This window comes from Pyrus communis, chromosome 2 (genome assembly GCF_963583255.1).
Source record: "Pyrus communis chromosome 2, drPyrComm1.1, whole genome shotgun sequence".
In the NCBI taxonomy this organism is placed as follows: domain Eukaryota; kingdom Viridiplantae; phylum Streptophyta; class Magnoliopsida; order Rosales; family Rosaceae; genus Pyrus; species Pyrus communis.
In genome coordinates, this window is record NC_084804.1 from 21,137,203 (window position 1) to 21,209,291 (window position 72,089).

At 37.0% G+C, this 72,089-nt stretch overlaps 3 protein-coding genes and 1 pseudogene across 4 annotated transcripts; all 4 read right to left on the minus strand.

Moving 5' to 3' along the window:
* Window positions 1–1,322, minus strand: part of LOC137725253 (uncharacterized) — a 1,333-nt pseudogene extending 11 nt beyond the window's left edge.
* A 16,882-nt stretch (window positions 1,323–18,204) lies between these two features.
* On the minus strand, window positions 18,205–19,789 carry LOC137722210 (abscisate beta-glucosyltransferase-like). Its single transcript, XM_068461175.1, has one exon. It carries the CDS (start codon window positions 19,651–19,653, stop codon window positions 18,205–18,207), a length of 1,449 nt encoding a protein of 482 aa, XP_068317276.1. The 5' UTR covers window positions 19,654–19,789.
* A 12,448-nt stretch (window positions 19,790–32,237) lies between these two features.
* Window positions 32,238–33,963, minus strand: LOC137726870 (probable UDP-glucosyl transferase 73B6). The gene has a single exon (XM_068465824.1). The coding sequence runs from the start codon at window positions 33,916–33,918 to the stop codon at window positions 32,422–32,424; it is 1,497 nt and encodes a 498-aa protein (XP_068321925.1). The 5' UTR covers window positions 33,919–33,963; the 3' UTR covers window positions 32,238–32,421.
* Window positions 33,964–55,505: 21,542 nt separating this feature from the next.
* LOC137725209 (CBS domain-containing protein CBSX2, chloroplastic-like) lies at window positions 55,506–65,565 on the minus strand. Of its 2 annotated transcripts, none has more exons than XM_068463809.1 (7): window positions 65,158–65,565; window positions 65,005–65,069; window positions 64,735–64,795; window positions 57,400–57,452; window positions 56,387–56,502; window positions 56,043–56,100; window positions 55,506–55,926 (listed from the first exon to the last, which is right to left on the minus strand). In XM_068463809.1, the coding sequence occupies exons 1-7, from the start codon at window positions 65,426–65,428 to the stop codon at window positions 55,849–55,851; spliced, it is 702 nt and encodes a 233-aa protein (XP_068319910.1). In that variant the 5' UTR covers window positions 65,429–65,565; the 3' UTR covers window positions 55,506–55,848. The 2 variants fall into 2 exon arrangements, with proteins under 2 accessions (XP_068319910.1, XP_068319911.1); XM_068463810.1 differs by lacking the exons at window positions 55,506–55,926; window positions 56,043–56,100; window positions 56,387–56,502; window positions 57,400–57,452 and adding exons at window positions 60,938–61,238; window positions 61,355–61,412; window positions 61,699–61,814; window positions 62,716–62,768.
* Between the last annotated feature and the right edge of the window lie 6,524 nt (window positions 65,566–72,089).

Genomic DNA, 72,089 nt, shown 5'->3' on the forward strand with positions numbered 1-72,089 from the left:
ACTCATTGTACATATTCATGGCCAAAATGTTTCTCCATGCAGTCCATTCTTGTGTAGGTTAAACAGTCTCAATCATATCTTCTTCATCTTCATCATTTTCAGATTCATCCAAGTTTAGGATTTCATTTTCTATTGGTTCATCTGACATATGTCTTCTAATAAGATTATGCAATAGGCAGCAAGCTGTGATAATCCTAAGTTGTGTTTTAATTGGGAAAAATGACGGACCTCTTAATTGGAGCATCTTAAGTAATCCAAAGCATCCCTCAATGACATTTCTAGTTGCAGCATGTTTCATATTGAAATACTCATCATGATTAATCGGGAGTCTTCTATTTCTCCACTCCGAGATATGGTAACGCACTCCCCTATGCAGTGCACGGTATCCTGGACCATTTGTGTACCCACCATCCACAAGGTAGTAACGCCCTAACACACCAAAAAATGTATGTTACAATATATAAGAAAATTGAGGATTCAAATTACTAGTATGAGAACAAATAATCTATTGTTACTCGTGGGAACTTTTAATCATGGTGGTCTACTTCTCGCATCTCAGAGTTCTCTAGAATCAGAGGCTGACCCTTCCTGACATGGGTACACGAATATAAAATTCATGTCTAGATTACAAACTCCCAACATATTGGTCGCAATCTCTCTTCCTTGATCAGTATCTTGGTTTATCTCGCTTAGGGACATGAAATTTAATGTAAGTCTCATCCAATTGCCCCAAGCAATTCTAAGAAAATCATTAACATTAGTAAGCTCAATATATTTAATTACATTAATTTTAGAAGTAATTTTTATAAAATATGAAGAATACCGACTACATTTAGGATTTGGGTAGGCATTAGGAATGGGTTTTGGCACTTTCAAAAGTCTACCTTGTAGCCTTAACACTTCATGTAAGATTGAATTAAAATACCTACTTATGGTCTTCCCTGATCGACAAAACCTACTCCCAAACAATTGTTTACAAGATGTGTAAGTTAATGCAAAAACAAGCAAACTTGTTCTTCCATTGTCACTACACCATCCAATTTTACTCTACCATGGTCATAGAGCATCTGCCATAAAGAATGAAAAGTTCTCCTATCCATTCTAATTTCGTTCACATAATGAACATCATCATATCTTATTATGCTGTCTAAATAGGCTGACCCTACCATTCTTCTAACAAATGTGCAATTTCTAAGTGCAAGTTATCGATTCCTTCTTCTAGCAGAATTATGATTCATCATGAACCACATCATCAACCAAGTCACAATATTCATGTACCACAACTTAACAATGAAGAATGCGATAATCTTTCTTTCATCCATGTTTAGTGAAACTATAAAATACTTTTATTACATTTTGGCAAATAATTAAATCATTAGATATAATGAACATGAAGTTGATCATGGTAAATAATTAAGACTTTGGAATGGAACATGACATTGTACATGTAAGTAATAACACTAGGAGGAGGATTAAAGCAGGAATGCAAACAAGATTAGACGTTTACAATAGTAGGATACAAGAATACATGGTTATTGGCTAATTAAAATATAAGTTGGTGGAGCTTTATATGTCTTGTCCAATAGAAGGATACAAGAAGGCAATGTCATATATTACGATTGAAATATGGAGTTTTATATATCCTTCTATTGCATATGTGATATTCGATTTGGTTTTATGAATTGTTGTTTATAGGTTGTGTATAGGGCTTATATCGTTCAATTTTGTTTTGTTGAAGTTAGATTGTTTGGCTGGAATTGATTTGTCTTAATGAACTCTTCTTAAATTTTATGAATTAGCTTAAGATTGCTTAAGTCATGATGCTTTGTTCATGGTTTATATATTGTTATGAAAACTTGTTCACAGGTTGTGTTAAGTATATATGTAGTTGGATTTGGTTATGTTGAATGCTTGTATTGTTATGTCTACATGAGATGACAAATCAGGGAGTTCAATAGCAACCAAAAAAAAAAAAATCCTATAGGAGAATAGTTAACAACCTATCCCAAGAAGTCACATGCTAGGAGTCATGCGTCAAAAGTTTAATGACTCATAGATTGCTACCCTTAGGGCATCCTACTTGGACACTTAGAGCATGTAAATAAACTAGCCTTCAATGGTCAATTGGTGCATGAGTTGTCGCTTCGTAAAGTGGCTAATCAAGAGGTGAAAGACCAAGAGGAACTCACCTATTTAATCGACTGTGAAGTGACTCGATTCGGCTTTTGCCTCATTACTGAGCTTCATTGTGATGAACCCTATGATATAGAGGTTGAGCCTTCCGACATTAGGCTTTTGAGGGAGTATTTTCAAGGCCCAGGAGAATCCTTTCTAGCGTCTTATAAGTGTTTCAAGACCCTAATTGCATCTTGTCCACAACATCAAATGAAGGAGGAGCTTCTAATTCAATATTTCTATGAAGAATTACTTTCTAATTGAGAGACAAATGCTTGATGCTTCAGTTGGAAGTGAATTGGTTGACAAAACGCCATCTAATGCAAAGACTTTGTTAGCTATTCGTGCATTGAATGCTCAACAATATGAAGGAGTTAGAGAAAAGGAATATGCATGCCTACATCATATCAATGAGGTAAGTACTAATCCAAATCTTGAAGCTCAAATAACTAATCTTGCTTCTCTTATGTCACAGTTTATTGAAGGGTTAAAAGTGCAAAGTGTGACTGAATGTAGCATGTGATCTACGCAAGGACATCATACTGGTCAATGTCCTCAATTAACTGAGAACAGGAGTTGAGAAAGTGTGAATGTCATGGGTTACCAAGGTCAAAATCAGTTCATGAATGACCTGTTTTCTAATACATACAATTAGAGATGGCAATTCTAACCGCTAAAACCGATAACTGTGAATAACCACCTGAATGGATTAGATTTGGGTATCAAAATTCTAATATATTTTGGATATAGGAAAAAACCGTGAATAATGTCCGATTATGGTTTTGGATATGGTTATAGGGGTCCCTAATCAGTATCCATCCTCGTATCCGAACTGAATTATATATAATATAATTGTATTTATATATTATTATATATAATATAATTGAATTATATATTATATAATTTATTTATATATTTATTTATTATTCACCAAATCTATTACCTTGAGAATACAAAAGTTGCAATGTGTGAGCTCCATTTTGTGGGCAAGTTAAAAAGTTTTGATATGAATTAAAATCTATAAGAATCCAGACCAATAGTATTTATGGGAGATATCAAAGATCAGCCAACATTATCAATTTTTAGCTTTAATTTGTATGCTCCACAAGATTGATGCGTGAATTTTACGCACACAAATTAAACCCTCTTTTTATCAATTGTAGTAAGTATGTAAGTAGGGATGTTCTGGACCGGGGATTAGGAGGGATTGTTAATCACTTGGATTTGACTCAAAAACGTAAAATAAAGTTTAAAACACTAAACTAAACTCAAGGAATGTGAAGCTAAACGCTTAAAACACTAAAACAAACCAAAAGACTCAAACATCACCCAAAACACTCAAAACTGCCTTAAAAACACTTTCTGGGCAGTTTTGAGCACTTTGGTGAATTTGGACGAAATTGGGAAATAAATTTAATCAAAACTCTTATAAACAAAAACTAAGATACTTTCTAACTAAATTGGACAATAAAGTAAAGGGGGATTTAGGTTTTGACGAAATTAAACTAAATGTACATATTGTAAATTAAAGCAAAATGTAAATGTGAATGTGTGATAGAATTGAATGGAATGAAGGCTAGCTAAGGGGTTCATCTCCACATATGTTACACTTGCATAATAAAACGATTTTCAATTGCATTTCAATAAACCATGAATTCTCAACACCCCAAGTTAACCGTGATGCACTAATTAACCTTCAAATCTTCCTAACGTTATTGAATTGGATGATTGCATGCGACAACCCAAAACATTCCCCACAAGTCCCCTACATGATTGCATAATAGAGATACAAGCAAGAATCATTACGCTCTATGAAAATTATAAGTGTTGACGAGGCATTCGTTACTATGATTGCATGAAACTTATGCCAAGAATTCGTTTAACGCGATTGTTTATAAGCAACCTCCACTACATGTGAATATAAGTTCGTAACTATTAGGTGAAACTCACTTATATTCTAGCGTCATATTCATGCATGAAAATTAAGCGTGCACTCTCAATAAACATATATAAATAAGTTATCAATCAAACAGTTAAACAAATTGAATCCACAACTTATGAAACACAATTAGAAGTAATCAAATCAAAATGCAAGCATAAACATATATTTCGAATCCCCCCCTAGCCAAGGGGGGTTTAGTTCCTCATGGTACAAAACAAAGAGAATTGAAATTAAACATTGAATTCGAAGGAAAAGAAACACCTAAACATTCCAACAACTCAAACTTGAATTGTATGAACGTTTAGGCCCGCTTCTCTTCCTCTTTGTTGTAGCACAAGGTCTAAGGAATGGTTGTGTGATGGTGTTTGTATGTGGAATGGATGAGGAGTGATGGAAATGAATGGAAGGTAAGGCACGGCCTTGGGGGTTTGTGGATGGTGTTTGGATTGGAAGGGAAGGCACGGCAATAAGGAAATGGTTGGTGTTTGTGACTGAAATGTGTATGAATGAGAATGCTTACAATTGTGGCTGCAATGGATGATTATTTATAGGTAAATAAGAGGGAACATGACAGCTAGGAGGTGGGTGGAAATGTGGCTGCAAGGTGAGTGAATGCATGTGGATGTGGCTAGGTTGGAAAGCTGGAATTGTGTGGTGATGTGCACGGCAAAGGGTTGAGTTTGTGTGAATGATGATGGGATGGGTGGATTTCTGGGATGGTGGATGCACGGCACAAGGGGAATATGAATGCATGTGGCTGATTTAATTGAAGATGCATGTGCAATGAAGTGGAATGACAGCTAGGTTATGATGATGAGTGCATGTGAGTTGAAATGCATGTGGAATGGCTGCAAGGATGAAGTGCACGGCAAGGTTGGAGAAATGATTATGGATGCATGTGTTGAATGATTTCTTGGTGAGGGATGTGGAGTGGCTGGAATGATGAAAGAATAAAGGGTGCATGTGGGTGAATGTGTTAAAGAGGGAAGTGCATGTGGCTGCTGAAAATCTGATGGGAACTCACGGCACAAGATGGGGTTTGTGTGCATGTGGCTGAAATTGGATTAAAGAATGGGAATGCTAGGTTGGAAATGCATGTGAGTGAATGATTAAAGAGTAAATGGTTAATGAATGGTTCTTTGTTGATGGTGGAAAGCTGAAATGATGAAGTGGATGAATGGAAAAACAGCTAGGTTGTTTATGATTAAAATGTGGCTGATTGTTTATGTTGAGAAGTGAATGAATGCACGGGTTGGCTGATTTCTGGAATGTTGAATGTGTATGTGGCTTAAAGCTAGGGTGATGATGATGAATGCATGTGCAATGACTGGAAATGAAGGGGTAATGCACGGCTTTGAAGTGATTGTGCTGAAAATGAATTAAAGGGTGCATGTGTTGGCTGATTTGTGGTGCAATGATGAAGAGTTGCATGTGGAATGCTGGAAAGGGTATGAAAGTGCACGGCAAAGGTGAGTGTTGTGTGATGGGTGCATGTGTTGATGGTTTATGGAGATGCATGTGGATTAAAGGAATGCATGTGGAAATGCTGCTAGGTTCGAAATGAAATGCACGGCTAATGAGTGGTGTTGTTGATGAAAGAATAATGTCAAGGTGTGGGATTGTTAAAGGGGGAAGTGCATGTGCAAGGTTGTTGTTGTGATAAGTGATGGCAGGTTGTGTATGTGATTGCACGGCACAAAGGTATAGGAAAGGTTTAAATGTCCTAAAACTAAAGGGAACAAGGTTCCAACACTTTGGTCTTCAATTAGGTCTTCAATTTCGTCCAACACTTTGGCTCCAAGCATAAGCTATCCATCCTTAGCCCAAAAGTGCTCCAAAAGTCTCCAAAATGCATCGTTTTGCTCCTTTAGCCCTTTGGACCTACAAACACACGAAAATAGCTTAAAGTACTAAAATTACTAAGTACTAGCAACATAAATGCAAGAAAACAAGCAAACTAAGGCGCATAAATATGCTCTTATCAAATTCCCCCACACTTAGCTTTTGCTAGTCCTCGAGCAACAAAACAAAAGAAACCAAAAACAAAACGACACTGAACAAGTAAAACACAACCTAAACCTTCCAACAATCGTCTCAGGGATTTTCAATGCACATGACAAGTTAAAAATCATTATTCCCACATATTTTAGCCATCTTTATACTTAAGTACATTCTTAATCATAGTCACCACGTACTAGTTCACAATTAAGCATTTAAAACACATTTCGAATGTAGTAACATGCTTTAGAGAATTTCCTCAATTCCTTACTAGAATGCACTCTATTTTCACACAGATTTTCTGACTACACACCCTACACTAGTTATATGTGAGAGATTGATGTAAACATGAAAGACTAGTATCTCACATATGTTATAACAAAGGAAGCATTTTCTGGATTTACGATAGTGACATGAATATGATCTCATGAATGGAATGCTACTACTTAGAATGAGAACCAGTGATTCCATAAGCTCATATCAATTCCAAACTCCACATTATTGAACACATAACGATCAAGATAGAAGTCAAAGGGGTGTAACGGGGCTAGGGTATTGGCTAACAATGAAAGGTGAAGGATAAACAAACATTCTTAAAGCAATAGTGAGCAAAGTATTGAATTAGGCACTTAGAATTCCCTTTTGAATGAAAACTCAACTTTTGAACAAAAAGGGAGAACAAGCTCTTTTTTCTTTCTTTCTTTCTTTTCTTTTCTGTTTTTCTTTTTTCATATGTTTTTCACAATTTTTTTTCTTTTCTTTTGACTCTCAAAACATACATAAACACTTAAGAACAAAACATTCTCTCCCCCACACTCATTTTCTTTCATAATGTACTCAAAAGGAATTCATTTAAGTCATGCTCACTATCTTTTAAGAACAAGGGTGTGGACAGTCCTAAACTAGGCTAGGTTAGGATAATGTGGGTTAACAATGAATAAAGGCTAAACAAAGCTCAACGGGGTTAAAACTTACAACATATATGAAATATGGGAAGTAAGGCTATTTGGCTATGGTGGCAACTACACAACTTCATCTTGATATATGTTATGCAATTCAATGTCATGCTTTGAATGAAACGGATATAAGTTCTAGCATTTAGTTCTACCATGATACAATTGCATTCTAAGTAGCAACCAAGCAAGGAATAATGAGATCATGCAACAACTTTAGAAAACAAAGAATCACAGATTATAACTCTCCAAAGAAGGTAATGGCTCGAGTCTCACAGGGTTGTAGCGTTTGTTTGAGTTCCTTCCTTCAAGCATGTTACAAAAACGAATTTTCCTTTTATGATTGCATGTGAAGTCATACATTATAACCATAACCAAGCATATACCAAGAGTAAATCAAACTTTTCTCTATGTTTATAACTCTTTTTAACAGTCATGCAATTACAAACCAAATCCTTATCATTGTGTTGGAAGGTACCCTAAGACACAAACACACAAAAACGACTCAAAACACTCTTTTTAGGCTTTTCAAAACATGTTTTTCAAATTTTTATGTGATTTTCGGAGTTATAAAACAAAACATTCTAAAACACTCTAAAATAGCTTAAATACACTTTAAAACAGCAAGGAACAACATTTGAAGTTATGGGTGATAAAATCCCACGAATTTGCATCAAATATACTTAGTTACCCTCCCACACTTAAATCAAACATTGTCCTCAATGTTTTAAGCATAGATTCACACAAAACATAAGTAAACACATAAAAAGCACTTAAACATACTAAACATGGCAGAATGTAACTAACAAAGAGAAGAGTTTAGGGACGCAAATCTGGAATTGGAGTGCCTTCTCGGTCTTCCTTTGTTGAATGCATGGGTTGTTCTTGGTGATTCCACAGGCTTAATCTTGAACTGGTTTGCAGGATTCTTTTGGTCTCCTCTACTCGTTGATTTTCCTTTGTGCTACTCTTGAACTGGGCTGGAGGATTCTTTTGTTCTCCCCCGAAGGTCTGAGCTTACCCCTTTTATCTGTTTCTTTGTTCAATCTTTGCAGAAGTGGTCCCTTCTCTGGAAGTGTATCAACCGTTGAAGATGACTACTCGAGAGCAACGCTAGGTAAGCAACCAGGAATAGATTCCAGGCAGTCGGCTCCAGATCGGAAGACTGACTCCAAGTGCCGGCTGATTGCTTCTTTCACTTTGCCATGCGAGTAAGAACAAGGACAAAGAAAAAGACAGGGAAAGAGCATGATATGAGATACTTTTGCTTTTGACCTTGATGATATGAGATACCTTTGCTTTTGAAGAAGCGGTGAATGAATCAGCACATGTATTTGTTGTGCCGTTTCCTCCTGGATCATCTGTACTCCAGGCATCTGGTATCTTATTTGGGGAAGAAGAAAAAATTGAGTATTTCGAAAGGCTTTGCTGGGAGTGCGCCCTCAGAGGTGAGGAAGAGTTGGGCATTTTCTTCAGGTCTGCCTTGCCATAAAAGATTAAGGTCGACATATATAGGGATTTCCCAATAGCAAGTGGTGGTACTGTTCTTTTACCCTTGTCGACAAACGTTTTGATCCCGCCAATCCGGCATTTTGAAATAGTGACGACTCTTCGATCTTTGAATACGCCTCTTTGATTTCTGAGCAGGCGCCCCTTCGATTTCTGAACGACACGTAGTAGTGCGGATGCGGCTCCTTTTGACAAAGCTGCACGCGTTTTCTGAAAAGCAGAGAAAGCGTCGCCGAACTTTGCGCTTGTCGGCAAAAGTGTGTAGTTGCGATGATGGCCTCCACGTGTTTTTCAACTTTGTCAGAGATCTTTTGACAAAGTTGAACGCGTTTTCTGAAAAGCCGAGAGATCGTCACCGAACTTTACGCAGGAAAATCCGGCTCTTTGAATCGGTAGTCGTGGCGCCTTGGCTTTTTATAGAGGTATCGATCACCACCAACATACACACTCTGAAGATTGCCCATTCTTGAAAATCGACTCCGACCCTTTGAGAATTAACTCCATCCACCCCTTCTCTTTGAACACCTTTGAAAAAATGACTAACCCATCGAACCTTTGCTTAGATTTGAGTCTCAGCAGCGATCCGGTTGCGCCCCGTCAAGGTAATGTATGGCGCCCTTCTTTTTTATCTTCTAATGGTCCTCTTTCAGGTGAAGACTCCATGATGACGGATGCAACAACAGCTACGATAGTAGCTAGGAACCTCCTCACTCCTAAGGATAGCAGGCTGCTTTCAAGACGGTCCGATGAGTTGGCCGTTCAAGAGTCCCTCGCTCTCAGTGTTCAGTGTGCGGGCTCTGTGTCCAACATGGGCCAACGCCTACTTGCTCGGTCCCGTCAAGTGGAATCATTGATGGCAGAGGTGGAAAGTCTCAAGCAAGAGATTAAGCAGCTTAAGTACGAGAATAGAAGTTTGCATGTGCTTGCAAATAACTATTCGTCGGGCATGAAGAGGAAGCTTGATGAGCTGCAAGAATCTGAAGGTCGAATTCAAAGTGACCGTCAAAAGCTTGCGGCTTATCTCCAGAGGCACCTTTTTCCTGGGTCATCCAGCGTTCCACCAAGTATTGAGGCCTCGAATGATCTATTTTCGATGCCTCCCACTCCGATGCCTTCCGCTCCGATGCCTTCCACTTCTAGAGTTTTGCCACATAGTGGGTCTTCACGTAAACAACCTTTGTGAAGGCTCCATCATTCTGCCATGTTTTTTTTTTTTTTTTTTTTTTTTTTTTTTGAATCAAATGGCATGGAATTTATCTTTGAATGGAAGGTGATACTTGAAATGATCCGGTAATAGTTCAAATTCAAGATTGGGTGCCTGAATCATTAACAACATGTTAGTATAAAAGAAAATTGAAATTGGAGGAGGTGGCTTACTTATGTGATCCAATAAGAACTCAAGAATAAACACCCCTTCTTTGAACGTTTCAGGGACTTTGCACTTGGTCAGATTTGATGTGAGGATTGGTCCTTGTCTTGTGTCATAAAATTCAACTTCTTTGGGCTTGTTTATCTCAAGAACGTCCTCTTTGATGAATTCATGATATTCCCTACTTTTCACCTTTGGAAGGGCTTCCAAGGTGTCTTTTTCACTTTCTTCTTCCTTGGAATTCATGAACCTGCAAGGAATAGGGATATTAGGTGGAATGGGGTTAGAACTAATTAAATTTGGAACAACCTTACTTGAATTAGATGGCATAGGAGCAATAGGTGCCTCCGGCAAAGATGTTTCCACCCTTGCCGTGGGTTGGGTGTATTCCTCTTCCTTGTGATTTGATTTTGATGGTTGAGGGTCCGTTCCAACCTCCTTGCCACTTCTTAACATGATAGCATTGGTGGTTTCAAATTCTCCCTTCTGATTTACAATGGTTGAACTAGGGAGTTTGCCTTGGTCGCAAAATAGTCCTACAAACTCCGCGATCTGCCCAATTTGATTTTCCAAGTGGTCCAACCTTTTGTCTTAATTTTGGCTCTCTTTGTTTTGAGTTTGGACTCCATTGCTTTGGGCAGGTTGTGGTGGCTGCATAGGCGTTGAATAGAACTCCTCATATGGCGGCCAATATCCTCCTTGTTGAGTCTCCTTGACTTGATTTTGTGAGCCCTGCACCAAACAAATTAATTCATTAAGCTTTTGATTATAATCTATTGACGAACTTGAGTTTGGTTGGGCATATTGAATATGAGGTTGTGGTGGCTGCATAGGTCTTGGATAGAACTCCTCATATGGCTGCCAATATACTCCTTGTTGAACATGTTGAGGTTCCCACCACATAGAGTTTGAATGATCACTCTCAATAAACATACATAAATAAGTTATCAATCAAACAGTTAAACAAATTGAATCCACAACTTATGAAACGCAATTAGAAGTAATCAAATCAAAATGCAAGCATAAACATATATTTCGAATCCCCCCTAGCCAAAGGGGGGTTTAGTTCCTCATACGTACAAAACAAAGAGAATTAAAATTAAACATTGAATTCAAAGGAAAAGAAACACCTAAACATTCCAACAACTCAAACTTGAATTGTATGAACGTTTAGGCCCGCTTCTCTTCCTCTTTGTTGTAGCACAAGGTATAAGGAATGGTTGTGTGATGGTGTTTGTATGTGGAATGGATGAGGAGTGATGGAAATGAATGGAAGGTAAGGCACGGCCTTGGGGGTTTGTGGATGGTGTTTGGATTGGAAGGGAAGGCACGGCAATAAGGAAATGGTTGGTGTTTGTGACTGAAATGTGTATGAATGAGAATGATACAATTGTGGCTGCAATGGATGATTATTTATAGGTAAATAAGAGGGAACATGACAGCTAGGAGGTGGGTGGAAATGCGGCTGCAAGGTGAGTGAATGATTATGAGTGAATGCATGTGGATGTGGCTAGGTTGGAAAGCTGGAATTGTGTGGTGATGTGCACGGCAAAGGGTTGAGTTTGTGTGAATGATGATGGGATGGGTGGATTTCTGGGATGGTGGATGCACGGCACAAGGGGAATATGAATGCATGTGACTGATTTAATTGAAGATGCATGTGCAATGAAGTGGAATGACAGCTAGGTTATGATGATGAGTGCATGTGAGTTGAAATGCATGTGGAATGGCTGCAAGGATGAAGTGCACGGCAAGGTTGGAGAAATGATTATGGATGCATGTGTTGAATGATTTCTTGGTGAGGGATGTGGAGTGGCTGTAATGATGAAAGAATAAATGGTGCATGTGGGTGAATGTGTTAAAGAGGGAAGTGCATGTGGCTGCTGGAAATCTGATGGGAACTCACGGCACAAGATGGGTTTTGTGTGCATGTGGCTGAAATTGGATTAAAGAATGGGAATGCTAGGTTGGAAATGCATGTGAGTGAATGATTAAAGAGTAAATGGTTAATGAATGGTTCTTTGTTGATGGTGGAAAGCTGAAATGATGAAGTGGATGAATGGAAAAACAGCTAGGTTGTTTATGATTAAAATGTGGCTGATTGTTTATGTTGAGAAGTGAATGAATGCACGGGTTGGCTGATTTCTAGAATGTTGAATGTGCATGTGGCTTAAAGCTAGGGTGATGATGATGAATGCATGTGCAATGACTGGAAATGAAGGGGTAATGCACGGCTTTGAAGTGATTGTGCTGAAAATGAATTAAAGGGTGCATGTGTTGGCTGATTTGTGGTGCAATGATGAAGAGTTGCATGTGGAATGCTGGAAAGGGTATGAAAGTGCACGGCAAAGGTGAGTGTTGTGTGATGGGTGCATGTGTTGATGGTTTATGGAGATGAATGTGGATTAAAGGAATGCATGTGGAAATGCTGCTAGGTTGGAAATGAAATGCACGGCTAATGAGTGGTGTTGTTGATGAAAGAATAATGTCAAGGTGTGGGATTGTTAAAGGGGGAAGTGCATGTGCAAGGTTGTTGTTGTGATAAGTGATGGCAGGTTGTGTAACGGCACAAAGGTATAGGAAAGGTTTAAATGTCCTAAAACTAAAGGGAACAAGGTTCCAACACTTTGGTCTTCAATTAGGTCTTCAATTTCGTCCAACACTTTGGCTCCAAGCATAAGCTATCCATCCTTAGCCCAAAAGTGCTCTAAAAGTCTCCAAAATGCATCTTTTTGCTCCTTTAGCCCTTTGGACCTACAAACACACGAAAATAGCTTAAAGTACTAAAATTACTAAGTACTAGCAACATAAATGCAAGAAAACAAGCAAACTAAGGCGCATAAATATGCTCCTATCAAAGATCCATTCATTAAATCATTTTATACATCAAATATTTAATTACGAAATTAATATTTACTAAATTATCATGTGTCAATTGAATGAATATTTTTTTTGTATTTGTATTGACTAAGATGAGTATAACCGTTAACTGATGGGGAATCCGTTACTCGATGGGTATGGTTATGGTAATACCCGATGGTTAATTGGCAGTTATGGATATGGTTAATTTTCGTGGTTGTGGGTATGGATATAGCATTTTCATCCTCAAACCGAACTGTTATCATCCCTACATACAATACAGGCTAGAGAGATCCTATAAATTTCAAGTGGAGGAAGCCTCAACAAGTTTAACAACAATAAGAATATTGACGGCAAACTCTGGGGTTCTATCAAAGACGTGATGCACAACCTCAGCTTCCCCTACAACCATTCCAACCAAATTTAGGTTCGTCCATATATTATGATAAATTTCTTCCAACACTAACTGCTTTGACTCAGGGTCTACAAAACTAAGCTAAAAAGATGGTTGACATGAAGAATGAATTTGGTCAAATGGCAAAATTCATGGGAAAAATCCGAGAACAAGGAAAACTCCCTAGCTCAACTATTATCAATCCGATGGGAGGTTTTGAAATTGCTAAAGCTATCACTTTGAGAAGTGGTAAAAAGGTTGGTGGTGAATCAAAGATGTCCAAACATAGCCAAAAAGGGGATGAACATTTACTACCTACGAATGAGGAGAATGATCCAGCCACGACAAGGGTGAAGAACACCTTGTAGCAATTCCCTGCCACCAGTAAGCTCAATGATGCAGGCACCAATGCTTCTTTGCCTCCCAACTTAGGTAAGGTTATTACAAATTCAATTCTTTCTAACCATATTCTATCAAATGCACCTTTCCCTGGCAAGTTTGCTAAGTCCAAGAAAGAAGAGAATGAGAAAGACAACTTAAAAACCTTCCGGAATGTACAAGTAAATATCTCGTTTCTTGATAAAATAAAGCAAGTTTCGAAGTATGAAGAAGTTTTGTAAAACAAGAAGACAAATTCTGAAGAATGAAGTTGTACATGTAAGTGAGAATGTCTCTGCAGTTTTGCAAAGAAAACTTCCACCTAGATGCAAAGATCCAAGTAGTTTCTCTATCCCTTGTGTTAAGGTAATGCTAGATTTGGACGTGCCGTGTTAGATTTAGGTGCTTTCATTAATGTCATGCCATCTTTCATTTAAGCATCCCTGAATCTAAGAGAGCTAAAAAATGATGGTGTCATTATTCAATTAGCTGACCGATCTAATGCATATCCGAAAGGAGTTTTAGAAGATGTTTTGGTGCAGGTTGACCGTTTGATTTTTCCATCTAATTTCTATGTGCTTAAAATGGAAGATTCAGCTTCTTCTACACCATTGTCAATCTTACTTGGCCGACCTTTAACCATGGAGTTTGATGGAGTTGTGATTAATTTTAATATTTCTGAATCTGTCAAGTATACTAATGATGACCATTCTTTTTTTGCCATTGATGTGATTGAAAATTTACGGCAGGAACGCTCAACAGTCCTCAATAGGGATGTATGTAAGACCACCATCACCAAAGGAGTTAGATTGGATCACATGACAAGCCACTGCCCTCAAACCAACCAAGGCCGAAAGCAACAACCCTGAAAATTTTCACAGTAAATTGCTGCCTTTGAGTCTTGTCGCAGCACATAGGTGAGCCATTTCCATGAATTTCTTCGATTTTCACCACCGATCACTATTAACATTGTTGTGCACTGTTCTAAATTGTTTATTGTGTGTTATTTAAATTCCAAATTTAAAAACAAAAATTGAAGAAAAATTGGAATAAATTAGAAAAAACCAAAAAGAGTCGTTTTTATTAGTTTGTTTGTTTATTTGTCTTAGAGTACCTTCCAACACAATGATGGGGATTTGATTTTTAATTGCATGACTATTAAAGAAAGTTGCAAACATTGGTGGAAGTTTCATATGCTCTTTGGTTAATACTTAGTTGTAGTAGTTGTTTGTGAATTCACATGTAGTCTCGAAAGGGAAAAAAAAAATGCTTTTGTAACATGCTTGAAGGAAGACTCAAACTAACGCTACAATTATGTGAGACTTGAGCCTATACTTTGTCTGAAGAGTTATCAATTTGTGAACTTTCTTTTTTTTCTAAAGTCATTGCATGATCTCATTAGTTCTTTTCTTGTTTTCAAAATACTAGAACTTATGCCTGTTTCGTTCAAAGCATTAAATTGATTACATAACAAACATATCAAGATGAAGTTATCTAGTTACCACCAAAGCCAAATATCCTTATCCCTTGCATATGTATTGTAGGTTTAACTCTCATTGAGCCTTATTAAGCCAATTTTTCTTTGTTAACCCGCATAATCCCTACCTAGCCTAGTATAGGTCTATCCATACCCTTGTTCTTAAAGAATAATGAAGCATTACTTATTGAGAACTCCCTTTGATTTATGATTTGCAAAAAAACAAGTGTGGGAGAGGGATCTATTTTGGTCTCCTGTATCTTGTGAATTTATGTTTCATTCAAAAGAAAACAAAAAGAAGAGAAAAAAATGTTGAAAAGAAAAAAGAACAAAAAAGAATCGGGAAAAAAAAAAGAAAAATAAAAATAAAAAAGTGTATAAAAAGAAAACGAAAAGAGTTCAAAAGCGTTGTATGTTGAAGAAGAGTCCATCTTGTGAAATCTAACCCTAAATTTTGTATGAGTCTCTCATTTATGTTTATAGTTGGGTATGCAATCAAGAGGTGAATTCTATGTTGTTGATTTCATTACATTGCTTACTATCTTTTTGAGAACTTTTGTTAGCCAGTACCTTAGCCCCGTTACAACCCTAACTTTTGTCTCGATTGTTGTGTTTCTATATGTGGAGTCTGAAATTTGTATGAGCAGATTGGATCCCTGGTTCTTGCTTCTAAGTCATGGCATTCCTTTCATGAGATCATATATATATATATATATATATATATAATTCCAGGAAGTGTCTTCTTTGTTATAACATATGTGAGTATTAGTCTGCATGTTACACCAATCTTCTCACATAATTGTAATCAGAAAATCTGTGTGAAAATAGAGAGTATATCTGATGATGAATTGAGTGAATTCTTTAAGGTATGTTACTACTTTCAAATTTATTTAATTGATTAAATGTGCACTAGTGATTGGTTGTTGCAATTAAGTATAGTTTAAGAGTAAGGATAGCTAAAATCTATTTAAGTAATAATTTTTAATATGTCATGAGCCATTGCAATTCCCCGAGGCAAATGTTGGAAGGTTTAGGTCTTTGTTTTTTTTTTTTTTTTTTTTCCTCGGGGACTAGCAAAAGCTAAGTGTGGGGGAATTTGATAGGAGCATATTTATGCGATTTTGTTATCTTATTTCTTTGCATTTACTTAATTAATTTCCATTTGTTATAGTGTTTTATCTTATTTTCATTTTATTTGGGTCAATTTGGAAAAGTTGACAATTGGAGGTCAAATAAAACCAATAAGAGCAGTTTTGGACTTGGATTTGATAGAATGCGTGGACTGCACAAGGGCTAGACATTTTTAGAGTTTAATTGGTGTTAAACATGTGCCAAAATATGGAGATATGAAGTTCAGGCTTGGCAGACAAAGGACTTGCATGAGGAGAAAGAGTCCTAGTTGGAGTGAAACATCATCAAATAAGGTAGCGGATGTGCACTTTATCTTATCCTATCTCTAGCTGCAAAAAAGAGTCCTAATCAAGTTTAAACACTTTCCGACTGTTTCTATTGAGTCTTACAAACATTCCTTCATAATTTTGCAGCTTATAATCATAACAATTTATCCATTCATTTGTTTGTGGGGGGGGGGGGGGGGGGGGAGTCATCCATTCATCCATTTAAGTCACTGGAAATCCAGAGTTCTTTTCATTAGGTTCAATGTTTATTGTAAATTGTTTTTCAATTATGAGGAACATGTGTAACTAAGTTTTGTTTTTAGCTAGAGGTGAATTAGAAGCCATGAACATATGTTTTATATAAATTGCTTACATACAATTATTGTTTCATAAAACGTAAATGTAATTTACTTATCTGGTTTATAAAGAACTTATTCTTATATGTTTATTAAGGGTGCAACTCAGCTTGCATGATGGAATTTGATGCTAGAATACAAGAGAATTTCACCTAAATCGTTATGAACTTGTATTGGCAGGTAGTAAAAGTCACTAGTCATGATTGAGTTAAGTAACTCCTTTGCAAGAGTATCATGTGTCATTATGATTGTCTTGTCAATGCTTGTGATTTTTAAGGAACTTAATGATATTTGATGGTAGACAAGTGTCTTGATAAGAATAATTTGAGGAGTGAAGTGTCTTCCTTTTTATTGAGCTTAGGAAAATCTTAGGGTTAGTGAGTGTGTCACTGTTAATTTGGGGCATTGTCATTCACAGTTTATAGAAAGAATAACTAGAAATCTTTGTCTGCATATGTTTAGTGTGTGGAAAAGAATCATTTAGCTAGCCTTTAATCCATCAATCACTCAAATTTTAATTCATTGTTGTTGTTTACTCTTTGTTTAGTTGTTAATTTGATTTCAGTTCTATAATCCAATTCATTCAAATACCCCATTCTTGGTTAGTTTGTTTGATTTAGTTTTGTTTATTTAGTCTGTGTTGATTAGCAGCCCTTCTAACTTCTAATCCCGGAATAGAACAATCCTTGCTTTGCTCTTACTACAATTACATTTTCTGCGGAATTTTAATTTGTGTGTCAGTCTACCGCATCACTTGCAAGATTTGTTAAATTTATTTTTAACTGATATATTACTAATTAATTTCGTGATATCTGTAATTTTGTAGGCTACTTCAGTAGTTGAACGGAGCTTTTTACTCACTGGCTTCTGCCTGGAGATTTGTTTATCAGCTTTCCTCCATGTATAAGCCTCTCTACGCACTACTTGGTTTGCTGTTCCCAATTGCGGCCACATTCTCTTGCATTTTGGAGCTCATTCTAAAGAGAAAAAAGGAAAGAGTTGTGATGAGGTGGAGGGGAAGGTTGCGGTGGTTCTACATGGTTTTCAGTACTCTCTCCCCCGTATTTATGGAATAGTTGGCTCTATCTATCAAAGCATTTGCTCACGCGGTTCAGTATGTTTACCTCCATTGCCGAGCTGAGAGCCCTACCAATCTTTCCGCTTTGCCTGTCATCTTTCTTATATGTGTGGCGACATCAATAGGAACACAAGATCCCTCATAGATCTTGAAACCCTTGAACATACGACTTAGGAAACAAAGACTAAACTGTGACCAAATTAATCATACGGTTTTCAATTCTAGTTTGTTTTGTAATCACTTTATTTATGTATGACGAGAAATTTTTACGTATGCCAGAGACATTTCTTTTGTAATTTGCATGGCAAAAACTTTGTGTCTAATTCTTCCTCGATAATCTGATCTCTAAAATCAGAGCATCCACCCCTACATATGAAGACCCACCTTCTTCCACAGCTCTCTTCGCCTTCTCTGAAAGCACTTTCGCTCTCTTCTTCATTTCCGCCGCCTCATCACTGCCGCACATCATTCTTCTCACCGCCGCATCCACCTTCTCTCTCCTCACCAGTTCCTTCCTCTCCACATTCCACGACTCCCATTCCCTACTCCCCACTTGCACCCCAATGCCCAACACATCAGTTATCAGCTTCTCATTGTAAAACTGCTCCGCCGACAATGGCCAAGTCACCATGGGCACCCCTGCGCTCACGCTCTCCAATGTCGAGTTCCACCCGCAGTGGCTCACAAACCCGCCAACAGCGCAGTGCTCCAGTATCAGCATCTGCGGGGCCCACCCCCCTATCACAACCCCTCTCTTCATTTCCCACATTCTCTCTGCAAAACCCGCCGGAATCCAATCCTCTTTGTCTCTAACACAACCACCGTCCTCCACCGCTCTGAAGATTTTTCCCATTACCCAAATGAAATTATGCCCCGAAGATTCAATCCCATGTGCAATTTCGACGAGTTGGGCTGCAGACAACCGAGCCAAGCTCCCAAAACTGATATAAACAACCGAATCAGGTTCCTTGGAATCCAACCAATTCAGACAATGCAGGAGGCTCTGCTCATCGACCAAGGCTGCTTGGCCTCTGCCAGTCTTATCGGCATTGCTTCGGTTGTAGAGCGAAACCGGGCCGATCGGCCATGCCTTCTTCCCCAACTCAGTCGTGAAATACTCCACATATTTCGACTCCAATTCGTAAAAACTGTTCACCACAACCCCAAAACTCTTCTCCTCTACTTTTCCCACCTTATCAGGAAGCCCTGGCCTGTTTCTCGCGAAAGAAGGCAGCTGAGATTTCGTCAACTCGATCCGATCGGGCAAGTTCGGCACTAGAAATGGCTCGCAATCAGCACCCACATTCTGATGCGGCGAGAATCGGCCGATACACTCACTGACGCAGCGGGAGAATAACCCGTTTCCATTGAACACCACCCTTTTGATGAAAAGCTCATCGATGACTTCTGCCGCCCAACGGTGGAAGACGTCGATTACGATGCAATTGGGTAGGTTTTGGGCGATGAATTGCCTGAGGGATTCTTGGAGGACTGAGGTGTCAGTGAGGGGGGCTGAGGTCATGGAGGAGTCGGCCGAGGCGTCGTCGTCTGGGAGCTTGAGGACGTGGATGGTGATTGAGCGGTTGAGGGTTTGATCGCGGCGGATGGAGTTTCGGAAGCGGAGGGCGTTGGCTGGAGTGGTGCTCAGGATTGTGACTTTGGCGCCATGGGAGGAGAAGACTCTGGCCATGTCGATCATAGGAATCTGGTGGCCTCCGCCTACAAATGGGAAGAAGTACATGACGACTGGAGTTTCTGAAGAATCCATGGATGCACCGATAGAGAAATTGAGGAATGGGTTTAGAGATGTGGGGGTTTTAGGTTAGAGAGAAGATAGGAGGCAGAGAGTTTGACCGCAACTGTTTGATGGGATGCCAAAGTCAAGTTCTTGGCTAGGGGCCATTTGGCATTAGTTAAAGCCCTCGTGTGTTTCTTAACTAAACTCTAGGTCATCCATGCGCTTAAAAAGGATAAACTTGCCCTACCGATCCATGTAATTGTGGCGTCAGACACCATTTTTCTCTACGTGCAGGTTGAAATAAAACGGATCAGGATCCTCTCTCCTTACCTTAAAAAATTAAGCCAGTTGAGCAAGTAATCGTAGTCGTTGAAATTTGATCCAACGGTAACAAATAGAGAATTCTTTAAAAGTTATAACAATTGTAACCGTTGAATCAAATTTCAACGATCACAATTGTCTGCTCAGCAAGCTCAATTTTTAAGGGTCAGGAGAGGATCTGATCCAAATAAAACAAATAAAACAAGTTATTCTCTCCTGTACAAATTTAAAATTGTCAAATTGAAAATGACAGAGACAAAAGTGAAATACTGGCCGAACTAGAAAAACCAGAAATGTGATTTGGGACAACTGAGCTATGTTTAAAATCAAAATCTCACGAGTAGGAGTAGGAACAACCAAATCCTGTCATTGTCATTTTGTCTGGTTATTTATGTTAAAGTATTCAAATCGTTCTAATATGTGTTAATTGCATCCTGTCATCTCTGAATCTCTGATTTCACTCCATCAGTGTGCTTAACTCCATCAAGCATCAATCATATCCAACAATCTTCGTCAACCTTCATCATGCTATGATCTCTTTCCCCTTGATTTTATTTATTTATATTTCTTTCAATTTCTAGTGTATTTATCTGTTTAAATTCGGTGTTTTGCACCAATCAAATTTATGAAAAATATGTTTACCCAAACAAAAAAAGATAATAAATTAAAAAAGCAAATTTATCAAAAATATCATATTCCAATCATCTTCTTACGCGGTGAATGATTGTTAGCAAGCCGTAATGTCATTTAACCAGTGAGTTCCTTTAAAATTTGGCCCAAGACAAAAAAACAAGTGCTTAGTAAACTATTTAATTGGGCCAACCACAACCACGGTCGTTCCTGAGTTTTTATGGCCTATGGTGAAAACAAGACACATTATTTTCACAAGAAAAATAAAAATTAATGAATGAATTTTTCTCTATCCCTTCTATAGGCTTAATACATAAAAGATTTTCTAAAATAAATTTTATAAGAATACATTCATTGCTAAAGGTGAATTTGAACTAAATTATTATGACTGGCTGTTGTAAGGTTTAACTCACTCCTCCACCTTCTTAATGTAAATAATATTGTTTATTTAAAATATCATCAATCACACTTACAAAGTTAAGCCTTTACAACATATCCTTCTCGATGCACAAGATTGATGATCTATTTAACCTTTCACGTGTACCTAAAGTAATTTTTCAACCACTTCAATCAAACTACCTCTTTCCTAGTTTCTTATATTATCTACAACTAGGTTAGGATCTTAAGAGAATTTTGAAGAGAAGATAAATTTGAAGAGAGGAATACCTGCAAAAAAACACTCTGACACTCAAATCAGTTTTTGTTAAAGATGATTGCAGTATTATAAAGCGATCTCATACTTCCCCTCCCCCTATGCTAGTGACGTTATTGGCCTTTTACACACATTCAAGTCTTGGGCTCCAAATCCTACTTTTCTTCTATTTCTCCATGTTCTATTTTATTGAAGTGTTTGATATAGTACTCCTTTATTTAGCTCGACTCCTTCAAATTTAGGATCCATGAGAAGTGGTTCATTGCTTCAGCGTTAATTTTTAGGCCCACAATAACTCTAATATTAAATATTGTACATGTCTTTTCATTTATTTATACTAATAAAAATAAAGGAAAACTAATGAAAATGAATTGAAAACTTTGAGTTTTAATCAAAATGAACAGTACCAGGAGTATTTCGTTAAAACACCTAAATTTGGGGTCCCAAATAACCGAGGGACTCCGCGTGGTTGACCTTCCCGCCCTTACTCAAGAACGGCCCTAACCGCACCAACTATAAAAACCAATAACGTATACGTGCATGTTTATACAAATAGGCTATCAGGTTCTAATTTTTTCATGTTGAACCGTGAGGTTTTAAAAGATGCACTTCTTGATAGATTGGATTGCCTGAAAGAAGGTAGAGGATAAGACTTCTAACTCTTTAACCTCATTGGCCCCAAGGAGGGACCAATGATGAGATAACCCTATCTAAGTAATAAAAACCTGACCTTAGGAGACTGAGGCCTTTGCCTATCTACCCAGAGGGAAGGAAGTTCATAGCGAGTCCTAAAGGGCAGCCCTCAAGGGAAGCAGTTATATTTTATCTCCTACCAATTAATTTATACCTTCTGATTGTTGATGAATTTTCATTGTTGGTTAATGTGTGCAAATGTTGCTTACACGCCAGTTCATACATATAGGTCCTATAATATGTCATCAATTTAATGAATCATAAACAGTCAATCACACTGAAGGCATAAATTGGTGCGATTTCATTACTTTGCGGTGCAACAAGAGAAAATTGAAATTCCGTGACCCATTTCAAAATCACTCCAAATTAAAATTTTAAGGTGACGGGAGGCAAACAAGATTGCTCCTCCACTTGCATCATCGGGTTTGTCTTTGGATCAAGTTTTACACGGTTTAAAGAACCTCCGTGTGATTGCGGATCTTTTAATTGAGGATAGTTGTAATCTAAAATTCTTGGTACGAGACACTCCTTTCTCTTTGACAAGATTAAAATCTCCAATAAGTTTTATCAAGGCCCGGATAATGTACTCTATCCTCTTATGTACCTATTAATTCGATCTTCTAATGAATGTCTCTTTCTAAATATAAAAAAAAAAAGGTGTGAAATGCACCTGGCCCAAAGAAATTAGATGCATGTTCAAATTTCTTTTATTCATTTTTTCAGGAAAGATATCAATAATCACATAAACTTGTTTTCTTTTACGATCTTATCATTGCTTCATAACAAATCAAAATCAAATAGAGGGAACTATCACTAGACTTTCTTCATCCCATATGCAACACCAAGCCAATGAAGCCGGCCACCGTTTAGTTTGTTTTGCTTTGTAGATTGGTAATATTTGTAATTGGTTCGAGTAACCTCCTATTATAATTGCTAACATGCTCTTTGAAGAGAGCCTTGGTATGGTATGCTTTTGGGGCACCATTTAGTGTGGTGTATGTTCACTACCCTATTTATCTCTGTTAGATGAGTTTGAATTTCAAGATTCGTGTAGTGGATAAGCACAAATCTCAAAATTCAAACTCATCTAATGATGATAAATAAGGTAGTGAGCATATACCACACTAAATGATGATGAGCAAAAATGTACTCATGCTTTTGAAAGCAGTTTATTCCCTTCTCCTTGATTTCTCTCCTCATGCATTATATATATATATATATATGTATATATATATATGTGTACAAGGTTCTAAAAGATGTTAGGTGCTAGTTGGGCGGCAAGCTCGAGCCTAGCACCTAGGCAGATTTAAGTAAATCTATTATATTTCGTGTAAACAAGTGTCTATTTATACTTTAAAAAAATATATATATATATATATATATAATTATATCATAAACTATAAAATAGATTGAAATATATATTATGAAGTATTGGAACATAATGAAAACATGGAGAACAAGTGGTTCGAGTAACCTCCTATTATAATTGCTAACCTGCTCTTTGAAGAGAGCCTTGGTATGGTATGCTTTTGGGGCACCATTTAGTGTGGTGTATGCTCACCACCGTATTTATCTCTGTTAGATGAGTTTGAATTTCGAGATTCGTGTAGTGGATAAGCAATTTGAATTTCGAGATTCGTGTAGTGGATAAGCACAAATCTCAAAATTCAAACTCATCTAACGGTGATAAATAAAGTAGTGAGCATACACCACACTAAATGATGGTTAGCAAAAATGCACTCATGCTTTTGAAAGCAGTTTATTCCCTTCTCCTTCACTTCTCTCCTCATGCATTATATATATATATATATATATATATATATATATATATATAAGGTTCCAAAAGATGTTAGGTGCTAGTCGGGCGGCAAGCTGGAGCCTAGCACCTAGGCGGATTTAAGTAAATCTATTATATTTCGTGTAAATAAGTGTCTATTTATACTTAAAAAATATATATAATTATATCATAAACTATGAAATAGGTTGAAATATATATTATCAAGTATTGGAACATAATGAAAACATGGAGAACAAGCATATAATGCTTGTTCATTTAAGTATTCAACAAGTCTCTTACATTTTATTAAAAATAAATAATGCAAAATAAAAGTTAATCTATTTTCTGTCAAAGTTAGTCGTAACCCAGGCCTAAGCAGGTTAGCCGGGTGCCTAGGTAGTCTAGGCAGGTGCCTAGGCAGTCTAGGTAAGTGCCTCAGCAGGTCTACGCGCCATTTCTTAATTTTTAAATGCCTAGGTATTAATTAGTGTGGTGGCCAACCACCTAGCACCACCTAGGTGCTAGACGGGGATTTTTAGATCGGTGTATATATATAATGCATGAGGAGAGAAAGGAAGGAGAAGGGAATAAATTGCTACCAAAAGCATACCATACAAACACTTGGTAAGGAGATGTACATATATATATATATATATATATATGATCTATTTATTTATTTATTTATTTATTTTAGTGAAAGTATGATAATATATTAGGCAAGTCGAATTACATAAGAGTTGGTAATTGGACTACAATACCAGGCTACGTGGAGAAATTTAAAAATGAAGTGCTTACTGATAGACTTCTGTTTCTTTCTGCCCGCTTCAATTGAAGAGCAGTAAGAGATTGAGACGTTTGAGAAGTCTATGACCTTGTTCTTTTCCTGGTTAGAGTGGCTCTTGGGGCAAGGGCATCATGCTTAAACTTGGACCTCTCATCGAGCTCTAAATCAGATGACTATGCCACCCTAGGATTGGCCCGACGGGATGTTCTGATTTCTGCCTTAGGTCCAGCCTCTATCTCAGATTCACTGAACATCTCAGAGATGTTCTCAGCCTCTCCAAAAGCTTAGCTCGGGCCAGCCCCTTACCTAGTTGCTTGTAGCTCCTTGCAAAACTAGGGCATCAACAACCTCTTCTTCCTCTTGCCCCAAGGCAGCTAGGATTGCCTTGGGCTGCAGAATTGAAAAAACAAAGTTAGCATTTGATAGGCAGTCAGAAAGAACCAATACCCCAATAAATTAGCCAGCTGTGAATCGGTTTATAATTTAAGATACATTACATAAGTGAATTGATCGAATTTGACAGTACTTTTGTGACCTCAAACATATTGGGTTTACTTGAGTTTCAAACACAAGTAAGGACCCATGACATGATAGATCTTACCAATTCTATCTTCACATGCCCTAACTCAAATCATTTGAAAGTTTTTGTATGGTACGTACATCATTCATGTGAACACATGGTACGTACTGCTCCATGACATGATAGATCTTACCAATTCTATCTTCACATGCCCTAACTCAAATCATTTGAAAGTTTTTGTATGGTACGTACATCATTCATGTGAACACATGGTACGTACTGCTCCCCGTGCATAACTCTCTCCACCAGGTGCGGTATATATTTATCTCTTTGGTTAAGTAAAAGGTAAGAGGGTTTGAATTTTATTTAAGAAGTGAATATTGTGTTATATATAAATATGATTCATTTGACTCAATGCTCGTTTGTTGTCAAATACATCCATAAATAAATCTTTATTATATATGTCACATACATCACACATGGAGTAAAATATTCTATGAACAAAATGTATCCTAAGTCTTGCTTTCTTTTAAGAGCACGAGGGGCATGAGCCCTTATAGAGAAAGCTCATCTCTGCAAATACAGTCGTCGAAGCTAAATCCAAACATGATTAATTAAGTTCATGCAACTCTATCTCTCCATACAAGAAGCAACTCAATAGAAGCCACAAAACAACATTAACAATTGCCAAAATGATCTAAAATAATACCCCCAATCCTCACCTGAACTGGATTACCCTTAGGGCTGGTTTGGTATTGTTGTACTTTTTTAAAAAACTCCTTCTGCTGTACTGAAAAAATTAACAATTGTAAAAAAAAGCAACAGAGTATTTGGTAACTTTTTTTGAAAAAATCCTTTTAACAAAAAATAAAAAATAATAATAATAATTTGTTTAAATATTTAGTAAACTTTTATATAAAACTATTGTAGCGATGTTAAATAATGAAAAAGGTATGATGTTAGATGTTATATTTTTTTTAATTCATAATGTAACTCTTTCTAGAAGCATCCAATTTTCTCTCTGCCCCCTCTTCCCCTTTCCACATCTTCCAGGCCTTGAGACCACCGTAGCACCCTTGAGACCAAGATGATCTCCCCAAATTTGATAATTTATTTTCTAAATTTGGCCGGGCTCGATTATGTAATTGCAGCAAAAGCATATGCAGATTTGGTGATAATAAGGTTTGGAGTGTGAGGGTTCAGCGACTCAGAGTTGATGAAGCTCAAAAATTCGAGAAGGTGTAGGGGTTCAGCAACACCAAGGGCTACAGCTTCATCACCCCCTAAGACAAAAGCGAGTATTCACCAGTCATCGGTCAAATCCGACGGCTTTCCACACCGTCGCTGAAGGCGAGTCCATAGCAGTCGTTTTGAATTTCGCAGTGGTTGTGGATTCGAGAGAAAATACAGGATGTGGGTTGCGGCTATGGTGGTTTGCGTTCTTGAAGGGTGAAAATTAATGACCAGTGGGTTCGGAGAGGTGGTAATGGTGTTAGTAGAGGGTAGATGTGGTGGCTGGGGTGGTCGGGGTTGGTGGGTGGGTTAGCGGTGTCTAGCACAAAAAAATGGAGGACATTACAGAGATGGAGGACAAAGATGGCCTTTTAGTAAAAAAGGCGAGGGTATTATTGGCCTTTAGAAAATTCATTAAAACTTCACTGTAGCTTCGCATGCTTCATTTTGAAGCAGTTTTCTGCGGTTTTTGAAATCGGGGTCATAGCAGCTTCCTGATTTCTGCTTTTTATCACCGCGCTTCAAGAAAAAGATGTTTTATATTTCACTTACCAAACGCTAGAAGGATCCAAAATTTTTTAAAAAAAAAACTGCTTTTTAATTAAGCATCTCAATGCCAAACTGGAGCTTACTATCACCAAGAATAAATAATTTTTCTCTCTCTATTAAACTACGAGATAAAAAGAAGATAAAAATAAGGATGTAAAAATCACGTTCTATTTATGATTGTCAACCACTCAACTCGAGATCAATTTTACAAATAAATAACACATTATTTGATAACATATTTGCCCTAATGAAAGTGCAGATAGGCTCCCAACATTTTCTTATTTCACAACGGACTAATACAATAAATAAACTGAAAATATGACTTTAGCCTTTGAAACTCAATTTTCATTACGTAAAATTCGACATAATTTTTTTACTTGATTAAAACTCATTGATTAGGCTCCACACAAGCAAATTCATTAACTATGCTTGACTTCGCCATTGTACATTTTTTAAATGCCTAATATACCCTTAATTACATTTTTGACCTAAAAAATTAAAAGGGTTGATTAATGATTCTTGAAAAGAGAAATAAGCATTAATATTCATATTGTGATTCGATCACAATATATATGATGTAATTTAATAAATATGTGGGGAATCAATAAATGTGCCTAATAGTTGTGCTAATATATGGAGAATAATTTACCTACAACATAAAGAAATGTTATTTGCCTCAAAGTTATTTTACATATAAATATAGGTAAATTATTTTACACACATACATATAATAATAATAATAATAATTTACATATAAATATAGGTAAATTATTGGAAAAACTTGATATAGGTCCAATTTTTTGAGCCAATAGTAGGAATAGTCCAATTTATTAAAATAAGTTCAATTCCTTAAATCTTATTATTTTATTATCAATAATTATCTCTTAAATGATAAGATTTATTATAAAAATCAAATTTCTTCCTAATTATCTCTTTGATTATTTATTTATTTTGTTCTTTCTTGTTCTTTATCCCGTTTTAAACCCCATTTATAGATTTTAGTTTTTATTTTTATAATCAACCTATATCATAGGTTAATTATATTTATCTACCTATATGACTGATTCTTTTTTATAATCAAGTAAGATTCATGTGTCTTGCTTGTAGATATATTATGTTTTTTCTCCCTCTTAGTTAAGTTTCATATCTTACTTATAGGTATGATATACATTCATATATTTGTTACTTGAGTTAGGGTAGAATGATTTGCAGATAGATTTATGTCAATATATATATATTTTTTTTTTGTTATAAGATATTAATTATATTTTTTGGGGTTGAAAATTCATAATATTAGAAGATTTTAATTTATTTTTAATATTTTTAGAAAATATAAAATGACCATTAAAAAAATAAATACATATAATTAGGTAATTAGACTCGCTCCTAAAAACCATCTATGTTTTTAGACCTAGATCTAAAAGCCCCTAAATTATTTTACACACACATATACAATAATAAAATTTGCCTTATATATATATATATATGACACACCCCGACCCGATATGTCCACTAGGACTCCGAATCGAGTTGTGTTGGCCGACACCTGAAAGATGACGAATCCATAAAGTATAGTGATGTGAAAAATGTGAATAAATTTAAACCTAAAAGTGCCTAAATATAAGAGTGCATTGGTGAGCGGGAATGAACCCATTTCACACATGACGTCAGAGCATAAGTAAAGTACAGTAGAGTGGATAAGGATTATACCCTCAGAAGTAGCCACCAATACTGAGATTCACTAAAAAAACCTTGTCGATGCAACCGTTCAGCATCTAAAACTTGGAAGGGCGAAAAATAAGGGTGAGTAGGCTTGAAAATAAATTCTTATAAAAACCTTTTCGAAAATGTTATAACCTCTCGCTGTAAAACATGTATAGTTCCAAAATATCATACTAAGTATAAGTATGAAAATCAAATGCATGCTAACTGTAAGTCCATAAATGTGCCACAACATAATAGCTCAACAGTAAATTCAGTAAATAGATATGATCATGTGCTTAGTAATCTATACTAGCATGTCAGTCAGAGTCACCTAATGTGACCTGTACGACTGCACCTATCGCTCAACAGACTATGCTAACACACGATTCGGAGTCACCTAATGTGACATGTACGACAGGCTAGGTGTAATAATAAACGCTCTAGTGCTACGATCATGTGAAGTTGGCGTTATGCGCCAGTCACCTACGAGTCGGAACTACCTAATGCATTCTGTACGATAGGCTAGCACCTAATTGGATCCAAGAGAGCCTGCAGTGCAGGAGGTGAACATACACGTGAAGGCTTTGCCCTAGCCTTGGGCAGGAGCACTAACACCAGGGTGTAGCAATGATGAGCACTATATGAACATATGCATGCCAAATTGATTCAACCATTTCAATCCACCACATAACCTTACCTGGACTTACCTGCACGTCCCACGTTCACCTTAGCATTTCAAAGCATTCACAACAATTATATGTGGGTAATATGCATATGGATATGCCATGATGCAATCTCAAACTCAACCATATCATAGTATTTTAAAAAATATATATATAAGACATGGCATAAAATGCATAAATCAATTTAAAACACACACACACACACACACACACACACACACACACACACACACACACTATAAAAAGGAAAATACTCACTCACCTGAGGTCCGTGCTACAATTCCTTAGCATGAATATCGAGGCGTCACGAACGATCGGCCTCTATAACAATTATCAAATCACATCTCAAATTTCTTATTGATAGGACACGTACCTTACATAAAACACATCCCTAAGGACATTCTAAAATGATTTGAAACTCATTGACTAAAAGTCAACCGTCGGTCAAAGGTCAACGGTAAGATCCACAACCCTACGTAACTCGATCCAGAAGATCCGCACGTCGGATTTCCGATCCGTAACTTCCAATGATCTTCATTATTCTTCTAAAACATCATACTAAAGTTTCATTACGATCTAACGGTTGAATCTCCGCCAATTGCAAATTCAAGAGGCGGTCAACGTTTTATTTTACGAACTTACATATCCAATTCGGGAAGATCCGTAAGTCAGATTCCTGATCCATAAGTTTCCAATGTCCTCAAATATTATGAATAATAACTACTAAAGTTTGGTGACGATCCAACGGTCGGATCGTTGATTCAAATAATGACCAAGTGGCGGACCTTAGCGAAATTGTACCCAAACAATGGAATTTCGTTAATTGGACTTCACATATGGAATCAGGGCATCCAAATTACCCTAGGATGGGTAGGTAGGGTCTCGACCCACATAGTGCCGCCATGTGCTACCACATATGGCGGTCGGTCGTCCCGACTCACTGGAAAAATCAACCATTTCTAAAAATTCTCAAATTCACAGAAATAAAGATCTCAATGAGTAGAGCAAGTTTTATGGCTATTTCCAAGTCCAATTTGGCTAGAAAAAACCTCAAATTGCCATGAACCCGCCGGAAACCCTAGTATGGTTGTTCGTCGATTCAACTTCTCTGGTGTTCCAACGCCCCTATCACTGGTTGGGTCTTATTCCTGGGTCCAAGGGAAGTTGATTAGGAGTGGTGGTGGGTGGTGAAACTTGCCGGAACGAAGGAATCGCCGTCGAGCACCTCTGATGCTCCAATGGAGTTCTACACGAAATGGGATCTAAAACCCTTCGATCTTGGGCGGAAATGGTAGAAGAGAGATCGAGGGAGAGGTTAGAGGTGTTGGATGATGGTGATTCGATGGAAATATGGCAGAAATTCATTGGATTTGGAACCGGGTCGAAATTGGTTTAGCATGGGTAGAAGAGCCAACGGGAATGGAGGGGAGAAATCCCCCTTTTTTTTCTTATTTTTTTTTTCCTTTTTCATGATTGGCTGAAGGCTGTCTTTTCTTTTATCTGTTTGGTCCCTATTTTCTTTCCTTGAAACCGATTTGGCTTCTTTCCCACAAGGTGGGAGTTCAAATAATTTATAATCTAAAATCTAAGTAATCTATTTCAAACGTTTGTAACTATACCGTTATAATCCGGACTCGCAAACGGCTTTCACCTATGCGTTCGTACCATCGAGTACTACACAAATACGCCAATAGAATAAGTCATACGTTTCTCTAAACGATGGTCAACGGAAGTCAAAGTCCTTACCTCTAGGGCATTTTCGTCAATTCACGCTTTTAAAGTTAATAAAAACATAAAATTAGGGATGGGTTGTCACAATATATATATATATATATATATATTAATACATGTAAAATAATATATCTACAACATATAGAAATGCTATTTTATTCAAAGTTAATTAAAAACCTATGTTTTACATATAGATATAGGTAAATTACTTTACACAGACATACATATGGTAACAATAAAATGTGTCTAACATATGTACTTTTTTTATCCAAGCCTAACATATGTACTAATACATGCAAATTAATTTACCCATACCATTAATTTACCTATATATTACATATAAATACAGGTACATTATGTTACGTACACACCATAATAATAATGTGACAGAATATATATATATGTGTGTGTGTGTGTGTGTGTGTGTGTGTGTGTGTGTGTGTAATGGTTTACCTACAAAATATAAAAATATTACTTTATTTCAAATACATAAATTTAAAAGTGGCTAAAAAAACGTCAATAGGAGTAATTAGAATTTAATGCCCATATTATGTGGGCATGATTGAAGCCAAAAATGGAGGGTTGTGTGTGAGAAAACATTAGAGGGGTTGTGGCATATGTTGTAAATTATCTGAAGTAATAGGTTATTTAATTTCTAATGTGGCAACATATTTGAATTTTGGGTTTATATTGGATGTTTAAAGATAGATGAATTTTAATTTAAAAATTACGAGTTGTATGAACCTATGTTTAAAGAACCCATAAATAAACAGCATAAGTAAAAAAAAGAGTTGGTGAAATCAATTGATTTCCAAGTAAATCCCATAACTTACTCCTCCAGTCAAATTAATGATTGAATTCGCCAATTCGCCAATTATTTGCCTGCCAAACGGTACCAAAGTGGCCACCTCCTTTCAAAAGGACAAAATGGCCCGACTATTCTGAAAACAAGATAATTTAAAGACCCAAATTGCTGCTTAAACTTAGGGCTGGTTTGATATTGCTGTGCTTTGAAAAAAAGATGCTTCTGCTGTGCTGTGAGAATAAGCAGCTGTGAAATAAAATAGCAGAGTGTTTGGTAAACTTTTTTGTAAAAGTGCTTTTGAAAAACAAAAAAGCAGTATTAGAGTGTTTGGTAAACTTTTATGTAAAACAGATGTGAAAAAAAGCCGGTTTTTCAAAGCTGGGTTTTGCAGCTTCTTGTTTTTGGCTTTTTTTCACCCAAAACTGTAAAAAAAAGCTGAAGCTGAGTGTTTACCAAACACAAAAACAGCTCCCAGCTTTTTTTTATAGCAGCTTTTTTCAGAATCACCTCAGTACCAAACCAGGTCTTAGACAGGTATTGATCAATGCTGCCATAATAAAAAAAGTTAAAAGCCCTGCTCTTACAATTCACATAGAATACAAGGGGGAAAGTAACAAAAAAAAAACATAAAATAGAAAATATGGAGTTGAACCTTGACCCGAACTCCAATAGCTACTTTCCTGAATTTAGAATGAAATCTCGACCTTCTTTACAAATCAATGACCATTTTGACTAATTTTCCGGCAAGACTTGATCTCGGCAATGAAAGCATGAACATTGGAATGAGAAGAGCCACCTTTTTCAAAAGCTTTCATGGCTTTGTCTCTGAACTCTTCTGCTCTCTTTCTCATGTCAACCACTTCATCTTCTCCACATCCCATTAGTCTGTTCACAACATGGGCTACCTTGTCCCTCTTTATGTTCACCCTAGGCAGCTCATTCAGTGGAACCCAGTCCTCATTCCCCATTGAAATCCCAACCCTTATGACATTGAGAATGAACCTCTCATTGTAGAACTGCTCTGAGGAGAAAGGCCATGTGATCATTGGCACACCAGCTGTTACACCTTCAATGATGGAGTTCCACCCACAATGGTTCATATAAGCACCAACAGCTGGGTGTTCTAAAATCAAAAGCTGAGGAGCCCAGCCCCTTATCATAAGCCCTCTTTTCGATTTCGTAATCCTTTCTTCGAATCCCACAGGAAGCACAACATTTTCCACTTGTTGCTTCTCTTTTGATGAGTAGTCTAAAATCCTCCCAATCACCCAAATGAAAGGGTGGTTGGAAGCTTCAAGCCCATGAGCAATTTCCAAAAGCTGAGCTGAAGTGATTCTTGGCATGCTTCCAAAGCTTATGTAAAGAACTGAGTTGGGTTCTCTTGAATCAAGCCAACTCAAACAACTATGCTCATCAATGGAGGTTTTGATGCCTCTTTCGACCTTGTCGATGTTGGTCCGGTTGTACATTGAGACCGGCCCTATGTGCCATATTTTCCTCTTCATATCCTTCTGAAAGTAATCAGCATAAGCTTGTTCTAGCTCGTAGAAGCTGTTCACCACAATCCCATAGCTTTTAATCTCACACTCTAGAGCCTCATTGAGAAAATGAGTGAACACATTTTCGGCTTTGACATAATCGGGCAGCATTGACCTTTTGAGCTCGATTTGGTTGGGTAGGCCGGGAACGAGAAAAGCCTCAGTTTCGGACACAACTTTCTCATGTGGAGCATACCGTCTGAGACTTTCCTCCACACAGTGAGAGAAGCTGCTACTCCCATCAAACACAACCCTAGGGATTCCAAGCCCGTCAGTGACATCTGCAGTCCAAGGATAAAGCCTGTCCGAGATAAGACAGTCCGGTCGGGTCTGACGAAGGAGCTTCCCGAGAGGGTCTTGGAGCTTCATAGCAGCCATGAAGAGTTTGATGAACATGTCTCCATTAGTGGTTGTGAGTTCGTTTTCGCAACCGTTCGGGAGACCAAACTCTTCAGCCGGGAAATTTAAGGTGAGGAAGCCGATATCATAGCCTAGTTGTTGGTCTCTGAGGATGGGGTTTTGGAAGAGGATGACATTGTGAGGGGTTGTGACAATGGAGGCCTTCACGCCATGAGAAGCAAAGAGTCTGGCTAGGTCTATCATGGGGATCAAGTGACCACCAAGTATGTAAGGAAAAAAGAAAATTTCAAGCTTGGGTTCGGCTTGAGAATCCATTTTTTTGGTTTTGCACCTAACTAGCTCTAGTCTCCTTTGGGCTAATTTATAGTTATAGCTCTTTCTCTGCCGCCTCCATATGAGAAACGTATTTATACCACAGTTACTAATTACGATTGTTGATATTCAAATCTAGGAACCATATGCAAATGGATCCCATATTTTGGTACAAACTTGCTTTTAGCAATCTCTTGAGTTTTATAGTATAAGATTATAACATCACTACAAGAATTGTAGACATGGGCTTAGCGAAGTATTTTTTTTTTTTTTTAATTTGTAGAGACGGATTAGGCGAGATTAGCTCTTCATCAACAATCACGTGCGAGGCATGAACCCTCTCCCAAATGAGAATAGACCGTTGCACCCAAAAACCCCCCGCCCGTCCCCTCTCTACTAGATTTTATTAAGAAAAAACAGAAAAGTAATACAAGCAGGGGAACTAGGTCAATACCCGCTAAAAACAACTTTTGAAGCCAAACCCTAACAAGAAGTAGAAAACTGCTTGAGACACGAAAATCCAGTTACTAACAAAAAAAGGTAAAACCCATCCGAACAAAATCGATAATCGAGGCAAAGAGAAAGATTATGATGATACGCATCAATAGCACAAGGAGGACAAGAGTCCCATCAATAAACCCCAGGATGGTCCACTTCAAAATTTGCCAAACAGTCAACCATCTAATTCCCTTCGCGAAAAATATGTGTAACTCTTATGCACATAGAAGAGAGTAACGCTCTACAATTCAACGAATGAACTCTCAAACGCCAGGGAAACACGAGGTGACTTGGCAGGACGACCAGACAAACCAATAACGCGAAGAATACAAAGTTCTTCCATAGAATTTTTCATGTTTCCTTGGCTTAGCGAATCAATTTCAAGGAGTTGAAAATTAATTGAGCAAACAATAGCAGTAATGGAAGGTCAAATATCGTCAAAGCGAAGCTTATTACGTGTTGTCCATAGACAATATAAATAGGCTCCAATTAAACCCCACCATAGAAGTTGAATCTAAGAGCCATAGCCTTTACAAATAGGATAAGTGAAGAAGGTCATAACATCATCAAAGGTAGAGATCACCCCAAACCAAATTAAACATGAAGACCAAACCTAACGTGAGAAAGAACATTAAAAAAATAAATGTCTCAGAGTTTCCACATTTGAGCCACAAAGGGAACACATGGAGGGAAGAGCAAAACCTCTATCTTGTAATAAAGAATCTGTAACAATTTTCCCATGCATGAATTTCCATAGAAAAAGAGAATTTCTAGGATGAAAACAAGAATTCCAAACCCAACAGTCCCAAACCACCAAAGGTTGCTTGCTTCGTTTAATATTATATGCACGAGAAAGCGTGAGATGACCATCAGAAGAATCAGTCCAAATCAAAGTATCATCAATTTCAGTAGTCTTGGGCAAACAAATAGAACAAATTTGACCCCAAATAAGATGTAAACTATCATGGAGAGAGGCAGGACATATCCAATTCCCATCAATAATAAAATTGGAGACCCGTGCATGCAAAGTTTTACCCAAAGCATTTGGAATGTTTAAAACTTCAATTAAGGAATTATCCAACAAATTGGCATGCCAAAAAGTAGCTTGAACACTATTTAAGTTCGAATCCTCATTTTCGTAATTTAGATAATTTAGTGTAGATTATCTCTTGTATAACAAAATTAAAATAAAAAAATCATTAAAACCCTAAACCCAATATTCATAGTAATTAGTGAGATTTATGTAAACCCGTCTGTAAAAATGAATCTCACATCGAGAATTGATGTTGTTAATGGTGAAACTCACTTGAATTTATATATATTATATACCATGAAATTTTTGTATGGTCCGCCTATATACCCGAGTTTCGTATGTGAGATCAATCTACGTATAACCCAGTTTTATAAGCGCGTGAGAGATGTTGTCAATAATACTATGGTAAATAAATGTTCTATTAGTATACAAGTCTACCTATATGTCACCAATTGAGACTGACTTTGTGAACATTTCGGGAAAAAGAAAAAGAAAATTATATAGTATGACAAAGATTTATGCATGTGTATGTTTTTTCAACTTTTTCCCTTCTGTGAGGTCGGTAGAATGCATGTGGCATTGGTTGCAAAATACATTGCTACAATAAAGTCCTTTGATTCATTTGGATTCTGTTTTGTGCTTCCCTATTTTGGAAAAAAGATGGTATCCACAACCTTCATCTGCGTTCTGAAACTTGGTTACAAAAATTGAACCAAAAATGTCTGCCAATATAAATTGCTGATTAAATACTCCAACTGAGTACTCGTTTTCAAGAACACGACACAGAGAAAATGATGCATCACAAGGAGACTTTTGGTTTGGGAAGTTCAAATGAATGCAAATCAAACCAACCACCACACCACAACCCCCCCCCCCCCCCCCCCCCCCCCCCCACCCCCCCCACAACTCTCCTAACTCTCAATTTCTCATCTATTTGATCACCGTCGAAAATTCAAACCCCATTCTCTTTCCTTCATTTTTTTTTTCTTTATTACAAGTGATATCACCATCACTACTAGAAATTATGGCTTGCCCTACTAAATCTAAACCGACAGACCGATTGAAATGTATTTGTCCAACGGATAGTAGGGCAAAATCAGTCAACATATTGGGTCAACTAAAAGCATTTAAGCGATGAACACATTTCGTAGGTTAAGAAACAGGTTGTCAGGAAAACTTTTGGCGCGAAGAGGGGAATTTTTTAACCGATTAAATCACCATTCGTCATGTAGGATAAACTTACCCGACAAAGAACTCTGTTAGGCATCTCTACTATCGATGGTCAAAAGTCCACAAGTGACGTGTAATAAATTCAACCAGCATGGAATTTGCTCGACCCTTTCCTAAGAGTTGCCCAACGAAGTAGTTCGTCGGGCAAAGATCTATTCATCAGTTTATAAGTTTGTGTCTTCCCCTTTCTTTTTCTCCTCCAGACATTCATTGTCCTCTTTATACTTGGTGCCCTCCTATTCATCTTTCTCCTTTTTCCCATTCTTCTTCGGTTCAACACCATTGTACCCGCTAACCAAGTTTGCACAAGTTTATGAAAAACAGCATTAGCAAAGGCATGTCTATTGTGGTCGGGGTGTCTAGGGAGTACATAGAGAGGATACTACCGTAATGTGCAAGAACATGGTGATGATACCAACATAAGATCCAAGAAGATGGTGAACAAATGTTGCTCAGATTTCTTGCATGTGGAAGAACAAGGAGAGGATACTACCGTAATGGGCGAAAAGCCTTAAATCCTATGGCTAGGCCGTTCAAAAAAAAAAAAACCTCAGCATTGTTTGTAAAGCTCAGGTGGAATTGGATTTAAAAGTGTTTCACGGTCAAGCTTTGATTTTAAATGTTTGGTATATTTTATAACTTTTCAAAACATAAGCAATAGCTGAAATCAGAGTATATCTCATGTAAATTTTTCTATATTTTCAATATTTTGTTATGGATTGTAAAGATGTAAACAATATGGCTGAGCTTTTGTTTATGGAAATTTGCATTCCAATTAATGAAAATATATAAAATAAAAAAAGACCACGTGTTAATTATGAAATCCATTTGTCGAAACAAATTCTACAAAATTAGTTTTACCAATTATATTCATATATGGTATATAATACGATAGGAATAAGGAATATATAATTTTCGAAGTGTCACAAATATGCAATTCCAATTTCCAATTGTCACATAAAGCCACAGGTAAAGCCAAACACTTGTGTTGGGAATCTACTGATAGAGGGTTTACCCGATAGAATTTCGTCAGTTTTTATCTATTGGTCAAAAGTTTCCAACTCATTTTTACACAGTGGCACAAATGGCCATCACTGGCATGAATCCACTACATAGGTTTACCTTATGAACTTTTGTCGAGTAAAATCTAACAGGTCATAATTATTTTTCCAATGTGTCACAGATATCCAGTCAGGGGCAGAGGAATACACTAACATAGGTATTACCCGACGAACCTTCGTTGGGTAATAGATTATAGGTCAAATTTAATTTTCCAATGTGCGCAGACATCCAGTCACGGGCCTGAGTCTACTGAGATAAACTTGCCCGAAAGTTCCACAGCGTAAAGTCTAATTGGTCAAAAGTCCAATTGTATTTTCGATGTGTCACTGATATCCACCTCACATGGGGACAAAATCAACTAACGCAGTAATTAGCCGACGGAAGTTCGCTTATTCATCCACTATAAATAACTTCCTTTCTCTTTATCTTTCTCATCAGTATGTTGCTCTCTTCATATATATAATAGTTTCATATATAGAATCTGTGGGAGTGGTGGAAAAAAAAAATCGTGTGAGTGGTGAGAGGGTTTGGAGTGACAGGGTTGTTTTTAAGGATATAATAGTGTGTGAAAGAGCAGTGTAGATGTAATCTTCGGTGAGTTAATTATAGGCGCTCGTAGTTGCATTAATATTTGAATTATAATATTATAACTAGTGGTTTGAAAGGAAGTAAGGCTCGTCGTGTAGGCTAGTCAAGTAATTTGTCTGTGTCAGTGAATGTGGTGACCAGAAGATAATCTAATGACTTCCAAGTGAAAGAATAACGGAGGTATTGAGGAATATAAGTAATAAAGCCATATTGGAAGACAAAACTTAAGCTGAAATCATGTAAAGTATCAAATGTAGGTTGGTTTTGTACATGATATCAACTAAATTTTTGTCATCCAATATAACGCTATCATTAATACTCTTCAATATTTCTATTATTCTTCCACATGTAAGGGTTTCAAGTATCATTTGGTCATCACATTTATTGATACAGAGAAAGTTCTCAGCTAGTTTACAAGACGATCATATTTTTTTCAAACTTATAGCTATAATAATATCATTCCAAATCTTATAGCTGATGCGAACTCCCACAATTATTTCACCTCAGATTATATCTAGACTGTTCATCTACACACTATGATATCCTTAAAAAGCAAACTCATCACTATGAACCTTCCCACAACTCACACTTTTTTTTTTAATCGTTGCCTGACGGAAGCATATATATAATATGTCGGTTAAAGTAAAAAAAGGCCGCCTAAAATTTCATTTTAAAATCAAATTGGCCCCAAAACTTAACATTGCCCGATGGAACCATATCATTCACCAGTCCATTAATTAATATTTCGTCAGGCAATTACCACAATTCGTTGGTTAAGTAAAAATAAAAAATAAAAAAAAAAAGTCATCTGAAAATTCATTCATAATCAAATTCACCCCAAAATTTTAAGTTGCCTGACGAAATTTGCTTATATTTCGTCGGCAATCAGTATTTCCCACCATTTTTTTCCAAACAAAATTTTTGAATTTTCTTGAATTTTGCCTAAAGAATGAATCGTTTACCTAACAATAAGTTAGGTTAACGAACACATGTTGCAATTTTAAAACTACCTACCCAACGAACTCCCGAAGAACCTTCTGTTTGGTAAGAGTTTAAAATGTTTACCCAACTATAATAATATCATTCCAAATCTTATAGCTGATGCGAAATCCCACAATTATCTCACCTCAGATTACATCTAAAATGTCCATCCACACACTATGATATCCTTAAAAAAAAAAAAAATAAATAAAAAACTCAACACACTGAACCTTCCCACCACTAACACTTTCTTTTTAATCTTTGCCTGCCGGAACCATATATATAATCCTTCGGTTAACGTCAAAAAAGGCCATCAAAAATTTTGTTTAAAAATTAAATTAGCCCCAAAATTTAACATTGCTCGATGGAACCATATCATTCGCCAGTCCATTAATTAATATTTCGTTGGGCAATTACCACAATTCGTCAGTTAAGTTAAAAAAAAAAAAAGCCTTTTGAAAATTCATTCATAATCAAATTCGCCCCAAATTTTTAAGTTGCCCAACGAAATTTGCTTATATTTTGTCGGCATTCAGTATTTCCCACCATTTTTTTCCAAACAAAATTTTTGAATTTTCTTGAATTTTGCCCGAAGAATGAATCGTTTACCTCACAATAAGTTAGGTTAACGAACACGTGTTGCAATTTTAAAAAAAACCTACCCAACGAACTCCTGAAGAACCTTCTGTTGGGTAAGAGTTTAAAATGTTTACCCAACTATAATAATATCATTCCAAATCTTATAGCTCATGCGAAATCCCACAATTATCTCACCTCAGATTACATCTAGACTGTTCATCCACACACTATGATATCCTTGAAAAACGAACTCATCACTCTGAACCTTCCCACCACTCACACTTTTTTTTTAATCTTTGCCTGATGGAAGCATATATATAATCCGTCGGTTAAAGTAAAAAAAGGCCGCCAAAAGTTTCATTTAAAAATCAAATTGGCCCCAAAATTTAACATTGATGGAACCATATCATTCACTAGTCCATTAATTAATATTTCGTCGGGCAATTACCACGGTTAAGTTAAAAAAAATAAAAAATAGAAAATAAAAAAAATAAAGCCTTTTGAAAATTCGTTCATAATCAAATTCGCCCCAAATTTTTAAGTTGCCCAACGAAATTTGCTTATATTTCGTCGGCATTCAGTATTTCCCACCATTTTTTCCCAAACAAAATTTTTGAATTTTCTTGAATTCTGCCCGAAGAATGAATTGTTTACTTGACAATAAGTTAGGTTAACGAACAAATGTTGCAATTTTAAAAATACCTACCCAACGAACTCCCGAAGAACCTTCTGTCCGGTAAGAGTTTAAAATGTTTACCCAACTATAATAATATCATTCCAAATCTTATAGCTGATGCGAAATCCCACAATTATCTCACCTTAGATTACATCTAGACTGGCCATCCACACACTATGATGTCTTTAAAAAACAAACTCATCACTCTAAACCTTCCCACCACTCACACTTTTTTTTTTAATCTTTGCCTGTCGGAAGCATATATATAATCCGTCAATTAAAGTAAAAAAAGGCCATAAAAAATTTCGTTTAAAAATCAAATTGGCCCCAAAATTTAACATTGCCCGATGGAACCATATCATTCGACGGTCCATTAATTAATATTTCATCGGGCAATTACGACAGTTCGTCGGTTAAGTTAAAAAAAAAAAAAAAGCCTTTTGAAAATTCGTTCATAGTCAAATTCGCCCCAAATTTTTAAGTTGCCCGACGAAATTTGCTTATATTTCGTCGGCATTCAATATTTCCCACCATTTTTTACCAAACAAAATTTTTGAATTTCCTTGAATTTTGCCCGAAGAATGAATCGTTTACTCAACAATAAGTTAGGTTAACGAACACGTGTTGCAATTTTAAAAATACCTACCCAACGAACTCCCGAATAACCTTCTGTCGGGTAAGAGTTTAAAATGTTATAACCTTCTAGCATCTTCCTCCTTGCCATTTCAACCTCTCTCTATGTGCTCTCAAGCTCTCCCTCTCTGTGCTCTTAAACTCTCCCTCTCAATGCTATCTCACTCTCACTTTCACTCTTGCTTTTAGTTCTCTCACTATCACTCTCCCTCTCAGGTCTCCTAGTTCTCTCACTCTCACTATCCCATTCATCGACCCTCGCTCTCAGAACTAGCAACACTCTCACTATGCAATTGTAAGTTTATTTCAAGTTCATTTTATTTGCTAATTTGTTTTGGAATTTTGAAATTGAAATGGGTTTGTGCGTATGCTTGGGTTTTTTAAATTGAATTTGTGAAAATGATATAGATTTGTGAATTAGGTTTGTATGTGGGGTTGTGTGTGAAGCTGTGGATAGGGTTTTATTTGGAGTTGTATGTGAATTTGTGAATATGCAGGTGAAAAAATGGGGTTTCTTCTTTACAACGAAATTAGGATTGTGGGTTTGTGATCAAATGGGGTCAACAACAAATTAGAATTGGGTGATAATATAATCTGTGAATTATGTTTTTGGGTTTTTGAATTGGAATTGGGTTAAGTGATGCATATAAGTTTAGGAAATATTTGAAATGGTATATTTTTGCAAATGGCTTCCCGATAAATCATGAGCCACCGGTCTGCTTCATCTTCGGCTCAGGCTGAGCAGTTGGCCCCCAGTGGTATTGTGGTGGTCAACGATATCTAAGCACCAATTGCGGAGTCGGCAGCAAGCACCAGTTCGACCACATTATTGTTACCCCTTCGTTTTGTCAGTGAGTCCACAACACCCGTCACCACCAGCCACTCCCCAGCACCCCCGACTATCACTTCACCCTCTATGGTAGCGTAGAGGCTACGTTGGGCCCGATGGACGGAGAGAAGACATGAGGATAACTCCCTACCAGCCTAAGGAATAAGAAGACTTGGCATATTTGTCGAGGCTTGAAGATAAACCAGATCACTAGAACCACTTAGGCCCCAATCTAGATTGTATACCCCCCCCCCCCCCCAAAAAAAAAGTGCTGAGCATGTGCCAATGTCAACAGTTTGTTGACTCATGACTGCTGAGCCATCATCCACAGCAAATGCCGTATGGATGTTGATTCATGGATTTCACATAGGTAAGAGGTTCATCGAGAAATGTACCGCTAGCTTTCGGTAAATGTACAACTACTTTGTCAAAGTCATAATATTTTGGGAAATTCCCCAAAATGAGACAATTTCTTAATCTTGGGACAAAAATAAGACACACCCGCCATGCACAAGCCATGAACACCATGCACAAAATCGAAATTAATAAAATACCCACATATAAATGGGTTATTCCTCATTTTCTCACCCTCATTTTCTGATTTCTCTTTCTCTCTACTCTCTCTCCAATCCTCTCTCTCTCTCTCTCTCTTCTCTCACTTTCTCTTTCTCTACTCTCTCTTCCTTCCTCAGATCTCTGAGCTCCGATTTCGAAAAGATGGAAGTCCAAAGAGAGGCGAAAAGAGTGAGTTGGGCTTTGGGTTCACCTCATACCAACAAAGGGATACAAGAGAAAGGTGAAAAAAATGAGCTAGGTTTTGTACATATTTTCTGTTTTGGTCGGAAAGTTCCATTTTTTTTGGCCATTGAAGCTTCAGCAGGCATAGTAAGGTAGGGTGTTTAGTTCCAAGTTCCTTCATCAATGATTTATGTAATAAATGGGTTGTTTGTAACATGAATTAATACTTAGAAGTTAAATTAGGGTTTGTGTTTCATGTTGGGTCATATGGGTTGTGGAATAAGTTTTGACGTACTATAAGACTGGGATGGAACAATTTCTGATACAAGTGTTCAATTGCAGAAATTTGTGAAAATTTTTCTGTAATGTGCATGTGGTGTGCATATGGTGTGCATGGCTACATCTTAATATGAGAATCGGGAATGTTCACTAGTTATGATGCACGTATGTTGTGCCTCAGAATTTAGCAAATATGACCACAACCTAGTTGGCCTCGTGGAAAAATAAAATTAAGAAAAAACTTAGAGGACGTTAAGGGTCATGCGTGTTCGTGAAATAACAACAGCAAGTATCATGTTTTCCACATACACGGTTAAGCGGAGGTTGATATATGTAACAAGACTTTTCAAACTGTCACTGTAACCTTATATACATAACAATTATGTTTTAATTGTATCCATTATACCAATATGTTGCCGTTAAAGTATCTCTCGTTTTGTGCATATGATGTGCATGTATTGTACATATGATGTGCATGTGGTGTGCATATAGTGTATTATGTGTAGATGGTGCGTATTTACATCTTTGATACTCTTTGCATTAACGTAGTTTACTACTTTTTCCATTGATTTAGAGGCAGGCCCTGCAAATGCAAAAAAAGAAAAGAAAAAAAAAACAAAAGAACGAGTTCGTGAAACAATTTCCTTTTATTCAATTGGGTCTTTTTGTGCCTATTCACTACAATTTTTTCAAATCCTTGAAGTATTTGAACCCAATCAAATTTTATACCAAATTCAAATTAATGAATCTTCGATTCTTCATTTAAAGTTTAGGGTCATTTTTCTGATTTCGAAGAGAGAGCTGTGAGCTATGGGTTTTTGGGTTGAGCTTAAATCTGTGAGCATAACATGTGCATGTCGTGTACATACAATGTATGAGCGAGCATAATATGAAGAAAGCGAATGAGTGCGTGAAACAATTTCGTCCATATCCTTCTCTCTTCCTTCTTTCCACTCAGATTTTTCTTTTTCCCCTCAAATTTATCTCATTTCCAAAAGGCAACTGACCTTTAATACGTTTTTTCATTTAATTGAAGCAAAAGCCAAACCCTATTTCAGTGCTTGTAAATTTGGATCGAGAGAAGGAACAAAGGGAGGGAAAATACAGAAGAAATGAAAACCCACATATAAATCAGAGAAATGATAAAAAATCAAAAATAAAAAATCAAGGATTTGGGTCTCCTCCAAGGAACACCAAACCAATCACTTCAACTCCAAAAATCCATCAATAAAAAGCAAAATTAAGAAACCCAATTCACAAAACCTACGAATGAAAAGGTAAAAATCGAAGAAGATGAGTGGGTTAGAGAGGGAGCTCTTAGGCATATTGGAAATGTAGAGAGAGAAGAAAGAAAGAGAGAAAGCTTGGATGAAGAAGATGGATGGGTTAGAGAAAGCTCTTAGATGAAGAAGATGGGTGGGTTAGGGTTCTTTGAACTAGAATTGGGGAGAGAGATATTTTCTCTCTCCTCTTTGTTTCGCTCTCTACAAAATGAGAAATGAGAGCTGAAATTTCTGGATAACCCATTTATATGGGAGGACAATTTGTTCATTTCAAGGTGTAGGAAAAATCCTATTTCTGTCCGATTTTTGTGCATGGCATGTGCATATTTGAAATGTTCTATTTCTGTCCCAAGATTAAGAAATTGTCCTATTTCTGAGTATTTCCCTAATATTTTTAGAAATTAATTAAATGTCGTGTTAAATTAATTATTTGTTCTTCTTTGTGAAAATTGCAGTCCAACTTTTTGTGGAACGAGCGGGATAAAGGTTGTATGGAATACATCAACCGAGACCAAGGGTTTGCAGTTTTAAGGAGTGGAAATACAAGCTACACAAGTGTTACGAGTCTTGTCCAACACCTGAGGCAGCGCGAGGGGACCCTCCTAAGGAGTTTCTGGAAAGGGTGGGCGAGTGAGATTGGTTTCGCATTCATTTTGAGAGTTAAAAGTATAAGGTAATAAACATTTATATTTATATTTTTAATTATTTTTTCATCTTCATTTCAACTATTTTTTTGTAATGTACAGAAAAATTTGACAGCAAATAAAGGGAATCGGGACAAGAAGTCGTATGAGCACCACTTCAATTCTCGACCCCTATCTTATCGGATCAAGGAACTACAAGAGGCTGAGGAAAAGTCACTGGAGGTGGTGGTTTGGAGGGAGACCCACGCCATTTAAGGCACGAGGTCGAGGATGGGATTTATGTAAGTATTTTTCATAACTTTCGATTATAATTTTTATTACTATAATTATGGTTTAAATTGTAATTAATTTAACTTCGTATTCCTTTTTCTTTTTTTCTTTTTTTTAATAGCCTTCAATGGTACAAAAGAAAGCCAAGTACCTCGCCAATCTCTCCAAGTGGCATCCTGACGTGCCTATGGAGGAGCTGACACCTAACCCAAAGGTTTCTCTCTAGATGCTAATGGACGAGGTTGGCCGTAAAGAAGTCCACGGCCTAGAAGCAGGTCGAGTTTGGAAAGTCAGGTTTTGTTTGGAAAATGGTGAAGTTTTGGGCAACCACTTAGAAAGGAAAATGGTGAAGTTTTGTTTGGAAAATTGCCTACTAGCAAGACACCTCCCTCGTCAACTCCCTCGACCGGAGACTTGGGGGACTCCTACCATATATCACTACACCTTGGTACTCAAAAATTTCACGACTACTCAGTGCCTTGGATTTTTCAAGTCCTCAACCGAGAAGTTTTCCTCACTCAAGAAATTAAGGGAGCACTACTTTAACCTACAAGGTCCACCCACGAAATTTCAACATGCAAACTTCAACAAAATAAAAAATTCAAAGAACTTAGTGAAGGATACCTTAGTGTATTTAACACAACACGTTGAATGAAGTAAAGCTTATTTATTGATATCTTCGATAAATTACAAATACGTGCATACACATGAATCAAAACAAACAAACAAACAGGAGGGCGCCTTCACAAAGGCTACTCAGGAGAAGTCTCAACACTCGGCAAAGCCCCAGAAATAGGAGGCACCGGAAGGTGATTATTTGGAGCCTCAATACTGGGCAGAACCCCAAAAAAAGGAGGCACCAAAGGTTGATCATTTGGAGCTTCAGTATGTGGTACAGCCCCAGAGGACGAAGGCAATAAATTCCTTTCGAACAAACTCACAAACCTCTGATGATCATTTAAAATCTGACCCTCGGATTCCTGTAACTGGTCAAGCTTTCTCTTCATGGTTGTAGCATAGCTATGTGCGAGCATGTGCAACTGTCTATTCTCGTGCTTAAGCCCTCTGATCTCCTGTTTGAGACTTATCACTTCAGCCGCCAATGATTCAACTTGGCGAGTTCCAGCAAATAGGCGTTGGGCCATATTAGACACAGAACTTGCACACTGAACACTGAAAGCCAGAGAATCCTTAACAGCCAACTCATCGAATCGTTTGGAAAGTAGTCTGTTGTCTTTGGGAGTGAGAAGATTCTTGGCCACCACCGCAGCGGTCATATCATTCTTCATCACAGAGTCCCCAATAGTAAGGGGACCAGTAGGAGATAAGAAGGATGGGCGCTATATGTTATCCTGAGGAGACATGGCTACCTCTCCTACAGCATTCAAGTCCAAACGACGGTCGGACAGGCCAAACATTCTCAGAAAAGATGAAGAAATAAATGAAGTACAGTAAGTCTCAGAAGTACAAAGATATGGAAAAAATTCCTACAAGCAATAACTTTCAGAACGGACTCCTTGAACTTAACTGGTGCTCCTATAAAAGAAAGAGCCAGATCTTCAATAGGGCTACTTGTTCAAAAATTGAAGAGGCACTACTCTCCAAATTTCGAGAAGCGGATTTCCTGGGTTAAAATTTATTAGCAATCTCCACACGAGACATCAGTTCCTTGAATACCAAGGACAACTTTGCCAAAGAACTCTGACAAAGTTAAGACAGGTAAATGTTGAAGGCCCAGTTACCCTATTATTACCCACAAGGATAAAGGAATAGTACCACTGCTTGATTATTGGAAAATCCTTATATGTGTCAACCTCTGTGCTCCGTGGCAAAGCAGACTTGTAAAAATGCCCAACTTTTCTTCACATCTGAGAAACACTTCCAACAAGATTGCTTGCCTAGAAATTGAAGAGGCACCGCTCTCCGAATCTCGAGAACCATATCCCCAACAAGATTGCCTGCTCAGAAATCGAAGAGGCACCGCTCCCCGAACTTCGAGAAGTCGGATTTCATTGAATAAAATTTGTCCACAATCCTCACACGCAACATCAGCTTTCTGGATACCACAGACCACTTTTTCAAAGTGCTCTGACAAAGTTAAAACACGTGAACCTTGCAGCGACCACTACATTGTTTTGACCGAGAAGGGTAAAGGAACAGCATTACCACTCGTTGTTGGGACAATTCCTATATATGTCGACCTCCATCCTCCATAGCCAAGCAGACCTACTAAATAAATAAAAAATGCTCAACACTTCCTCACATTCGAAATGGCACTCCCAATCTAGTATCTCGAAATACTCCGTTTTCTTCTCCTTCGATAATACCCATGCTAACCAGCCACATCAGAGCAAGAATATCTCATATCATCAGGGTTGAAAGCAAGAGTATCCCATATCATGTTTTTTCCCTGTCTTTTCCTTTGCCCTTGCTCTTACCTGCAGGATAAGGAGAAATAATGCAATCAGTCGGAACCTGAAATCAAACTTCCGATCTATAACTGATTGCCCGGAACCTTTGCCTGGTTGCTTGCCTAGCATTGCTCTCGAGTACTCATCCTCAACTGTTGTCAAGGTCATGAATTCCTTCGGCAAATACCTCAGAACAGTTGGTACGATATTGGCTCTTTACACTAAAACTGCCAAGCATGGATGAGTTACTGAGAAGTAGTGCTCTGAAGGACTATTTAAATGCAAAGGTTGCGCACCATTTCTGCTATACAAAAGATTGAAGCAGAAGGTTCAAGGGCGAGCTAGAACAGATCACTACAGCACAACGCCCTTTCTTGTGGAACCGCATAATCCAGACGGAAGAGCCTAAGTCAAATCCAAGCTCGGCATCATTGCTCTAATTAAAGAAATCAAGAAGCCTCAACAGCCTTTTGCTAACACCATCGTCGAAGAACAAAGCTTCGCCATACCACATTTAACTCCAGGTCTGACGGACTTGTTTTGACCCTCAAATTCTGGAGTCGGCTCGCTCATTTGGAGGAAACCAGAAAACCCTCTAGCCCAGTTCAAGAATACACCTGTGGAAAGTCAAGTACAACAAAGCACACGCCGATTCGTCCGTCTTCTCCAAAAGCAAGAGTACCTCATATCATTTCTTCTCCCTGTTTCTTCTCTTTATCCTTATTGCTGAATGAGAGACAGGGAAAATGAGTACAATCAGCCGGAACCCAAGATCAACCTACCGATCTGAGACTGATTGCTTAGAACTCTGATTGCTTACCTTGTCTGTCACCTCCTTCGGCAGATCTCCTCGCTTAGAGACTTGGGGGACTCCTACTATATAGTTTGTATTGCACTTGACCAAACCCGAAACTACAAGTAAGCTTCAAATGAAAATGATACATTACCTTATGCGTTAACGCCAACTAAAGATACCACTCCTGGATGAAGGAAAAGTACTTCCAAGAGAATATGCTACATCTACTTATAGGACAGAGAAGACAAGTGAATGCGACACCACACTTCCGTACTTGGAAGTTTCGTGATTACTCAATGGCTTGGATCTTGCAAGTCCCCAACCGAGGAGCTTCCCTCACTCGGGAACTTAGGGGAGCACTGTTTGTACCATACTTGACCAATCCCGAAACTACTAAGCACCGGTCAACAGCATACCGTCAAGGACCCACAAGACTTTTCCTCCAACCAGGAGGCCAATCACAACATGACACATGTCGGTATCAGAAGCCAATCACAACGCAACACGTGTTGATATCAAAGGCCAATCACAATACGACACGTGTCAATGTCAGAACAAAGCTAGAAACTCTTTTCTATAAAAGGGGATCATTCTCCCACAATAATCCCTAATGTCATTTGCACTAAACTATTCACTAGAACTCACTAAAAGAGAGCCTGAACCTATGTATTTGTGTAAACCCTTCACAACTAATGAGAACTCTTCTACTCCGTGGACGTAGCCAATCTGGGTGAACCACGTACAATTTGTGTTGTTTGCTTCCCTATCCCTATTCATTTACATACTTATCCACACTAATGACCAGAGCAACTTAGCGAAGGTCACAAACTTGACACTTTTTGTTGTACCAAAGTCCTCGCCGATTTTGTGCATCAACATTCTTCATCGCTTCCACTGCAGCAACCTAGACCAATTCCAGACTTCAGCTGGTGGATGAGGAGCTTGCACGCCAAGGGGAATTAGTCTGCCAGTACTTCTTAATTGTATCCTAGAGCTTTTCAGCTTCTGGCATTACGATTCCACCGCCCTCCCCTGCCCTTTGAGCTTGTGCCGCTATTCCAATACCTTGCTAGCAACCGTCCCAAGATCCCCCGGTCTTGTCGTTCCAGGAGCCGCCCCACTAGTGACTAGACCCCACCATAGTTTACGATTCATTTTTCCCTTCTTTTTTTTTTGTAATATATTTGGGCGAACAATTTTTTTGGGGGTTATATATATTTATTTCTATTTTTACAAATAAAAAAATTTAACTCTTGGTATTTAATGTTTTATTTTCTGTAGTTAATTTTTTTTAATTCATAAATTCAATTTTTTTTATTATTATAAAACTTTGCCCGATGGAAGTTTTGTCTCTTAAACTACTAACACCCAACGGGCTATCCGTCAGCATCCACTCACACCATTATTTAAATATGACATCCGGACGAGTACCTTGCCATCATTTAAGTACCCCTCCGTCGTGTAAATAGTTTTTCAACTGACTACCTATATCGTCAGTTAAGTATATGTCCGCCGGGTAAATTTTATTTCACCCGACAAACGTGCTCGTCAGGCAATTCGTTTCTTAGCCTCCAGATCTGTGTGTCCGTCGTGTAATGAGCTTGACCCTAATAACTTATGCCGACAAACCTCTGTCTGGTAAATCATCTACCAACGAACGGGCTTTTTTGCTGACAAAGTTTTTCTATCTGGAAAACTTTTTTTTCTTGTAGTGTATTCTAACTACACTCACTGTTCTAAAAATCAGCCTAGGCGCTGGGTGGTGGAGCCTCGCCCCGATTTTGGACAAGGCGTTTGGAAAAATCGACTGGAAGCTAGGCGGCCCTAGGCGAGCTAGGCATGCCTAGGTGGCTTCTAGGCAGAGAGCTAGGCGGCACCTAGGCGATTTTTTTTATATTTTTTTTTATTAATTGTGTGTTTTTTTCTTTTTTGGTTTCATGGTGGTATACTTATGGAAATGGTGTACCTAATTTGCAAATGATGGATTTACTACAAGTTCATCCAATACTTATGGAAATGGTGTACCTAATTTGCATTTTATCATTATTTTATTATCCATACAAGTATAGTTTTTTTTTAGGTGTAAATAAACACTTATTTACAAGATATATAATAAATTTACATAAATCCACCTAGGCCGCCCAAGCGCCCACCTAGCCATCTAGGCGTTAGGCCCCAAGCGCCCACCTAGCCATCTAGGCGTTAGGCAAATCCACCATTTGCCGTTCCCTCACTTATTTTTGTGCTTAATTATTATACCTTTTCTTCCTTAACACACGTGAACCGTAGGTGCACAGAAAATTAGAATATAAAAGCATGTTAATGAATGGAGCGAAGAAAAATGATGTTATTATTATTATTATTATTTTTTAACAAACGATATTATCTACACTAAAAGGAAGAGGGTATATCAATGGGCTAGCAATATGATTCATATTCGCCTTTAGCGATAATCAAACCTAAGACCTCTCACTTACAAGTGAAGAAAAATGATATTATTAATTATATTATATGTACCATGTTTTGAATGTTGAAATTCTTTAACAAATGTGAGTTTCATTAGTTTCGAGTTACATGAATTTGTGATCAATCAATAAGTTTTTAATATAAATGATTTATTCAAAAAGTTATTGAGTTCTCTTTAGAAAACAAATATTAATAAAATATATATCACACGCTCAATACGTAGGACATTTTATATGATTTAGAGTTTGGAATATAAATAATATAGTTAAAAAATTCTAACGAGAGCCGTTTATGATTTGAATATTTTAAAACGATGGATCATCAAATGCCATATATATGACATTACAAAAGGGAAAATTAAAAAAAAAAAAAAGTAAAGAGAAAAATCTCCAAGGACCCCTTATAGATTCTCAGAATGCATACACGCTTTGCATGCGTATAGGACCATCCCGAAAATGTCAAACACGTACCTTCATTTTCTGGCTTCAATTGAACCGTGAGTACACTGATTGACGTACGGGTATCACAGCAACACAAAATGAAGCAAATATTGTCCAAACTACGAACCATTATTGGTGGAACCAGAAATAATGGTGATATGGCTTAGCTTGTGACTGCACGGCGGGCAAAAGTTTCTATATGCTTATATCGGCCTCCTACATAAAATATTTACGTATGTACGTACAAAAATTTACGTATTTAAGTACATACGGTTGGTCATTATGTATGACCAAGCATCCTAACTGGAATACGAGTCCTCAAATCATGGATCAACAGACTTCACAATTTACAGTAACAAATTAATTCACATTTTTTTACACATATATGAACGGTTACTACATATTGACGCGTCCACGGGCTATTTTCTTTAGCATTTCTGTATTATGCCATAATAATCATGCAGGGAGAGTTTTGTTTGGAGAAAGATTCTCATCCTTTCTAATCTTTGTCTCTTTTTCTTTTTTTTCTATTTGAACGATTACAGTTTAATCATATCAACATTTTATATTGATTTTTTTTTTATAAAAATAATAAAATAAAAAATAATATAGGAGAGAAAAGGAGAAAAGGGGATGAGATCATGAAAATAAGAGGAGGGGGAATCCTCCTTCGTTTTGTTTTGAGCACGTGAGATGTCAAATCATACATCAATTCAGAAGGTTGGAAATGGTGTTGGCTTCCAGCTATATCAGAGCAACTAGTAGTGTTTAAAGTCTGGTTTCAATATCAGTCTTTTGGTTACCTTGAAAAAAAGTGAGAGCCGCAGTGCAGATATTTGGAAGAATAGAGGTACTCTTGCACGATCCAAAATTGATGGAAGCTTATATATATGAAGTGTCTTAAATGTTGAAAATTTTGAATTGAAATGATAGACCATAAAGAATGAAATTAGATTCAATTTTGAAGTTAGACTTTAAGATGTACTAATTAATTGATAATTAATATATAATTAATTATCAAAAAATGTGCTTGAGCATTAGGGTTCTAAAAATTAATTTCTTTAATTAATTTCGAATTTAATTAATTAATTTTTTATCAACAAACTCATCTTTTTAAAAGAAGTCAGTTGAGATGAAAGAACCCAGAGCAAAGCACCCCTCTATGAAAGATGATTTCCAACAGACGCACCTCATTTTCATACCTATTGCGAACAGGTATAAACCTATTATATATACATTCATCTGCATGGCATTTAGAATACAAAAAATATCAAATTCTTCTTCTACAATCATAAACCTTCTTACATAGAGAACCACATAAAAAATCGCCAGAAGTCAGTTTTCCGGTGTTGGAATTCTAACTTAGATCGTTGAATCCTGATGAAGGAGACGTCCCTAGAACTACAAGCGGCACTAAGTAAGGGCAAAATATTTGTTTCAAGAATATTGCGGTGTGTAAATCTCAATCATTAGTTTATCTATTTAATATTATTTTGTTGTTCATACTTTCTTAGGTTAGTTATTCGTATTTATTATTTATTAACATCTATAAATTTAACATTGATTATTGATATTTATCCAAAATTAAACATGGGATTCTAAAAAGAGGTGAATTGTCTGCTCTCCCATTTCCATACTCTCCCTATGCTCTTCTGTTTGTGTGGTTACGATTAAACCACGTCAACATTTTATATTCCTATTACTTTTTGTTTTATTATTTTTATAAATAATTAATATAAAATATTGATATTGCTTAATCGTAATTACACATCACAGAAAAGTATGAAAAGAGTATGAAAATGAGAGGGCAGACAATCCATCTCCCTTTCAAAAAGCTTTACACGCACCAGCTGTAAAGAGTGCAGACCAAATGAGTGGGGCTATATGCATTATGTGAAGATGTGTGCGCGTGTGTTTTGTGTCTTGTCACATTAGTTTGACAGTACTCTATGTGAAAGGTTTAGAAAACGTGAGTGTTCTTCAGACATGAATTCTTTTGATCATCTAAAGTGCTTCTATTCGAATCAAAACAATGGGTGGCTTTGCTCTCTACCAGGGAAATTACTGGAGAACTTTACAGTCTGTCAGCCTGATATATATACCATAATCTGTGGTACCAAGCTCTACTGCTTGGAAGATATAGAGGAGGATTCTTTACTTTTCTATTCTCATTCTCTTTCATTCTTTTCTCTCACACATTATTTTTTATTTTATTATTTTTATAAAAAAATCAATATAAGATGTTAACATAGCTTAATCGTGATCGTTCAAATTGAAGAGATAGATAAATTAAGAGGGTAAATAATCCTTATCCAGAAGATATTATGCATGTATCTGGAGAAAATTCTGTATATCTTTAGTACTCCGATATACAGATGGTAAGATACACAAAAGATCTGCTGTTGCAGAGTTTGTTGATGGTATGTCAGAGACCTCAGGGCCCAGGGGGTTGCTTCTTGAAGTAGAACTATGCGCACCGCCCCCCACACCCCCACACCACCCCCTCAACCCCTCAACCCCTCAACCCCCCCCCCCCCCACCCCACCCACCACACCCCCCGCGTCCCCCACACCCCCCCCCCCCACACACCCCTCCGGGCCCCCCACACCCCCCCCTCACCCGGCGCGCCGCGGGACGTAGCAGTTTTCTTATTTTCTATACAGAAAGTTTTAGCTCAAAAAAAAAAAAAAAAAAAAAAAAGTCTATATGGAAAGCTAGATTTGTCATCCTCATATAAGATAATCTTTTTTGTTAAACCCTAGTTTTCCATTAGGTTTTAGGGGTATAATATTCACGTACTCCTTTTTACTTTTCACACACCTTTTTAATTTGTAATCGTCGAATCGGATAAATTGAAGAAGTTCAAATGACAGAAATTAACAAGAGGTGTGTGGATAGCACACCCTTAGGTTTTATTTCAATCCTCGGGTTAAGTATAAAATTATGAGTACACACGTATGTCATCTTTTGTAACCTAAATACGCCATCTAATATTGCTACCCTTCTTAGTATTCAATAAAGAATAATGCTAGGAAAATCAAATATTTAAACAAAATTTTGTAAATCAAATAATGTGAAAGTTGATAATTGGATTATTACTTAAGTGTTGATTAATGTATTTATCTTTTATTAGTGACATATTATTTGATTTGTAAATCTAATTATATATTTGATCTCCGTAGTATTATTCATGAGGAAATCAAATAATGTAGATGTTGATAATTTGATTATTACTTGTGTTAATTAACGTACTTATTTCTTATCGATGACACATCATTTAGTTTGTAAATTTGATCTTCTTAACATTATTCGTAAGGTAAATTGGTAAAAATATTAATTTAAGGGGCAAGTCAGCAATGAGATACAAATTCAGAGAAATTAGTTAAATATTTGACTGAAATTGATTGTAAAAGCAATTGTTTGACACAAAAACCAGAACCGTTTGAGTTAAAAGTATCTTTTTTCAATGCTTTCTCGAGAAGCAAAAAGAACGTTCCGTTTGGAATAGCTTTTCTAGAAAGTACTTACTAAAGAAGCATATTCTCCAGAAAAGTGCTTTTATATGAGCTAGAAGCACTTTTAGAAAAATGATTTTATCAAGGAATCACAAACAAGCTAGTCGAAGTGTTTTTTGTAAGAAGTAATACTTTGAAAAGCACTTCCAGGCAAACTCTTTTACAACCACTATTTCCAATTTTCCACGAGTAATTGAGAATCTAGCCAAGTTGAAATACAATTTAATACATCACAACTAGACCTCCGGTATCACTGAGTAGAACATGATATTAAAAGCCAGACCCCTGTTATTGGCTCTAGTAAAACGACAAGAGAGGGGTGAATAGAGAATGAATATTTCAGAATCCCCTAAAAACAATTCCCAATTGAGAATGTCCGAGCAAGATTAGCTTTGAAAATCCCTCACCACAGCTAGAATACAATGATGTCAAAACAGAAACCTTGTTGTGAGGAGCGTCACAAGCCACAAGCCACAAGCCATAAGCCACTTTTGATAAGCGAAATCCCCAGAGGATCTACATGATTGAAGGGTCCCCTTGAAATTATTCAGTGTTCTTTCAACCACCCAATTGAATGGGTGGTCGGGAGCATGATGACCATGAACAATGAGCAAATCTCAAACACCAAAGTAAGAGCTATGTTGGGAAAGCTCCTTATAAACTATAAACATCAATAATCATCGTCTTTAAGACTAACAATACAAAATTTGGCCTGGGACAAATGCAAGTCGGTTCTTCTCCTGCACAAAACTATGTTTGATAATTTTACAACCCTAAATACAAGTGGAAGTACCCTGCCTTAAGGCAATCTATACTACATATTAAGGCATGGTTCCTAGCAAACTAAAATACATCCCTTCTGAAGGACATAAATGATAAACTTTCCTTCAAATAGTATAAGCGGCCGGCCTCTTAATAGTGTGCATTGCAGAAATAAATGCGATATTGAAGCGACTTTTTGTGAGCTCCACCGATGATCCCCTCAACTAAGCTTATTTTCACTAGCACGTTTTATCTGCAGGGCAGCTTTAACAACATTCCCCCTCGTAATGATCCCAACCTTTTGACACGGAGAAGAAAGCAATCAAAAACAACTAGCAGCAGTTTGGCATCCAACGGAGAAGATATTTTATATTTTTGTTCGAATTTAGGAGAGACAGAGAAAAGGATAATTACCAGCTTGCCTTCACTATCTACAACTGGCAGTCGGCGATATTTTGTTTCAAGCAACAACCTACCAAAACATAGAGATCGTTTAAAGTTGAGTTTAACAACTTATACTGCATCTAACTGCACGTTGCATAACATTTTAGCACATCTTAGCATGAAAAGACAGAATCATAACATTAACAAGTTAGACCACTTGTACTAGATATTTAGTTCTACTCCAACTAAATCTCAGCCTGTCATCAATATTCTCAATCTCAAATAAACGTAGTCATAGAAAATTTAACATTTATGCTTCAAGAAATTTTTCTGACCACAAATAAGATATTAGGAAAATTAGTTAAATCCTTTACCTAGCAGCATCTCCCAGGTTGGTGGTTTCACGAACAACAAGCGGAGCAGGTGTCATCAAGTCACCAACAACTTTTCCATTGGTCTTGCTAAGCAGTTTCTGTATCTCATTGAAAGTCTGCCACACTCATCCAAATTTAGAAAGAAATTCAAGAAGCAATTAACCATACATATACTTATCTACGCATTACTTAATGTAACATGCATAAGCACAGTTATAATTTTAGGCTACATGCTGTATCCCACATTTGGGCATCTTGCTGAATGCTGAGTTATGAGTTACACTAGTCATCACACGAAAGGATACTACGGGTGAAAAAGAAGTAAAAAACATCTATCATCGTGGTGAGCACAGGAAAAGATTATCACTATGTCAGGTACAGGCTAATTCTAATCAGCGTCATACTAACAAGCTTACAAATGACAGAATATTTTTATAACAACAGACAGGAAAGTAAATAATACAAGAAAAACAGACTACAAAACTAATACTAACGAAGCCCCACAAAACAAAAACTAGACCAAGAACTAACACAACCCTTAACCCACAAAATGAGACTTAAAGATTTAACTGAAAGGAAAAATGTCTAGAAAGTGAATCCCAAGGGAAAGGAAATATCTAATTCTCTACTATAATGAAGACGCAGCTTTTTCTCGATCATCAAAACTCTTCTATTTCTTTCCCACCACAGCACCACAAACTAACATTACCATTTATAACCATAAAATCCATATCTCTAAAGAATTCTCAACTCCAACAGTCTTGCAAGGCAGGCCAGTATGAGGTAGTGTGCAACTGTGGGTCCATAAACCGCACGTGACGTACATGTGTACAAGTGACATATATATTAGCATTTCATGAAATTTATCAAGAGTTGCAAATCAACATTATAATCCACGTTAAGCGAGAAAAATATCATCCATCACATATTTGAAACAAAATAGACAGTGCAGGAGAGATTAGTTGTAAACGAAATTAAAAACTAATGTAGTAAAAAACCAACTTCTTACATACTTTCCAAGAACTATCAACATCTGGAAACAAGTTTGTGTCACTTTGACAACCACCTGAGAGAAAAATAATAATTGTACAAGTCTCCTTTCATTTCTCCCAAAAAAGAAAACAAAAAGAACAACTAAGTTAGAGCTAACAAAAAACCCCCAAGGCAGGCCCCTGGTGAGACACTTGCCTTAGGTCCCCAATTTATTACTTTAGGCTCTCTACCCAAGTCCAACCTTCATTAAACTCAGGACTAAATGTTGCAGCTAAAATATGTGAGAAAATCAATATTTCAAGTAATTCTATGCTGCAATTGCTGCATCTCTTTGTGGTATAGCTTTTGATATTATTTTGTTTTTGTTTCCACTTGTTGAAAACTGGGTTTTTCCAAGCTACAAAGCAACAAGACCATATTTATCCTTTATGTTTTTGTGAAGTTAATTATGACCTTACTCTATTTAAGAACTTTTTTGTAGCTAATCTTGGTAATTATTCATATACTCAAACTCAAGGTTCTAAAAAACGCTAGGCGCTAGTTGGGCGGCGGGCTAGCGCCTAGCGCCTAGGCGGCGCCTAGGAGTGAGCCTAAGTGGCCCAGGAGGATTTAGGTAAATTTCTTGTATATCTTGTAAATAAGTGCATATTGACACTTACAAAAAACTATACTTGTATGAAATCCATGGATAAGATAAAAAAAGAATGATAAAATGCAAAAAGAGTATCCAACAAGTCCAAATTTTAAAAGCACATTAAGCATATATGCCATATAACCATAGTGAGGAGTATTGTAGGATGACACATATACAACAAGTTCACAATTTAAAACAACATAAAATGGAAAATAAGAGGAAAATAAGGAAATTTAGTAATGTAAGATACTTATCGTTAGCATCTTGGAATTTAAGTTGATACAAAACACACCTATTCTATAAAATTAACAAAATTTCAAGGTATAATTAGAACTTAGACTTTAAACAAATTTCAGAACAAAAAAAAAAAACCACCCAGCCGCCTAGGCAGCTGTCTAGAGCCACCCCAATTTTTCCAGGCATTTTGCACAAAATCGCCTCGGTTCCAAGGCGTCGCCTAGGGCGTTTTTTAGAACACTGCTCAAACTTTGTGCTGGTACATTTTTTCTTTTTGGAGGGAGGGGGGAGTGTAATTACCAATTCAAATTCCTCTCATATTAATATAAGTATCATGGCCCCCTTTTAGGAGTTTACTGAATGCCCCAAAAGGCAAAAACCTCAAGGCCCCCTAACTAAAAATCCCAGGCATAAGTGGCAATCCACAATGCATAAACGCCACTACATTGGCAAAGTTAAATAATTAAGTGATATCTTTAATGAAACTACAATTGTTGATGCAATGTACTGAAAATCAAGAGTTGACCAAAGTTTCAAGTAGAACAGATGATAAGTTGATTACTTGATTATTCTGTTCTTCTCTCACCCTTTTTCAACGTAAGAAGAAACGAATATGAAGATATATTTACTTGATGTCAAAAACTAGTATAACAAATATTCACTCGCATAATGCAATTCTCCCCTCAATCCTTTTCTTTGTGAATGTCTACATCTTTATCAAATCCGTAAATCATTGGACATTCAAAAGATAAAATTATTGACACTAATACCAAGAGAAAACTAGAATCGAACTTTACATATTCAGATACCTTGCATCCAAAGGAACTCTTAAATTATTTTTGAGATTCCGTTAACATTTGCATTATCTTTAGTATATGCTCATAAGCCCAGGTTTTCTTAAGATTCAACTTTACGCATTCAGATAGCATGACACGTCTATCAACCTAATATTTAAGATCTAAAAAATTAAACATTCTCACAGAAGTCACTAACCAACATTAAGATTTCCTAACCACCCCCCACCCCCCCGGAAATCGATATATTTGTAATACGTAGCAGTTTTCTTATTTTCTATACAGAAAGTTTTAGCTCAAAAAAATAAAAAAGAAAAAAAAAGGTCTATATGGAAAGCTAGATTTGTCATCCTCATATAATATAATCTTTTTTGTTAAACCCTAGTTTTCCATTAGGTTTTAGGGGTATGATATCCACATACTCCTTTTTACTTCTCACATACCTTTCTAATTTTTAATCGTCGAATCGGATAAATTGAAAAAGTTCAAATGACAAAAATTAACAAGAGGTGTGTGGATAGCACATCTTAGGTTTTATTTCAATCCTCATGTTAAGTGTAAAATTATGAGTACACACGTATGTCATCTTTAGTAACCTAAATACGCCATCTAATATTGCGACCTTTCTTAGTATTCAATAAAGAATAATGCTAGGAAAATCAAATATTTAAACAAAATTTTGTAAATCAAATAATGTGAAAGTTGGATTATTACTTAAGTGTTGATTAGTGTATTTATCTTTTATTAGTGACACATTATTTGATTTGCAAATCTGATTATATATTTGATTTCTCTAGCATTATTCATGAGGAAATCAAATAATGTAGATGTTGATAATTTGATTATTACTTAAGTGTTGATTAACGTACTTATTTTTTATCGATGACACATTATTTAGTTTGTAAATTTGATTTTCTTAACATTATTCGTAAGGTAAATTGGTCAAAATATTAATTTAAGGGGCAAGTCAGCAATGAGATACAAATTCAGAGAAATTAGTTAAATATTTGACTGAAATTGATTGTAAAAGCAATTGTTTGACACAAAAACCAGAACCGTTTGAGTTAAAAGTATCTTTTTTCAATGCTTTCTCGAGAAGCAAAAAGAATGTTCCGTTTGGAATCGCTTTTCTAGAAAGTACTTACTAAAGAAGCATAGTCTCCAGAAAAGTGCTTTTATATGAGCTAGAAGCACTTTTAGAAAAATGATTTTAGCAAGGAATCACAAACAAGCTAGTTGAAGTGTTTTTTTTTAAGAAGTAATACTTTGAAAAGCACTTCCAGGCAAACTCTTTTACAACCACTATTTCCAATTTTCCACTAGAGTAATTGAGAATCTATACAAGTTGAAATACAATTTAATACATCACAACTAGACCTCCGGTATCACCGAGTAGAACATGGTATTAAAAGCCAGACCCCTGTTATTGGCTCTAGTAAAACGACAAGAGAGGGCTGAATAGAGAATGAATATTTCAGAATCCCCTAAAAACAATTCCCAATTGAGAGTGTCGGAGCAAGATTAGCTTTGAAAATCCCTCACCACAGCTAGAATACAATGATGTCAAAACAGAATACAAGGAGCGTCACAAGCCACAAGCCACAAGCCACAAGCCATAAGCCACTTTTGATAAGCGAAATCCCCAGAGGATCTACATGATTGAAGGGTCCCCTTGAAATTATTCAGTGTTCTTTCAACCACCCAATTGAATGGGTGGTCGGGAGCATGATGACCATGAACAATGAGCAATCTCAAACACCAAAGTAAGAGCTATGTTGGGAAAGCTCCTTATAAACTATAAACATCAATAATCATCGTCTTTAAGACTAACAATACAAAATTTGGCCTGGGACAAATGCAAGTCGGTTCTTCTCCTGCACAAAACTATGTTTGATAATTTTACAACCCTAAATACAAGTGGAAGTACCCTGCCTTAAGGCAATCTATACTACATATTAAGGCATGGTTCCTAGGAAACTAAAATACAACCCTTCTGAAGGACATAAATGATAAACTTTCCTTCAAATAGTATAAGCGGCCGGCCTCTTAATAGTGTGCATTGCAGAAATAAATGTGATATTGAAGCGACTTTTTGTGAGCTCCACCGATGATCCCCTCAACTAAGCTTATTTTCACTAGCACGTTTTATCTGCAGGGCAGCTTTAACAACATTCCCCCTCGTAATGATCCCAACCTTTTGACACGGAGAAGAAAGCAATCAAAAACAACTACCAGCAGTTTGGCATCCAACAGAGAAGATATTTTATATTTTTGTTCGAATTTAGGGGAGATAGAGAAAAGGATAATTACCAGCTTGCCTTCACTATCTACAACTGGCAGTCGGCGATATTTTGTTTCAAGCAACAACCTACCAAAACATAGAGATCGTTTAAAGTTGAGTTTAACAACTTATACTGCATCTAACTGCACGTTGCATAACATTTTAGCACATCTTAGCATGAAAAGACAGAATCATAACATTAACAAGTTAGACCACTTGTACTAGATATTTAGTTCTACTCCAACTAAATCTCAGCCTGTCATCAATATTCTCAATCTCAAATAAACGTAGTCATAGAAAATTTAACATTTATGCTTCAAGAAATTTTTCTGACCACAAATAAGATATTAGGAAAATTAGTTAAATCCTTTACCTAGCAGCATCTCCCAGGTTGGTGGTTTCACGAACAACAAGCGGAGCAGTTGTCATCAAGTCACCAACAACTTTTCCATTGGTCTTGCTAAGCAGTTTCTGTATCTCATTGAAAGTCTGCCACACTCATCCAAATTTAGAAAGAAATTCATGAAGCAATTAACCATACATATACTTATCTACGCATTACTTAAAGTAACATGCACAAGCACAGTTATAATTTTAGGCTACATACTGTATCCCACATTTGGGCATCTTGCTGAATGCTGAGTTATGAGTTACACTAGTCAGTCACACGAAAGGATAGTACGGGTGAAAAAGAAGTAAAAAACATCTATCATCGTGGTGAGCACAGGAAAAGATTATCACTATGTCAGGTACAGGCTAATTCTAATCAGCGTCATACTAACAAGCTTACAAATGACAGAATATTTTTATAACAACAGACAGGAAAGTAAATAATACAAGAAAAACAGACTACAAAACTAATACTAACGAAGCCCCACAAAACTAAAACTAGACCAAGAACTAACATAACCCTTAACCCACAAAATGAGACTTAAAAGATTTAACTGAAAGGAAAAATGTCTAGAAAGTGAATCCCAAGGGAAAGGAAATATCTAATTCTCTCCTATAATGAAGACGCAGCTTTTTCTCGATCATCAAAACTCTTCTATTTCTTTCCCACCACAGCACCACAAACTAACATTACCATTTATAACCATAAAATCCATATCTCTAAAGAATTCTCAACTCCAACAGTCTTGCAAGGCAAGCCAGTATGAGGTAGTGTGCAACTGTGGGTCCATAAGCCGCACGTGACGAACATGTGTACAACTGACATATATATATTAGCATTTCATGAAATTTATCAAGAGTTGCAAATCAACATTATAATCCACGTTAAGCGAGAAAAATATCATCCATCACATATTTGAAACAAAATAGACAGTGCAGGAGAGATTAGTTGTAAACGAAATTAAAAACTAATGTAGTAAAAAACCAACTTCTTACATACTTTCCAAGAACTATCAACATCTGGAAACAAGTTTGTGTCACTTTGACCACCACCTGAGAGAAAAATAATAATTATATAAGTATCCTTTCATTTCTCCCCAAAAAGAAAACAAAAAGAACAACTAAGTTAGAGCTAACAAAAAACCCCCGAGGCAGGCCCCTGGTGAGACACTTGCCTTAGGTCCCCAATTTATTACTTTAGGCTCTCTACCCAAGTCCAACCTTCATTAAACTCAGGACTAAACGTTGCAGCTAAATATGTGAGAAAATCAATATTTCAAGTAATTCTATGCTGCAATTGCTGCATCTCTTTGTGGTATAGCTTTTGATATTATTTTGTTTTTGTTTCCACTTGTTGAAAACTGGGTTTTCCCAAGCTACAAAGCAACAAGACCATATTTATCTTTTATGTTTTTGTGAAGTTAATTATGACCTTACTCTATTTAAGAACTTTTTTTTAGCTAATCTTGGTAATTATTCATATACTCAAACTCAAGGTTCTAAAAAACGCTAGGCGCTAGTCAGGCGGCGGGCTAGCGCCTAGCACCTAGGAGTGAGCCTAGGCGGCCTAGGAGGATTTAAGTAAATTTCTTGTATATCTTGTAAATAAGTGCATATTGACACTTACAAAAAATTATACTTGTATGAAATCCATGGATAAGATAATAAAAGAATGATAAAATGCAAAAAGAGTATCCAACAAGTCCAAAATTTAAAAGCACATTAAGCATATATGCCATATAACCATAGTGAGGAGTATTGTAGGATGACACGTGTACAACAAGTTCACAATTTAAAACAACATAAAATGGAAAATAAGAGGAAAATAAAGAAATTTAGTAATGTAAGATACTTATCTTTAGCATCCCGGAATTTAAGTTGATACACAACACACCTATTCTATAAAATTAACAAAATTTCAAGGTATAATTAGAACTTAGACTTTAAACAAATTTCACAAAAAAAAAAAAAAAAAACCCAGCCGCCTAGGCGGCCGTCTAGAGCCACCCCAATTTTTCCAGCAATTTTGCACAAAATCGCCTCAATTCCAAGGCGCCGCCTAGGGCGTTTTTTAGAACACTGCTCAAACTTTGTGCTGGTACTTTTTTTCTTTTTGGAGAGAGAGGGGGGAGTGTACTTACCAATTCAAATTCCTCTCATATTAATATAAGTATCATGGCCCCCTTTTAGGAGTTTACTGAATGCCCCTAAAAGCAAAAACCTCAAGGCCCCCTAACTAAAAATCCCAGGCATAAGTGGCAATCCACAATGCATAAACGCCACTACATTGGCAAAGTTAAATAATTAAGTGATATCTTTAATGAAACTACAATTGTTGATGCAATGTACTGAAAATCAAGAGTTGACCAAAGATTCAAGTAGAACAGATGATAAGTTGATTACTTGATTATTCTGTTCTTCTCTCACCCTTTTTCAAGGTAAGAAGAAACGAATATGGAGATATATTTACTTGATGTCAAAAACTAGTATAACAAATATTCACTCGCATAATGCAATTCTCCCCTCAATCCTTTTCTTTGTGAATGTCTACCTCTTTATCAAATCCGTAAATCATTGGACATTCAAAAGATAAAATTATTGACACTACTACCAAGAGAAAACTAGAATCGAACTTTACATATTCAGATACCTTGCATCCAAAGGAACTCTAAAATTATTTTTGAGATTCCGTTAACATTTGCATTATCTTTAGTATATGCTCATAAGCCCAGGTTTTCTTAAGATTCAACTTTACGCATTCAGATAGCATGACACGTCTATCAACCTAATATTTAAGATCTAAAAAATTAAACATTCTCACAGAAGTCACCAACCAACATTAAGATTTCCTAACAGCCGACCAAACTCAATAGATATACTAACTTGTTATATCAAACAAGGATGTTATGTATTTTGATACGAAAAATTTAATTTTTTGTCCTCAAGAGTCAAAACAAACCCAAAAACAGGAAGCAAGAAAATAAAAGTTTTAAATCTTCAGATGTAAAAACACGCACACCTTTTATATTTCCGGATATGGAATCCAACGCTAACAAGTCGTAATCTGAAACAACACCAACCTGCAGAACATTAAACAAACCCACAAATCAAGGTGTAAGCAAGCAACACAAAATCATATGCAGACAATACCAAGTTGTCAACCCAAACAGGTGAGAATATCATTTGTTAAAAACAAAATTACATAAATTTTAACAAATTACATATTTTATATAATTATATATAAATAACAAAAGGGAAACAAAAAAGATAAGATTTTTTATTGACTTACGAGTTTCCAGTCATCGTCAATCACAGGAAAACCGGTGATTCTCTTCTCCACAAGAGCATCCAATGCTGCAAAAAATAGAAAAACCAATCAATCAGTAAGCAAAAAGCCCGAGCTTCGTGGGTCTGAGGGTTCGAGGTCGCGGCAAGATTATACCTTGGTCGACGGTGGTGGTGGGCTTGACGACGTGCAGATACTCCCTGGTGGTCATGAAGTCGCCGACGGTGTAGGACCCATTTCTGGGGACGGAACTGGCGGCGACACCCGCGGCAGAGGAAACGAGAACCAGGGGCCGGAATTGGAGGCGGCGGCGTCGGTTGCAGAGGGAGAGGAGAGGGAATCGACGGAGTGGAAGGATTGAAGGAGAAGAGAGCGAAGTGGAATTGGGGAAAGCGATTGGGGTAGGGATTGAGATTGAGCCCACCATTTCCGAGCAGAGCAGCAGCTTTCGATGAGATGGAGCTCAAATCTCAGGTTTAGCAAAGAAAAGAGGTATTTTTTAATTGTTGGGGATTTTTTTTAATAATTTTTTTTTAATGATTTTGGTTATAAAATTCAATTTGCAGATTTATGGGAGAGGGACTAGACAGCATGTCGTTGTTTGTTTTTCTCTCTCTCTTTTGGCTTTCCGCGTGGAAGGGAAATGAGAGAGAGAGAGAGCAGCACGCCGCCGTTCGGTCGCTTATGACTGCTCGTATTTTCGAATATAAGAAAAGTGTAAATATAATTTATGGAAAAATAATTTTTTATGGTTAGATATTTATATTTTATTTTTTTCGTCAAAAGTGAGTATATGTGTTTAATACAATCAATATCTGATAATTAAGAATTAACTGTAATAAATACATTCAAGTATTGTAGCCAAATTCGAAAATCAATCGATAAAATAGAAGGGCAAGAGGGCAAAACAAGAACTCTAATAACTACTCAACTTTTTTATGAATTCAAAGGGATCTTCAATTTTCCATGTGATACTTTTAAGGAGGAGGGTTCTCTCCCCTCTTATTCTCACTCCTCTTCCCTCCTCTGTTATTTGAATAGTCACGATTAAATCACGTCAATATTTTATATTGATTTTTTTTATAGAGACAATGAGATAAAAAACAATATGTGAAAGGAGGAGAAAGAATGAGATGATAATAGAAGAAGAGAGAATAATACTCCTACTTTTAATTGCTTGATCCTTGCAAGTCTGCATCAATTTACCAAGAGAGAGGTTGTCACTCCCATCTTGCAAAATCAAATGAACAGCAAGTGCAGAAAACGATTCCACTATAAACGTTCAACTCTTTTATTCCAAAAAAGTAGTAGACCTAGAAAGATACATCAATTTAAGCAAGAAGAATTTCACCATACGATAATCAAATTAAAATTGAGTTCAACTATTTTTGTTACCATTCTTAAATTCATAATGGCAATTCTTTCCAAAATTTCTTATTAGATTAGAACAAAGTGGATGTACAAATGGTAGACGATGTTGAATTTTCGTGACAAAATGGTACAAGTAACAATCCATGTTGACAACTTGATGGCTATAGCTTGTAAAAACACATGTTTTTCGCTGCCCACAAGCGAGATGCTGCTGTCACTTCCACTCACACACAAACCATTGAAAATGTCTGCATCCCAACATAGTTTGCGGAGTTTTTGGCAATCTTTGAGAAAATGTTTAGCAAAGTTGGAAAAATAATCAAGTTTTGCGATCTTTTGAAGACTTTTAGCCCTTCTTTTAGACACTAAAAAAGCATGCTGTCAGCAGGTAAAGAACGGATTTGGATCCCCTTCAAATTCTTACTGTGAGGATCTTAGGAATCAACTCATTGTAGCTGCTCACAACACATTTTGCGGTCATAAATCATTTGAATTTTCAATCCTATCTACATGGTAAAATGATTTGTAACTACAGGATGTGTGGTGAACGGCTCATCCTAGCTAATTCCTAGGATCCTCACGATGAGGATCCGGAGGGGTCCAAATCCGAAAAGAATCACTCTCCTATTACCCACTCTTATCCGCACCGCCACCCAGCGGCAGCCTCACCCTCCCGCCATTGGAGAGCTTTCCGTAGTTAATGTAAATGTAAAGTAGGAAAACCATCACTCCTGCTGTTCTGCATGCATATCTTTCCAAAGCTTCCCCATATTGATTAAACTAAAATAAAATCATAAATGGCTAATATTTTAGAGCTTCTCCAGTTCACGAGTCAAAAAATTCATATTATCAATAACAATAAAAAAAGATAGCATTCGTGTTTTCTATCAGAAATTTCAATTCCTATATGGCATGATGTAGATTGACAGAAATGGCAAACTTATATTTAGTGATTAATAATTACTTTTCAAATTTGTATCATTATTTTTTGTTTTATAAACACTTACTACAATTATGAAAAGTAAATAATAGTTTAAATTTACATATTAGGTGGAGAACAAAATCGCAAGGAAATGGAATCGACGAAATCAATGGCGTAGCCATGTTAAGGGCTACCCTGGGCTATAGCCCAGGTAGCTTTCCGTAAAAAATTAATATTTTACAGTAATTTTTATTGATTTTCAAATGTAGCCCATTATATATTTAGTCACTAATCTTTAATTCTCTTAGTTTAACCATATAAAATTATATAATACAGTTTACAAATCATCTCTTTTGTTATATCATTTTTCTCATCGCTTCTTGTACATGTACAATGACACACCCCGATCGAGATCAGGGCATGCTGGCCGTTACGTGGAAGTGACGTAACCATGTGCACAGTGCGGAAGCTAATAATATAATAATAAAATAAATAGTACGAATAAATAAAAACTAGTTTTACACAAGGTAGTGATGAACAAGTGCAAGCGTAAGTGTGAACACTAAGTTCAGAGCACGAAAACCTAATGCAGTCCGGGAGAAAACGACACAACAAAAGCACACCCGAAGGTGGTCCTACACGGGTGGTAGTCTGTCAGATATGCCGGGGAAAATCCTCAGGGAAGCCACCAAACGTGCTAGCCAACTAGAACCTGGAGGGGCGCAAAACAAAAGTGTGAGTGGGCAAAAACAAAGCTTTTCAAAAACCATTTCATAAACAAGTTCTAACCTCTCGCCGTAAAACATGTATACTTCCCAGAAAATATAATATACATATATACAAATCATGCTCGGAAAATATGCCATGCCAAACCTCGAATGTAAAATGCAAGTACTCAGGTAATATCACATCAATGCTATGTAATCTGTCAGCCGGAGTCACCTAACGTGACCTGTACGGCTGAATCTAGAGCTTAAATCTCCATCTCACTAACTATACCTGCACACGAGTCGAAACCACCTAAAGTGGTCTGTACAACAGGCCTGGGTGTAATATAAGTACACTCAAGTGCTACGATCACGTGAAGGCTGGGCGAATAATCGCTCCTACGAGTCGGAACCACCTGAAGTGGTCTATACGACAGGACTGTGCACCTAACTTGGATCCAAGATGAGCGTGTGGTGCGGGAGGTGAACATCACGTGAAGGATTGTGCCCAACTCTGGGCGGGAACACTAACACCGGGGGTGCAGGTTATGAGCTCTCAATATGCATCTCAACACACTACTGAACATAAACATAATCATACTCACCTGTCACTTACATGTGCGTCCGCAGCACCAAACATACATATATATATATATATATGCAACTAACAATGCATAAACAAACGGCAATATAATGCATGGCATATAAACGAATAAACGTTTTAAATCAATTTCTGGGAAAAGTATAAGTATATAGGTATATACAGAAAACTAAAAGCCCACTCACTGGTATGTAGAAGAGTCGTAACCCCCTTGCCTCGAGTGACCACGCTCGTCCTCGGGGTAGGTATCACCTATATGCGAAACAACTATAAAAACGTTAATTTTAAAGCACATAACCAACCTTATGAAATAACTTATCATACAATGCTCAAATGGGGTGTATGAATACACCAACGTGATTTACTCAATCTCAGGAACATCCCCATATTTTTAGAAAAAATTTTCACCGTCACACGCGCCCCCACGCGCCGTCCAAGGCAAGGCCACACGCAGGCACGTGCCTGGCACGTTGACGGCGTCAGTTAACGCCGTCAGGAATATTCCGTTAACTTTAATGGATTTCGTCAACGGCGTTAGGAATATTCCGTCCAAACTGACGGAATATTCCGTCGTCTTCTCCGGCGAGGCTCCGGTGTCGTCGCCAGCGTCGGAAAATCGGGAAAACTTCAAATCGTGATATCTTCTTCGTTTTTCAACCAAATTTCACAAAATTGGTACCAAAATGAAGCTTACAACGAGAGGAACAAAATCATACCACTTTCAAGTGCTAAAAGCCACGAAATCCCACCAGGAAAACACCACCAACTCCGGCCAACCTCGAAACTCACGATCCCGACGTCCAAAACCTTCAAACGAACCACCCCGAGCCTCCTAAGGACCTCACCAAGCTTCCTACAAGCTTGAAATTCCCAGAAACATAAGAATTTACGTGTGCATGAACAGTGACAAAATCGGGGTATCCCGAGTTCGACGTGAAAACGAAGGTATACCTACCTGAAATGGGTATGGTTGAACTCCAATGGACCTCACGAGCATGGATATGTACTTTGTTCCTTCGATCTGTGAAGATGACATGGGTTTTGGGGTGTGTCCGTACAATGGGATAGGAAATGGTGAAGGAAAAGTGTGGGGAAAGTGTGTGGTGCAAAACCAGCCACACCAAGCTCAAAACAACCATACAACGAATAACATCACACTAGGGGCAAAATCGTCTTTTCACGCGTACGTTTTAAAAAATTTCCGAACGGGCTACCACATACAAGTTTGGATTTGTTTGAATTTTAACACGTATTTGTTTAATAACGAAAATTCTCAGCTCACCTTGTGAAATTCTCTTAAGCTAGAGCATACTCTGAAAAATACAGTATTAAGTTTCTTTGTTTATAAAGATTTAAATCTTTAAGCTAGCCCATCCGGTGAAAATTTCCTAGCTCCGCCATTGGACGAAATAGAAATAACAGAAGAGCAAAGAGCTATTCTAGCAAGTGTACTGGGAATACGCGTGTGTCATAATACAAATGGTTGGACGCAGAGCATTATTGATACTCAAAAAAATTGAGCTATGATTTAATTTTCTAACATTGTTTTTTTGTTGAATTTTGAAATTGTATTAACTTATACTATTTATTTAATAAATTATCTAAATTTCTATTAAAAAGTTGATGACATGGTGAGTATGAAATTCTTAATTGAGTTGATATGTAAAGCCTTAGAAAAATAAAGTGATTTTCTGATGTCATTTCCATCTTTCTTTATTTCTTTTTTATTCTATTTCATTCACTCAATTCAACGTCTAAAACAAATAAAAAATATGATTACATAAAGAGAAAATAAGTGTTGGAAAATCATTTCCGTGAAAGAAACACCACTTGGATTATTACTAGTGTGCTTAAAACTGTTGAATTTTTTAGGTCGACGGGCCGGGGGCCCCACTCCAACATCACTGATATTGTCTCCAACTTGAAAATTACCACATGCCTAATCCATCAGGTGTGAAGTTTTATCACAAAAGACCTCAGTATTAGAGTGGGGTAATCTTATTTAAATTACTTATCTCCTTTCCCTCTGGCCGATGTGGGATTCAACATGCACATGTGAAACCCCAATTAGTGGGTCACACATGGAGATCCATACATCGGCAACCACGTGGAGCCAAGTCAGGACTCACCCAACACATGAGGCCAATGGGGACCCACCCAATCACGTGGCACTACTGGCTTACATGGAGCCAAGTCGGGACTCACCCATTGCCCGGGGCCAAAAGGGACACACCCAATCATGTGGTGCTACAAGCCCATCCCTTGGCCCTGATACCATGTAGACTTATCAGATAGACGGGTCATAGGCCCATTTTCAACATCACCGATATTGTCTCCAACTAGGTAATTACCTCATGCACAATCGTCAGGTGTGAGGTTTTATCACAAAATGTCTCGATGTTAGTTAGAGTGAGGTTATGATATTTAAACTATTAATGTTCTTTTTCTACGGCCGATGTGGGATACAACACGCCCCTCACATGGCACTCAATTAGTGGGTCACACATGGGAGATCTACACATCGACAACCATGTGGAGCCAAGGGGACTCACCCTACACGTGGGGCCACGGAACCCACCATCATCGCGTGAGGCAAGGGGACCCACCCATCACATGGATGTACAATACACGCTCGCTTGGGTCACACATGAGAGATCCACACATTAACAACCATGTGGAGCCAAAAGGACTCACCCTACACGGGGGGTCATGGAAACCCACCATCATCGTGAGGGGCCAAGGGGACCCACCCATCACGTGGGTGTACATTACACGCCAGCTCCCTTGACTCTGATGCCATGTTGAATTTTTCAAGTCGACAGACCGATGGCCCCACTCCAACAACATCGATATTGTCCCCCAACTTGGTAATTACCACCTACCCAATCTGTCAAATGTGGGGTTTTATTACAAAGGCCTCGGTGTTAGCTAGAGTGAGATAATCTTATTTAAATTGCTTTTCTCCTTTCCCTCTGGCCAATATGGGATTCAACAAAAGCACCGTTTAAAGAAATTTCTTTTGGCGATTTAGCATCTTAACATCACTTGGAGTATGAAATTTCATGCAAATCAAATACAGCACGCCGTATATAATTTCCTTTTTTCATGCAAATCGAATACAACACATAGTATATGTATAATGTCATTGCGTACTAGCAAAGCATATGATTTGAATAGTTGGTTGGGTAGTTGCCATCTGCCAAATTGGCTTGAGTAATACCAAACCCAAAAGAACTCGAATCGAATCAAATGTGTATAGCTCCTTACAAATTAGAAAGAAATTAAGATAAACCAAATGAACAGAAGAAACGTTTGACAATTAATTCAGAAAGCCTTATTGTTGAAGCTCTAAGCTTAACGAAACATATGCAACCGAACATCGCCAAGATTACCGTCTTCAGGAAGAGAGCAATGGAGAGCACCTGATCAAGAGACGAATTACAAATGCCTTGCTTAGTTTGATTGCCAAATCCAAAGCATTGCCGAA

Excerpts from the sequence above, each read along its gene's own strand:
- LOC137726870 (XM_068465824.1), bottom strand. The coding sequence starts at position 33,918 with ATGGATTCTCAAGCCGAACCCAAGCTTGAAATTTTCTTTTTTCCTTAC.
- LOC137722210 (XM_068461175.1), bottom strand. The coding sequence starts at position 19,653 with ATGGATTCTTCAGAAACTCCAGTCGTCATGTACTTCTTCCCATTTGTA.
- LOC137725209 (XM_068463809.1), bottom strand. The coding sequence starts at position 65,428 with ATGGTGGGCTCAATCTCAATCCCTACCCCAATCGCTTTCCCCAATTCC. Across the intron at positions 56,503-57,399 it reads ATGTTGATAGTTCTTGGAAA|ACTTTCAATGAGATACAGAA; the intron begins GTATGTAAGAAG and ends TGAGTGTGGCAG. Across the intron at positions 55,927-56,042 it reads TAGATAGTGAAGGCAAGCTG|GTTGGGATCATTACGAGGGG; the intron begins GTAATTATCCTT and ends CCGTGTCAAAAG.